We start from the raw sequence: 72,089 nt of genomic DNA on the forward strand, positions 1-72,089 counted from the left end.
GTATTTTTATTATTTTTCGTTATTTTCTGAATCTGTAAAAAATTTGTAAAAATTATATTCATATTCTACACGAAATTCCATTAATTTTAGGGTCAAGAATCACTAAAAAAGCTTTAATATTTTATAAGTTATGGCTATTTGAAGTTAGGATTCCTGTAAAATCTGATTTGCAGGATATCCGACTTGTGGAGCCCATATCTCCCTTGTTCCTTAATATTTTTGTGTAAATCTAGTGTCTAAAATTAACTTTAGAATCTTATGAATCTTTTCCAATTGGTTTTTCATTCATATCTGTTGTGGTTAATGAGTTATGAATTTTACAAAAAAGAAGTACGATTCTGTCACTTAGAAAAGTTACGATTTATGTAGACCATTCGGCTAGGGTTTTGTTTGATTTATAAATTTTATGATCTTGTACGATATGTAAGCTATCTTCTGTAATTTTTTTATGATTTTTAGGCATGTATAACTATTTTTAAAAAATCATATTTCTTGCTGCCATTAATCTGCCAGAATTTAATTTAGAAATTGTATATTTATGCATGTTCTTGTATTTTCTTGGGTTTTAATTGATATTTAATCTATTTTTCTGTGTTCTTTTAATTCAAGAAGTATTATGAAGTGTTTAGATCATGTTAGAAGACTTAGACCATTAGGTAGTTGTAACTAATTAGGAATCTTAACCCTTTAGGCGACTAGAGTTAGAATCCAATGTAAATTGTTGTTAATATTTTCTTTATTTCTTTTATTTTCTTTAGTTTCTTTATTTTTTATTACAAAAAAAATTGGTAAGTAGCCCTAAGGTAAGTACTAAAGAGGGCATTTGCGTGGAGCTTATATGGAACTAAACGGGAGTAAGCCAGGGATATCATTGCCATACTAGAAGAGAAGACCCTTTTTTAAGGGTAGCTTGCCCCAATGGCAACTGCATTTACCAACAGGTAAGTAGCTCTAAACTTCTCGAATAACCATTGGCATGAAATTGCAGTAATAATAGAACTTTTATTTGATAAATTAAGATTAACTTTGTTTTTAATTTAACTGAGTTTTGCATGTAATTAATTTAAATAAATACTTTATAAATTAAAATTAATCTTGTTTGTAAATTAAACTAACATTGGCATGTAAATAAATTTAATTTAATACTTGGTAATTGTAAAATAAATTTGCATGTTAGAAATCTTTATTAGGTTGTAATTGTTTGGGCCTTATGTGATATTAGAATAAATTACACATGTACATAATTAACTTAGTTCAATTATCCTTAGGGTAACTTGGTGAAAATTAATTAATTAGGTTAAATAGAAACATATGGTTATTTGAAATTGAATTTGTTTGTAAATTAAATTCTCAATAATAAATTAATTTTAGTCATCTGGTAAATATCATTTAAATAATTAGCAACCCCATAGATAGGAATTACTTGTGCATGAAAATTGTGTGTAAACAATAACCCTTTTGTGAATTACTTGCGTGTGTAGGATTAGAATTGTATTTTTTAGGATGAAGTTTAATAAAGGAATAATAAACAGGACTTTTAAAAACATTAGTAGAGGACTAGCACTCGAATTAACGAGGTTAGACCAGGCGTAAGGGGTGCCTAACACCTTCCCCTTACATACCCACTATCCCGAACCTAGACATTGGGCTATGGTAATGACGGTTGTGGAAACTCTGCAAGGAGTAAGTTGCCATCCATGACCCTCGAAAGAAACACTGAATATGTCCCGGTTATTACCCGAGTGGCGACTCCTGTCTATCTATGCCTTCGTGGCATAAATCCTTAGTACCGTGGTAGTGTTATGGGAAGACGGTATTTACCAGTGGTTTCATTCAATTAAGATTGTATGAAGTGCATGTCTAGGAAATGCTATCTAAGGAGGTGGTACTTAAGTGACACCATTGTCACTCCACCATCTTTCCTGGGCATTACCTGGTGTATTTTCTAAAATTCTAACGGATAATATTTCTCCTCATGCCCTCCCTCCCTTCCCTTACAGAGAATTGTAATACCCCTATGTTCGGTAGTGCATTCTACTGTTCCAGTGACCAGTGTTGTCCAGACAGCTGGAATGCCTAGAACTACACTTAAATATTGATAAGGAGACATAAAATAATGAAATACAGGAAAAGAAAATACAAGAAAAACAAAGGAAAAATAATAGCAATGAAATGTAACCAAGTTAAACGATCCGATAACCCTAGCGATGGGTGACCGCACCGGGAAGTTACGGCGTGGACCGTTGACTAGCCCTGGACCACGGGGAACCCTGGAAAATATTTTTAGGACTTAAACAAATGTCTATTGAAGTACAAATACCATTAAAAATATCAAAGAAAAATTAAATAATTAGTACAAAGAAAAGTGAGAAATCGAAAAATGGACAAAACCTGGTGTTACCGAAAAATCAGGAATGCAACCCGAACAGGGGCATTGTAGTCATTTGACACTCCGAGTTGTCTTTTGACCTAAATATCCATTAAAAATTACATGACATTATACTTGGAAAATGTCATGAAAAATTAAATTGGTGGTACCTAATTCAAATAGCAAAAGATAGGAGCTAAATGTGAGAATTTGGAAATGTAAGATTAAACAAATATTAAATCTCACTTAGTGCTCCACTCACCTCACTTAAGTGGACCACTAAACCTTCATTTGGACAGAATATACTTCATCTTCCTCACCTCTCAAAGACCAGCCGAAATGCTCCCAAAGAAATCCTCGATGGCCGAATTCATGCAAGCTCCCATTTCCTATGATCAAGCCATGATTCTTCAATGCTTCCTTCACTAAAATTGTTCTACACCACTTGGGCAGTAGATAGGCAGCAAGAAAATCAAGTTTAGTCAAGTTTTTGAAGAGTTTCAAAAGTGGTAAGTATGTATTTTTGATGCTTGTTTCATTAAACTTTGTATGGATGTTATGGGTAGTTGAATTGTGGAAGGATTTTTGAAGTTTGATGAGTTAAGGGAGAGGTATATTTTTGGCAGCCATGGAAACTCCATAAGAACAGTTTATCCTTACATGTAAATGGTAGATTAAAGTGTTGATGAAGTTTTTATGTGTGTAGGAATAAATTGACTAATGTATACTAAATGTATATGTGAAAGTACACTTGATTTTGGAAGCTTGGACGTTAATTGAAAGAGAGGTACCATTCGGAAAACTTGAAGTGTATATCAAGATATGTTATTTTGTGATTTGGTTCATGGAATTATATTATTGAATTACGGTGCTTGTTATGCCAGCATGTACATATGTATAAAGGTGTGAGTTTGGACATGTAAATGAGCTAGGTTATGTGATTAAATTGTTTGTAAATTGGACTTGGAAAATTATGTACTATAGTGTGCATATTGAGTGTGGTTACAAGCTGCCAAGATGACCAACAATGTAAAGTAAAATGTGTTTATGTTATGGTATAAACCAGAATTGGCATGAATGTGTAACTTGGTAAGTGTTAAATGTGTAATTGATGAGTGATGAACAATGTGCAATAGGGCAGTGTGTGTTTTGGCTTAGAACCTTAAGTGTGCGGCTCCAATTGGTATGAGACCAATTGGAGGTGAAACTAGGCACAACAAGTGACAACTTTCATTAAGGAAGCTTACCAAAATTCTGCTTGGAAGGTGACTTGAAAAATGACCAAATCCGGATTAGTGCATTTAAGGCCTGAAAATTGACAATTTGGGCAGCAGTTAGTGTTTTGGCCATAACTCGCTCAAAATAGGTCCAATTGACCTGAAATTTTTACCATGAATAGTTAAGACATATATCTACAACTCTTATGAAGACACCAACACCAAGAAATGACCATAAGCAAGCCAAATAGCTTGCACAAGTTCGGGTCCAAAAACTGGCCGAACCAAAAGTGACCTAAAAATGACCTAAAGTGACCATTTTGATGCGTTCTGACCAGCATTGGTAGATTGACCATAACTTGGTCTACATAACTCAGAATGACCTGAAATTTTACCCCGCGTGCAATAAGACATAGACCTACAAGTTTGTAGTTTTGACCGAAACCCGAAAACCGAGGGAACTAGGTCATCCGGCTAGGTCAATTTGGTATACCGAAATCTGACAAATTGCAATAAAATGCACTATAGATGAAAATGAATTGGGTAACATGTACTTACACTAAAAGGCCATAAAATGTGACATATTGGCAATATTAAAACCTAATTCACCTAGACTGCATCGAGGGCCAACATCTTAGGTTGACTGAGGAAATAATAGAATTCAATAAATTAAGTATTAAGTTTTATTTTTAGAGACAGTTTAAATGAGTATTGAAACACTTGAAATTGTGTGTTTCAGTTAGCAATGACTCAGGGAAGGGGAAGGAAACACTGAGTCAGGGCCAAGAGACAGTTATCAGAGGTTTGTGCACAACAGTTATTTCTTTTGAATTTTTCAATTGAAATAAATTATGATTATTTGTATATTATTATTTTAAATTGTGGAAATGTGTTTGAATGGATACTTATTGCTTGAAAAGCATTGTAAATGGTTTGAAACTGTGAAAAATTGTTTGAATGATATTTCATGGATATTTATTTATTGAAAAGCATTGTAAATGGTTTGAAACCATAGCTATCATGTATATTGATTGAATTCCTCGCTAGCTTGTCTAGTGGGACGAATTGAATTCCCTCTCTGGCTGAAGTGTTGAGGTGTGTGCCTGTTGAGGACGAATAGAATGAGTACTCATATTTTTGCTAGCTAGCTATGTTATTCCTCATTAGCCATCGGTTTTTGGGACGAATTGAATTCCTCACTAGCCATCGGCTTTTGGGATGAATTGAACTTTGGAACATGATTAAGTTGTGTGTGTGATTTATGGATATTCATTGTGATATTGTGAAAAGGGAGTTTAAATTCTTATTGACATTCACTGTCTTTTAAATTTAACTATGTTTTGATTTATTGAGATTTATTATGATATTATAAAATGGAGTTTAAATTTCTTATGACATTCATTGTCTTTGAATTTAACTATGGTTTAAGTATCCACTATTTATATGACTTATGATTTGTGATTTAAAGTTGTATTTGGTTAATGTTGTGCACCACTGAGACATTGTCTCTGATAGCTTTATTATTGTCGCAGTAGACAGATCGACAGTGGCAGACTAGGCTGCTAGTGCTTCAGTGAGAGATCATCGGGTATATTGAGTATACCATATTCTGCATTTTGTATTGTAATGTATGTTCACTGTATGTATTTAGTGTTATTGATTTTGAGCAGTTGTAAATTAAAATTGTACATTGAAGTTGTAAAATAAATTGTGAATTATTTTGGCTTGTAAAATTTGTACTATATTTCTTTTATCTCAGCCTTTGAAAATACTGAAAAATTATTGTGGATTTGAGTTGAGAAACATATTGTGTTGATTAAATGTTGGAGTTTAAGATTGAGAAATATATTTGAAGTGCTTTTTATAGGTTTTTGAAGAACTGTTTTATTCAAAATACAGATGCAATCCGCCAAAATTTTTACAAAAATTACTAATAATTCAAATGTGTTAGCTGTTTCACTTCAGTTTAAAAATTTTTTTAACACCTGTAAATAGTGCTCACCACTGTAAAAAGAGGTAAGAAAAGTTTTAAAATCCCTTATAGTGTATTTAATGGGTTATCAGGAGACGAAGTTGGTAATTCATTAGGTATACTACGGGATCATGTTATGTCTTACAGAGGGGTAGGGTGTGACATGTTTTAGTGGTATCAGAGCTAATTTTTAAATTATGTTTTCACCTGTAATTTGAATATTCTTTCTTCATAGTACAACTGCTCAATGTCATTGTTTGATGCATACAGTACATTACATTATAATTATGCACTAACAGGAGAAAATCTCTTTGTGTTATTTGTTCAGGAGGTCTAAGATCCTCAAATTGACTATGGAAGAGGGTGATCGTTCAGTCGATCAATCTATAGAGGCTGAGGTACAAGAGGATGCCCCAACCCTACATAATGTCAGTGGATCAGCAGCACCAGGCCCCTCAGTACCACAGTTTCCTGCTCAGTTCGCTCAGCAGATGGCTGCAATGTTTCAACAAATGGCTGGTAACATGCCTACTCAAGTCCCACTACAGACACCAGTGGTACAACCACAGTCTTCTGCTAGGCAGTATGACAAATTAATGAAATATGAGGTTACTGAGTTTAAGGGGACAGTAGATCCTCTTGAGGCAAAACAGTGGTTAGAGAGAATGGATAGGGTGTTCAAGAAGCTACATTGTATAGAGGAGCTCAGATTTGAATATTCAGTATCTCTGCTACAGGGGGATGCATATGACTGGTGGAAAACCATTCGCCATAGTCTGGTAGAACCTTTAGTGCTAACATGGAATGATTTTCTATGGGAGTTCAGACAAAAATATGTCCCTGATGCTTATGTGGACCAGAAGCTGCAAGAGTTCCTAAGTCTGAAACAGGGGAGTAGATTAGTGGCTGAATATGAAAGGGAATTTTCCCGCCTAAGCCATTATGCAGTAAGTTTACTTGCTACCAGCAGGGAGAGATGTAAGAGGTTTGAAATCGACTTAAAGCCCAGTATCAGATTACAAGTGGTCGGATTCAAACATAACAACTTCTCTGAGCTTATTTCTCAAGCACTGGAATTAGAAAGAATTGAATCTGAAGCGGCTCTAGAAAAAAAGAAATCAGAGAAGACAATGAAAGAGGGAAAGTCAGTAGAACAGAGTTCCAGTGGTCCTACTGGAAAGAGGAAGAACCAAGGGGGACATAGCAGAGGTGGTAAGAAGTCCGGTAGGGGAAGATATTTAGGACAGAAACCTCCTCTATCTAGTCAGCAGAGTACCAGAGGTTCCTACCCTCCCTGCCAATGTGAAACTTATGGAAGAAATCATGGTGGGGTATGCTACAACGCTATTGGAGCCTGTTATAACTGTGGAGGAACAGGACACTTTGCCAAGGATTGCACTAGTACTCGTAGAGTTGGACCACCTCCTACTACTGCAGAAGGGTCAGTTCAGAGCATTGTCACCAGAGGTTCACAACCGCCCAACAAAGGTAGAGGCAGGGGTAGAGGTAGCCCAGCAGGCAGCCAAGGCACAGTGAAACAATCAGAGAAAGGTAGTGCTCAAGTCAGAGTCTATGCAATGAGACAGAGAGAAGAGGCCGAGACATCTGATGTTGTGGCTGGTACCTTCTCAACTTTTAATTAAGATGTATTTGTGTTATTTGATCCGGGTTCTACCCATTCTTATGTGAGTGCTAGCATCATTGATTGCATTGTTGTTCCATGTACAAAAATGGACTTTGAGGTGCTAGTAACAAGTCTGCTAGGACAAGAGGTCAGGGTTAATAGAATGTATAAGGATTGTCCTTTGGTGATCCAAGGACATACTTTTCTGTCTGATCTCATTGAAATGCCCTTCAGAGATTATGATATCATCTTGAGCATGGATTGGTTAGCCAGGCATCACGCCATGATTAACTGTAGACTGAAGACAGTCACTTTTGGTCTCCCTTAGTACAGTCATGTGGTAATACATGGGGAGAGGCAGCTATTGCCATCAAACATCATTTCGGCTGCACTAGCCAGAAAAATGATCAAAAAGGGGTGTGAAGCATACTTGGCACATGTGGTAGACACCCAAGTGGGGAGTCCAGCATTGAGGGACATCTCTACAGTATATGACTTTCCAGATGTATTTCCTGATGAATTGCCAGGATTACCTCCAGAAAGAGAGGTGTAGTTTGAAATTAATGTCATGCCTGGTGTGGATCCAATCTCCATAACACCATACAGAATGGCACCAGCAGAGTTGAAGGAGTTGAAGGTACAGTTGCAAGAACTACTTGAAAAGGGCTTAATCCGCCCTAGTGTGTCACCTTGGGGAGCGCCAGTATTATTTGTTAAGAACAAAGATGGTACTCTCCGCTTATGTATTGACTACCGGCGGTTGAATAAGGTGACAATAAAGAACAGATATCCATTGCCTCGCATTGATGATTTGTTTGATCAGTTAAAGGGTGCAGCTATATTCTCCAAAATTGATTTGTGATCTGGTTATTATCAGCTGAAAGTGCAAGAGCAGAATATTCCAAAAACTGCTTTCAGAACTCGGTATGGCCACTATGAGTTTCTAGTAATGCCATTCGGGTTAACTAATGCTCCAGCTGCTTTTATGGTTCTGATGAACACTATCATCAGACCATATCTTGACCAATTTGTGGTGGTGTTTATTGATGATATTTTGCTATATTCGAGGAATGCAGAGGAGTATGACAGACATCTGTAGATTGTACTGTAGACCTTAAGGGAGAAACAGCTATACGCCAAATTGTCGAAATGTGAATTTTGGCTGAAAGAAATCTCCTTTTTGGGACATATTGTGTCAGCTGAAGGGATCAAGGTAGATTCCAGCAAGGTAAAAGCTATCCTTAATTGGAAGCTGCCAAGGAATATCACTGAAATTCACAGTTTTCTGGGTTTAGCTGGATATTACCGTCGATTTGTGAAAGGATTTTCTATGTTATCTTCACCACTTACCAAGTTGCTTCGGAAAGATGTAAAATTTCAGTGGACAGATAAATGCCAGCAAAGTTTTGATGAGTTGAAGAGGTGTTTGACTGAAGCTCCAGTCCTTACTTTACCTACTCCGGGTAAAGAATACACAGTTTATAGTGATGCTTCTCACAATGGATTAGGCTATTTACTGATGCAAGATCGGAATGTCATTGCTTATGTATCACGCCAGCTGAAACCGCATGAGAGGAACTACCCAACACATGATTTAGAGCTAGCAGCTATTGTTTTTGCTCTTAAGATCTGGAGACATTACTTATATGGGGAGAAGTGTTATCTCTACACAAATCACAAGAGCTTCAAGTATTTTGGCACACAGAAGGAATTGAATTTGAGGCAGAGGAGATGGTTAGAACTGATTAAAGACTATGATTGCTTAATAGACTATCAGCCAGGGAAAGCAAATGTGGTGGTTGACGCCTTAAGTCGCAAGACTATGGCAAGTCTCAGAGTTTCTCCTTTGTCCATGGTACATGAGTTGAAAGCACAACATGCCAGTTTAGAGATTGATGATGAGGGACAGATAGTAGTTGCATGACATATACAGCCAGTGTTGATTGATCATATCAGAATGGCTGCTCAGAGTGATGAAAAATATCAAAAGCTACTGAAAGAAGTCCAGCAGGGCAAGAAACCTGAATTCTCTATGAGAGATGATGGTTTATTGCTACATCAGGGCAGAATGTGCGTTCCTAATGATGTTGAATTGAGACGGATCATTATGAAGGAAGCACATGAGTCTCCTTTTGCTATGCACCCTGGTGGAACTAAAATGTATAGAGGGCTGAAAGAGCATTACTGGTGGATGGTTATGAAGAGGGATATAGCAGACATTATTTCCAAATGCCTAACTTGTCAGCAAGTAAAGGCAGAACATCAAGTTCCAGCTGGTTTGCTACATCGATTGCCAGTACCAGAGTGGAAATGGGAACGGATAACTATGGATTTTGTTATGGGACTTCCGAGGACACAAAATAGTCATGATGCAGTATGGGTTATAATTGATAGACTCACTAAGTCTGCTCACTTTTTGCCAATCCAGATGGACTATAGCCTGGAAAGATTGGCCAGATTGTACATATATGAAATTGTAAAATTGCATGGAGTGTCAGTATCGATTGTATCTGACAGAGAGCCTAGGTTCACTTCTAGATTCTAGGGTAGTCTTCAGAGAGCCCTAGGAACTAGATTGAACTTCAAAGACATTTCACCCACGCATGCATGGCCACGAGAGGGTTATTCAGATATTGAAGGATATGCTGCGGGCTTGTGTGATTGAGTTTGAAGATAGTTGGGATACACACTTGCCTTTGATTGAGTTTGCTTATAACAACAGCTACCAATCAAGCATTGGGATGCCTCCATATGAAGCTTTGTATGGCAGAAAGTGCAGAACTCCCCTATGTTGGGATGAAATAGGTGAAAGAAATATGATTGGGCTAGAAATTGTTCAGCAGACAGAGGAAAAGATCAGATTGATCAGAGATCGACTCAAGGCTGTATCAGACCGTCAGAAGTCCTATGTTAATCTGAAGAGGAAGAGATATTGAATATGCAGTGGGTGATAAAGTATTCCTCAAAGTTTCTCCTTGGAAGAGGATTATGAGATTCCTCGTTTCATCGGACCATATGAGGTTCTGGAAAGAGTGGGTCCCTTGGCATATCGGCTAGCATTACCTCCAGAGCTAGAAAGGATACACAGTGTCATCCATGTGTCCATGTTAAGGAGGTACAGATCTAACCCATCTCATATACTATCAGTTGAAGAGATTGAAGTAAATCCAGACCTCTCATATGATGAAGAACCCATAGAAATTCTGACATATGAGGTGAAGCAGCTGAGGAATAAACAGATACACCTGGTTAAAGTGCTGTGGAATCATCATTCAAGCCAGGAAGCTACTTGGGAACATGAAGAGGATATGAGGAGACAGCACCCATAGCTGTTCAGAGACTAATGCCATGTAAAATTTCGAGATGAAATTTATTTTAAGGGGGGGAGAATTGTAACACCCCTATGTTCGGTAGTGCGTTCTACTGTTCTGATGACCAGTGTTGTCCGGATAGCTAGAATGCCTAGAACTACACTTAAATATTGATGAGGAGACATAAAATAATGAAATATAAGAAAAGAAAATACAAGAAAAATAAAGGAAAAATAATAGCAATGAAATGTAACGAAGTTAAACGAGCCGATAACCCTAGCGATGGGTGACCGCACCGGGAAGTTACGGCGTGAACGTTGACTAGCCCTGGACCGTGAGGAACCCTAGAAAATATTTTTAGGACTTAAATAAATGTCTATTGAAGTATAAATATCATTAAAAATATCAAAGAAAAATTAATTAATTAGTACAAAGAAAAGTGAGAAATTAAAAAACGGACAAAACCCGGTGTTACCGAAAAATCAGGAATGCAACCCGAACAGGGGCATTGTGGTCAGTTGACACCCCGAGTTGTCTTTTGACCTAAATGTCCATTAAAAATACATGATATTACACTTGGAAAATGTCATGAAAAATTAAATTGGTGGTACCTAATTCAAATAGCAAAAGATAGGAGCTTAATGTGAGAATTTGGAAATGTAAGATTAAACAAATATTAAATCTCACTCAGTGCTCCACTCACCTCACTTAAGTGGACCACTAAACCTTCATTTGGACAGAATATACTTCATCTTCCTTACCTCTCAAAGACCAGCCGAAATGCTCCCAAAGAAATCCTCCATAGCCGAATTCATGCAAACTCCCATTTCCCATGATCAAGCCATGATTCTTCAATGCTTCCTTCACTAAAATTGTTCTACACCACTTGGGCAGTAGATAGGCAGCAAGAAAATCAAGTTTAGTCAAGTTTTTGAAGAGTTTCAAAAGTGGTAAGTATGTATTTTTGATGCTTGTTTCATTAAACTTTGTATGGATGTTATGGGTAGTTGAATTGTGGAAGGATTTTTGAAGTTTGATGAGTTAAGGGAGAGGTATATTTTTGGCAGCCATGGAAACTCCATAAGAATAGTTTATCCTTGCATGTAAATGGTAGATTAAAGTGTTGATGAAGTGTTTATGTGTGTAGGAATAAATTGAGTAATGTATACTAAATGTATATGTGAAAGTACACTTGATTTTGGAAGCTTGGAAGTTAATTGAAAGAGAGGTACAATTCGAAAAACTTGAAGTGTATATCAAGATATGTTATTTTGTGGTTTGGTTTGTGGAATTATATTGTTGAATTATGGTGCTTGTTATGGCAGCATGTACATATGTATAAAGGTGTGAGTTTGGACATGTAAATGAGCTAGGTTATGTGATTAAATTGTTTGTAAATTGGACTTGGAAAATTCTGTACTATAGTGTGCATATTGAGTATGGTTACAAGCTGCCAAGATGACCAACAATGTAAAGTAAAATGTGTTTATGTTATGGTATAAACCAGAATTGGCATGAATGTGTAACTTGGTAAGTGTTAAATGTGTAATTGATGAGTGATGAACAATGTGCAATAGGGCAGTGTGTGTTTTAGCTTAGAACCTTAAGTGTGTGGCTCCAATTGGTATGAGACCAATTGGAGGTGAAACTAGGCACAAAAAGTGCCAACTTTCATGAAGGAAGCTTACTAAAATTCTGCTTGGAAGGTGATTTGAAAAATGACCAAATCCGGATTAGTGCATTTAAGGCTTGAAAATTGACCATTTGGGCAGCAGTTAGTATTTTGGCCATAAATCGCTGAAAACAGGTCCAATTGACCTGAAATTTTTACCATTAATAGTTAAGACATATATCTACAACTCTTATGAAGACACCAACACCCATAAATGACCATAAGCAAGCCAAATAGCTTGCACAAGTTCGGGTCCAAAAATTGGCCGAACCAAAAGTGACCTAAAAATGACCTAAAGTGACCATTTTTATGCATTCTGACTAGCATTGGTAGATTGACCATAACTTGGTCTACATAACTCAGAATGACCTGAAATTTTTCCCTGCTTGCAATAAGACTGTAGACCCTTAATTTGTGATGAGTATGTGCATTGAGGCCATGGGAAACCCGATGAAGAAAAATTATATGACTGTAAGATGTAATTGGAGGCATTGAGCTGATTATTAATTTCATGGCATGATCTTGAAAAAATAATAATAATAATAATAATAATAATAATAATAATAATAATAATAATAATAATAATAATAATAATAATAATAAAGTTTTGGGGAAATTAATTTAATTAAATTTAAATAAAATTTTATTTTGTTTAAATTTAATATGGGTAGTTCTTAAATGGGTCTAATTAAGTTTAATTGGGCTTCATGGGCCTAAAAAAGCCTAGTTAGGAATTTTAAATGGAACCCATTTAATTATTTTTTAAAAATTAAAATAAGAAAATATCTTTTTCTCTATCCCTCTCTTCCTATTGGTTGGAACTCCTCACCCATATCCCAGTCTCACTCAAATTCCTCGATCACAGTTGTTTAAGTCATCTGAACCTTATCACACTAGGACTTCAAACCTTGCCACACCTCTTCCTCACTTTCTATTGGTGCCTTCCCATTCCCCTCTCTTCCTATTGGTTGAAACACCTCATTCATATCTCATTCTCACCCAAATTCTGCAATCCTAGTTGTTTAAGTTATCTGAACTTTATCACGCTAGGACTCCAAACCCTATCACACCTCTCTCCCAAAACCCTATAAATAACCCAATAATAAGAAAAAAAAGAGGGGATGAGAGGAAAGAGGAAGAGAAAATTCAGAGCTATAAGAAATTTAGAGATATTCAAGACTCTTTGAGTTCTTCCTTATTTTTTTCTTTTCTTCAAAAAGATTTTCATACAAGATTTCTGGAAGGTCAGTTTTTATTGCTTTCTTTTCAAGCTCTATGTCACACAATATTTTAATTCTATGCTCTTTGTCTTCAATTTATTTTATATGTTCATATAGATCATGTAATCATGTTTAATTTGAGGGGATACACAACTCTACACATGTTTAGTTTCTGTCTCTCATATTTTTATTATTTTTATTTATTTTCTGAATCTGTAAAAAATTTGTAAAAATTATATTCATATTCTACACGAAATTCCATTAATTTTAGGCTCCAGAATCACTAAAAAAGCTTTAATATTTTATAAGTTATGGCTGTTTGAAGTTAGGGTTCCTGTAAAATTTGATTTGCAGGATATCCGACTTGTGGAGCCCATATCTCCCTTGTTCCTTAATATTTTTGTGTAAATCTAGTGTCTAAAATTAACTTCAGAATCTTATGAATCTTTTTCAATTGGTTTTGTATTCATATCTATTATGGTTAATGAGTTATGAATTTTACAAAAAAGTAGTGCGATTCTGTCACTTAGAAAAGTTACGATTTATGTAGACCATTCGGCTAGGGTTTTGTTTGATTTATAAATTTTATGATCTTGTATGATATGTAGAAGGTCTTCTGTAATTTTTTTATGATTTTTAGACATGTCTAACTATTTTTAAAAAATCGGATTTCTTGCTACTATTAATCTACCAGAATTTAGAAATTGTACATTTATGCATTTTCTTGTATTTTCTTAGGTTTTAATTAATATTTGATCTATTTTTCTGTGTTCTTTTAATTTAAGAAGTGTTATGAAGTGTTTGGATCATGTTAGAAGACTTAGACCATTAGGTAGTTATAACTAATTAGGAATCTTAACCCTTTAGGAGACTAGAGTTAGAATCCAATGTAAATTGTTATTAATATTTTTTTATTTCTTTTATTTTCTTTAGTTTCTTTATTTTTTATTACAAACAAAATTGGTAAGTAGCCCTAAGGTAAGTACCAAAGAGGGCATTTGCGTGGAGCTTATATGGAGCTAAAAGGGAGTAAGCCAGGGATATCATTGCCATACTAGAAGAGAAGACCCTTTTTTAAGTGTAGCTTGCCCCAATGGCAACTGCATTTACCAACAGGTAAGTAGTTCTAAACTTCTCGAATAACCATTGGCATGAAATTGTAGTAATAATAAAACTTTTATTTGGTAAATTAAAATTAACTTTGTTTTTAATTTAACTGACTTTTGCATGTAATTAATTTAAATAAATACTTTGTAAATTAAAATTAATCTTATTTGTAAATTAAACTAACATTGGCATGTAAATAAATTTAATTTAATACTTAGTAATTGTAAAATAAATTTGCATGTTATAAATCTTTATTAGGTTGTGATTGTTTGGGCCTTATGTGATATTAGAATAAATTACACATGTACATAATTAACTTAGTTCAATCATCCTTAGGGTAACTTGGTGAAAATTAATTAATTAGGTTAAATAGAAACGTAGGGTTATTTGAAATTGAATTTGTATATAAATTAAATTCTCAATAATAAATTAATTTTAGTCATCTGGTAAATACCATTTAAATAATTAGCAACCCCATAGATAGGAATTACTTGTGCATGAAAATTATATGTAAACAACAAACCTTTTGTGAATTACTTGCGTGTGTAGGATTAGAATTGCATTTTTTAGGATAAAGTTTAATAAATGAATAATAAACAAGACTTCTAGAAATATTAGTAGAGGATTGGCACTTGAATCAACAAGGTTAGACCAGGCGTAAGGGGTGCCTAACACCTTCCCCTTACATACCCACTATCCCGAACCTAGACATTGGGCTATGGTAATGACGGTTGTGGAAACTCTGCAAGGAGTAAGTTGCCATCCATGACCCTCGGAAGAAACGCTGAATATGTCCCGGTTATTACCCGAGTGGCGACTCCTGTCTATCTATGCCTTCGTGGCATAAATCCTTAGTACCGTGGTAGTGTTATGGGAAGACGGTACTTACCAGTGGTTTGATTCTATTAGGATTGTATGAAGTGCATGTCTAGAAAATGTTGTATAAGGAGGTGGTACTTAAGTGAGATCATTGTGGCTCCATCGTCTTTCCTGGGCATTACCTGGTGCATTTTATATAATTCCAATGGATGATATTTCACCTCACGCCCTTCACCCCGCCCCTTACAAAGACATAGACCTACAAGTTTGTAGTTTTGACCGAAACCCGAAAACCGAGGGAACAAGGTCATTCGGCTAGGTCAAATTGGTATACCGAAATCCGACAAATTGCAATAAAATGCACTATACATGAAAATGAATTGGGTAACATGTACCAACACTAAAAGGCCATAAAATGTGACATATTGGCAATATTAAAATCTAATTCACCTAGACTGCATTGAGGGTCAACATCTTAGGTTGACTGAGGAAATAATAGAATTCAATAAATTAAGTATTAAGTTTTATTCTTAGAGACAGTTTAAAAGAGTACTGAAATACTTCAAATTGTGTGTTTCAATTAGCAAAGACTCAGGGAAGGGGAAGAAAAGACTGAGTCAGGGCTAAGAGACAGTTATCAGAGGTTTGTGCACAACAGTTATTTCTTTTGAATTTTTCAATTGAAATAAATTATAACTATTTATATATTATTGTTTTAAATTGTGGAAATGTGTTTGAATGGATACTTATTGCTTGAAAAGCATTGTAAATGGTTTGAAACTGTGAAAAAATGTTTGAATGATATTTGATGGATACTTATTGATTGAAAAGCATTGTAAATTGTTTGAAACCACAGCTATTATGTATATTGAATTCCTCGCTAGCTTGTCTAGTGGGACGAATTGAATTTCCTCTCTGACTGAAGTGTTGAGGTGTGTGCTTGTTGAGGACGAATAGAATGAGTACTCATATTTTTGCTAGCTAGCTATGTTATTCCTCATTAGCCATCGGCTTTTGGGACGAATTGAATTCCTCACTAGCCATCGGCTTTTGGGACGAATTGAACTTTGGAACATGATTAAGCTGTGTGTGTGATTTATGGATATTCATTGTGATATTGTGAAAAGGGAGTTTAAATTCCTATTGACATTCATTGTCTTTTGAATTTAACTATGTTTTGATTTATTGAGATTTATTGTGATATTGTGAAATGGAGTTTAAATTCTTTATGACATTCATTGTCTTTGAATTTAACTATAGTTTAAGTATCCACTTTTTATATGACTTATGATTTGTGATTTAAAGTTGTATTTGGTTAATGTTGTGCACCACTGAGACATTGTCTCAGCGATAGCTTTATTCTCATCGCGAGTAGACACCTGTGACAGGCAGCAGACTAGGCTGCTAGTGCTTTAGTGAGAGATCATCGGGTATATTGAGTATACCATATTCTGCATTTTGTATTGTAATGCATGTTCACTGTATGTATATAGTGTTATTGGTTTTGAGCAGTTGTAAATTAAAATTGTAAATTGAAGTTGTAAAATAAATTGTGAATTATTTTGACTTGTAAAATTTGTACTATATTTCTTTTATCTCAGCCTTTGAAAATACTGAAAAATTATTGTGGATTTGAGTTGAGAAACATATTGTGTTGATTAAATGTTGGAGTTTGAGATTGAGAAATATATTTGAAGTGCTTTTTACAGGTTTTTGAAGAACTGTTTTATTCAAAATACAGATGGCACTCCGCCAAAATTTTTACAAAAATTACTAATAATTCAAATGTGTTAGTTGTTTCACTTCAGTTCAAAAAAATTTCTAACACCTGTAAATAGTGCTCACCACTGTAAAAAGAAGTAAGAAAAGTTTTAAAATCCCTTGTAGTGTATTTAATGGGTTATCAGGAGACGAAGTTGGTAATTCATTAGGTATACTACGGGATCATGTTATGCCTTACAGAGGGGTAGGGTGTGACACTGCCTCTGCCTCAAACTGATAAATTGCCTTCTTCTTTCCTCTAAGTACACACTGCCCACATTTTTTTTTCTGAACTCGGTGAGGAAGAAATCTCAAGTAATATGATCGGGCTGCACCTCACTGGATACTGTGCTCCACCAGTGATAGGCATCGTCTTGGAACAGGGACATAACACCCTCCAGGTTCTGCTCTGGGGTGCAATGGAGTTGCTTCAGTACCCTTATGGTTTGGTCTAGCCAATTCTCAGCTACCATTGAGTCATCTTCTTTCTTACCCATAAAATCCAGAACTCCAAATTTTCTGAGCTTTTCTAAATGTGACTTCTGTTGTGGAGGTGGTGGCGGTGGCATAACTCCAGCCATTTGTCTGAAAAACTTGGCCATTTGCTGAAGCATGGCCTGTGGAGGCTGTACAGGCACCTCTGGTGCTGGTGGAGCAGGTTCTCCGCTGCCTCCAGCTTCAACCACTGGTGGAGCATGACTCTCCACCTCCTCATTGACTGTTCTCTATAATGTGGGGTCCATATCCTAATCAAAATAAGAAAACAAACAGATCTGCATTAGTGTCACCTCGACTCTTACAAATACAATGCATGGTATAGACTCTATCTAGACCCAGAAATGCACTAAACCATGCTCTGATACCACTAAATGTGATACCCCTTACCCATCTACAGTGTAGCCGAGTAAGATATGCTACACAGTGTGTCGGAGCAACAAATCTTATTTTATTACAATTTACCCTTTTCTTAATTTATTTATTTATCACAAAGTGAAATTTATGTCATTTAATTTATTTATTGAAATTTTGAATTAATTTAAGGTTCCGAAAATTTTACAGAAAATCCAGCAGAGTGCCGGCTAAAAATGGAGAAAACAGTTCTTCGGACCCTATAGAAAACACTTCTAACAATTGTTCAAATCCACAACTCCAAATATGTCATCATTTCTCAATAAATTTCTCATTAAATTCTCAATAATTCCTCAATTTGTCATTCATTCATTTCATATCAAAATCATACTCAGATTATAAATAAATACTCAAATTTTATCCATAAACACAAATTTACAGATAATCACATTAATACAAAATTACATTACATAAGTTTTAAATATACATAATAAAATAAAAGTTTAATTACAAAGTTTACAAAAATTACAAAATACAAAATTTAACTTTGTGACACCCCTCACCCGACTACAGTGTAGCCGAGCAAGGCATGCTACAATCGGTGCCGGAGCACCCTATCTTATCTTACTTTATTCCTTTCATATTTTGATCTCGTTATATTTTAATATTAATTCTTTTTCGATGGAGAAACCAGCGGAGTTTCCCCTATTTTATTACCAGTTGACGTATTTTACTATTTACCTATTTGAAAGTTTCAATAATATTTTACAAATAAAATCTCATCAATTATTTTCATAACTATCTCATAATTCACATCTCATTCATATATCTCAATTTCATATTCATTTCCATGCATTTCCATTCGTACTCAATTCATATGTAAACATTCTCAATTTACATAAGCAAAATTTTCAAATTTCCTTAATTTACATAATTTACAAAATAATTACAAAATTTCATAATTTACATGATATACAAATTAATTACAGTTTGCTAATTTAAATTACAATATAAGAAATAATTAACATACACAAAATACATGATATGCTTAATGTGAGCCCTATCTACATGCATTGCTGAGGAAGTGACAACCTTGAATACTTCAGATACTTCTGCAGATCAAAACTCCCAAAATTCCCAGTCAAACTTCCATTGGGTTCTAGCTTCAGTACCTGCGCGAAGGAAACAATTCCATCGCGCTAAGCATTGCTGCTTAGTGGTGCAATAATAGAACAAGGATAGAAAATATACAAATAAAGAAAGAACGAAGCATAATTTGAATATTTAAGAATCAATTTAATTTAATACAACGTGTCTAATATTAATTATCTTTTGTTCTCATTTGTTTCGCTTTAGAAGCGTTTAATTCCAAAATTCACAGTGATAATGTAAATATACAGAATTAATAAAAATACTCAATTTATATTCATATGGCAATAGAAGGTATATTTAAAATATTTAGTTAAGTTATACCTATTTTTGCAACCTTTTTATCATTTTACTTAACAATTTTATATGGTTTGGATCATTTCATAATTGTAACTAATTCTTTTGAAGTCTTATTAACTCATTTACTTGATTTCTAATATTTTTAATTACTAATAGTCTTAATTTATTTCAATAAATTACACTGCCCAAGTAACCTACGACAGGCTGACTAAACTAGATAACGGGTCGTTGGCACTGGACACCGCGGTGCCTCGGGCCGTCATACCATGGGACGCAGAACGTCAACCACGTATGCAGTCAGTATGGCTAAAAAGCCATGATAACACATAATCGGGCTTAAAAGCCATGAATACGGGCATAAAGCCATGAATGTGGGCATAAAGCCATGAATACGGGCATAAAGCCATGAATACAGGCATAAAGCCTTTCGCAGTACTGCTAAAACAATACCCTATTGGCATGCCAATCTATCCAATCTGACACACGTGTCTAGGCAATACATGAGCACATAGTACCATTAAGAGTTTATATATTTTATAGCATTCTAATTTTGTTTATAATGGAAACATAATTTCCAAATTCATATTTCTAGGTAATTTATGCATTCATCATAATATTCATACATTCCTTACATCATTCCTATTGATCACAATTCACAACAATGGTGTTCATATACCATTGTACTCAAAATACTTCTCCTCTCTACAATAATGAGAATTAATGTCTCATTCATACATTAATATGGTTCATTTATTCATTCATTATGTTATTCATATTGATCACAATTCTAAACAATAGTTCACATGTACCATTGTATTCAAAACATTTTTCCTTTTTCATTTATACATTCAATAATCTACTTATGTATTTACAAATTTTATATTTCAAGTTGAGTTACTAATATTTTATGAATTCCATTTGTGATGGGCATATAAGCCCTAACTATCTATTCACATCAATTAGGTGACTTATTTTTCATGTTTCAAGTAATCCATGAACATTTCATGGATTTCAAATTTATGGCCTTGATTTCTTTTTAACAATTTTGACTAGGATGCATAGTCCACATTTGTCATACAATTCTAAGCATTTAAGCTTAGAATTGGTTCTAGGTCTTCATCTTAATTTACTAATCATTTTGATTACTATTCACCTTACTAGTCAACCAAAATGTTGACTTTTTCATACTTAATGGATATATTAACTCTAATTACACCAAGATCCCACATTTTGCATTCAAAGTTTGTTGGTATTGGTTCTATTCATGTAAGTACATTTTATATTTCAAGTTTTGGTGTCACTATTCACTTTATTAGTCAACAAAAAAGTTGACTTTTGCATAGAAATTAGGTGCATTGGTTTTAACACTCCCAATGTACCACATTTTGCATTTAAAACTTGTTGGAATAAGTCACCAAAGCCATTTCCAAGCTTAGCACTAAGGGGCAGAATTTTCAGTTTTTGTAGCCCAAATTTACTGTTCCATTGGGCACTGTTGCAGTGGGAATTTGAGGAAATGGTAAACATAAAAGTTGTTCCTTATTTTGTCTAGTTGAATTTCCTTTTTTGAATCACTCCATTTGGAGTTTTGTAACTCCAGATATGGTCCAAAAACCACAGCTGGCCGGATTGCAAAACTGCAGAATTGACCATATCTACAGTGCAGTGAATAGTGAATGCCACTGTCATTTGGATTAGGTTCTGGTCATAATTTGGGGTAGGTTTCTTCATGAAAGTTGTTTGTCTAGGTCTTAGCTTGTTGCTGTAAAAATTTCAGGTCAATTGACCATTTCTACAGTGAGTTATGGCCAAATGAACAGTTACTGTTCATTTGGTCATTCTGCAGAATTGGCTTGCAGGGTACCCGGATTGGGGCCTACTTTTGGTCCACTTGCTTTGGTCTTTTGGGCATGGTTTCTTCAGCAAAAATGTGCCATTATAAGTCTAGTTTCATGTCCAATTGGCCAAACACCAATTGAACCTACACAGCCAAAAATATGGCAGTCCAAACAGGCTGGACTCACAGCCTCCCTGCTGCTGTCACTAGGCAGCCTACCAAAACCAATTTGCAATACCATATTTCACTCCAATTTATGATCAACTTACCTCAAATGGTCACTAATTGACCATTAAAATGTTCTTTCACAATTTCATAAGCTAAATCCAAGTTTCACTCCCAAACCCTAGCTCATATTCAAAGTTTACTCCCATTTACCTAGTTAGCTCACCAATTCATTATACATGTATATATATACCTTAAATATCATCTTTAGTCCACTCTAAGTTCATCAAAACAGTCACTCTTATTCCTTCCTTAGGGCTGCCGAAATTCCTTGTATACATACTGTCGACACCATATTTTGGCCGATCCCTAGAATCAATAAAAATTCTTCTTTAAACAGCTAATCACGTTTCCGATCCCTCTGTGATAGGCGGTCACATTTCCGATCTCTCCTCACAAAGAATTGAATCAATGCTAAGTCCTCATATTCATTAAAGCCTCGCCGATCTCTCAAATCATTTACCGACCTCCCAAACCCGTTGTCGAATTTCCGGACCTGTCAAATATATTTCTGATCTCTGTTGATTAATGAAATGAACTGGCACTAGATCTTTTCCTACCAGTTTTATTGCCGACCTCCTTTCCGAAGGTTTAAGAGCTAAAGTTTTGGTTCGATTTAATGAGGATTCCGATCTTAAGTGTTCGAGTTAAATTTTCAATCAAGTTCCGTTCAGCATCTCATGCTTAAAGTGCTTTCCGATCTCTCATACTTAGATTAATAATCACATTTAGTTTTTGTTTTGCTGTGCTCATACAATCAAATACTCAGACAAACAATGGTTTAAAATTCTCCGATCACAATCATTCATTGAACAAAGAGGCATTCCATTTCATGTCATAATTTGTACAAGTTATTCGGCTGGGGGATCACCCCCAGCCTGATCTACATTTGGATCACTCTCCCTCTCTCCCTCACCTTCGGCTTCCTCCTCACTATCTTCGCCGTCGCCCTCGGGAGCCAGGTCATCCATCCAGGAGAAGTCCTCTTCAGGGTAGCGCTTTCGGAGTTCGGCCAAGAGATCCTTATGAGCATTCACATAGGCTTCGGCTATTCCTGACACCATCTCTTCATCTTTTTCCTTAAGCTCTTTGTCTTTCTCTGTAAGTTCCTTATCCTTCGCGTTGAGCTCCTCTATAAGTTGAGCGACCTAAGCGGCTTCGTTGGCCTGAAGTGCCTGGACTTCTCTGAGAGCCTGTTCTCTTTCAGCCAGGTCACGAGACTTTTCGGCCAGCTGGTCTTCATGGTACTTCGCCCGTCCCTCGACTTGAGATATATAATCACGAGCGGATGAGAGTTGAGATCGGAGGGAAGCCACTTCCTGATTTTTCTTCCCGACCTCCTTACCCAGACGCTGAATCTTTTCCCGAATCATGGTCTGGTTCACCAGACACTCCACGTTTAGGCTCATGGTTCGAGTCAAGATATCATCGAGACCATTCCGGGATAGCCTGTCCCGATCCTCCTGAAAGAAGATGGTAGACCCCAGGACTTTGGAAAAATCGGGGTTCTCCCTGACATCGGTTATTCTTCAAGCGATCCATCGATTTGAGCGCCACGAGAAGAGGTCCTCCCAGAAGCTTGAGTAGGCCCCCCCTTCCGTGCTTGGAATAAGCGATGTGAGGCGAGGTGGTCTTCCGATCTAGGAAGAGATCTCGATCGCTTGTGGTCGGTGAGACCGTAAGGTTAAGGTGGGTCTCTTTGTTTCTCCCAGTGTTCGTGAGGGTGTTTGAAGTCTTTCTGAACGCTTCATCTCCTTTATCTTTCGGGAGATCTCTCTTTCTTTCTTTCGTTTCCTAGAACCTTCACCACCCGCCATACCTGCACAGAAAAGAGGTTAGTGAGATCGCTAAGGTCCTGAGAACTGAGATATAGAAAATACCAATGCCGAGGTCAGAGAGCGGAAGTTCGCGATCTTGGCCGGTGATCAGTTGCATGGTCCAATGGTGCAGTTCGGCAGTCACCGCATTTGGACAGGAATATCTTAGAGTGGCGGCCTGACTCTTCAAATCCATCACTATTAAACTTTCCTCTTCACTTAGGGTAAGACGCTTCGGAAGCAAGGGTCCCTGGTACCACCAGCTACGAGGAAAATCCTCAAAGCAGCTCGGATCTTTACTCCTCACAATGAAGAACCGGTTCTTCCAATTCTTAAGGGATGAGGGCAGATCGGAAAAGAGTCCGCAATGAGGCTTCGCCTGAAAGAACCAGTGTTCGTCATCTTTTCGGCGAGTTAGTCTGTGCAGCTCGGCGAACATCTTAGCCGTAGGTCTGATTCCCTTAGCTCGGCATAGACCTCGGAAAGCTACCAAGATCCGCCACGAGTTGGGGTGAATTTGAACAATGGATGCTCGGTGAAGTTTTAGGACCTCCTTATAGAAATCGTCTAGAGGGAACCTCAGACCGGCCTTTAACTGTTCCTCGTACACCATGACCATGTCATTTTCTTCAAAAGAGTGATCGACACGAAGATCGCCATGGCACTTGATCAGCTCATATGAATCAGGACAAATATTGTATTCTTGAACAAACGATTGCAGATCGGATTCTCGAAGAACCGACGGAAGCTCGTCTATAGGAAGGGTCTCTCTCCTTGAAGAAGGTGCGAGCCTCGATGGTATGACCCGCCCCCGAGTTGGAGCGGAGGCCCTGGGAGGTTCTTGTTGAACGCTTGGCCCGACTGCCTCTTCTTCAGACGATGACCACGAGAACTGAATCGAAGGAGGGCTCTCGCTCTCTCGACCTTGGCACCGTTCATTTTCAAAAGAAACAAAGAATTTAAATTAAAAAGAGGATCAAAGCCCTTACCGGAGTCTGATCGGCGTCGGAAGAACTTGAGAAAACGAGAGAACTTCGAAGTTGTGAAGCAGGGGATTGAAAATGGAATGAGAGAACAACTGGCTAACCCTCCCACCCCTATTTATACTAGTCCGAGCATTTAATGCTCGCGAGGTTCTAGGCAGCGCATCGATTGGTGGGACTCGACAGCTGTTCTGACACTTCTCTCAAATATCCGAATGTTCAGAGATCGGTTAATTGGAGATCGGCATAATAAGTTAAATATTTTGAACAAATGATCAGTTAAGTGTCATTCAGGTAAAGAACCAGATCGGATAACCACATTAGAGAGCGGAAAATAATCAATGCAAAAATAATAAGACGATAACCGACAAAATAAAGTCTTTATTTTCAAAAGATCGGATTACATCATTTGAGCGATCTCTAGGGATCGGATTACACTAACATTGGATCACATCATTTCTATGATCTCTAGAGATCGGATTGCATTGAAAATAAAATACATCCTTTGGGCGATCTCTAGGGATCGAATTACAATAAAGGTCTAGCTACATCATTTGGGCGATCTCTAGAGATCTGATTACATTTCAGGATTACATCATTTGGGCAATCTCTAGAGACCGGTGGAACATCCTATCTAAAAGGCCTATGTCAAAGCCTAGTCTTGTGGCTGAACCAAAAGACGTGTTCGATCAAGAGACCGGCTATTGACATCGGACAGATGTACAGCTCAGATGGGGTGACTATGACTCCCATGAAAATGAGAGACATCGTCACCGATGTTACCACTCGAAACCGACCCGCTGTCGGAACACCCAATGTGGAGGAAAGACGCTGTTGGAACACCCAATGCGATGAGAAGCCGAATGAACTCAGTTGAGCGACTTGAGATCGGTACAACTAAGGTCCGCAATACGGATCGGTCAAATCCAGTCCTCTCACCATCGTCAGTTAAGGTCATTCGATCACCGGGATCGTAAATTTTCAGTCGGTGAGTAAAAAAGTCCATCGGAAAAAGATCAAAGGCACAGTTATAGCCACAACTTCCACCGGAACAGCTAGAATAGGGAAAGCAAGAAAGGAAGAGAGGAAAACCAGATGAAGGAAATGTCTCTGTCAACAGGGGTATATATAGGGGAAGATGAGCATTTATTCTCGAGCGTAAAACGGTTAACGCCGGAACCGAGGGACAATTAATACTTTGACCAGACCGGACCTGAAGAAGGGAAAAGATCGGAATAGTAGATCGGAAGATGGGAGACCAGCATGAAAGGTCGGAAAGAACATGTGAAAGAGATCAGAAAAAGGAGGGATCGGTAGGCAAAAAGAATAAGACAAATCCCAATAACCGTCGTCAGAATCAGAGCCGAGGTAGTTAAAGCGTTGCGCAAAATCTCCACCGCACGCCTAAGAATCGCCGCACGTCGACAGTGCGTGGTATGTCATGACAGTCCTGTACATCCCAATCTCCACCGTTGATCTCACTTGTAAGGATGAATCCGGAACCCTTGGATCAAAAGAGAAGACGACAATACCAGCGTTTTTCGCTCTTAGCCCTCAGATCGTTCCGGACAAAAGGATTCAAGACCGTCAGATTAAAAGAGGAAAAGGACAAATGTTCTGAGGAGCGATCTCAGCCATTCATCTTGATTCTCTTTAATTCCTGAACATCCGATCTTGTCCTTCAAAATCTTGACCCTCCATCTCCCTCAAATAAATCCTGACCCTTCACGGGGAGCACCCGATTCCTATAAATACCTGCATGAAAAACTGTTCAAGGGACGGACGGAAAATAGACGAGAGGCTGTTATTATAGCAAGAGGAACTCTGAAAGTTCATTTAGTTTGTTACTCTGCTATTTAGAAGTGTTGATTAAAAAAGACTTTGGAAACTAGTTTTCTGAAGTGTTTTCTTGAAGAGATTTTGAATACTGGAACTCTATATTTCCAGTTTGTTCATTATCTGGTCATACTCTCACTTTCTGTCTTTTATCATCTCTGTTTTCACTGCCCAAGATCAACTTCATATCGCTCATTTCCTTAGCTAAGTACCCTCCAGTTCACGAAGATCATCACCCTCAGGCTGATCAGTCCATTGTCTCATCCCTGGTTGCCACCCCGTAACTATTTTAGTAGACCCGGCTCCTCACAGGTAAGAGTTCATACTGCTGTTTACGTGCATTTTCCGCACTCCCTTCGTTCTTCATACATCTACAACTTTCTTCAAGATTATTTTGTATAAGAGAACCCAAGAAAAATGTTGTTGTAGGAGTTCATGCTACTGTTTTATTAAGTGTCTACGTTTATTTCCCGCATTTTTCCTTGTTCTTCTTTTATCTGCGATTTTCTTTAAGATTATTTCTGCACAAGCAATCCCAAAGAAGGTCCCTCTCAAATCATTTTTTAGTGATCAGTTCATTTTATTGATCTCCGTCATTTCTGAAAGCAAGTTTTCTAACTCCTAGTAATATGTAAATGGTTGGGTAAACGCAGGTAGCTGCAACTTAGAGGTCTCCTTTAAAGGAGAGGACCTGAATAACGCGTCAGGAAGATAGCCAAACTGTTAGGTTGACGTAAACAGCCATTTGGCAAGGATGTCATAAAGTGGAACAAAACCAAAGTAAACGAAATAGAATAGATCGGTCATTAACAGATATTGGCAAAAAAAAAAATGAATATCTGGAAGGTCGGTAAATCAAGTCTAGTTTTCCCCATCTAGCCAAAAGGTATCGAGAAGCCTTATCCCTAACATCTTTGAATGCCAGGATCTTTAGCTTTAGGTTCTTAGGACACCAAAATTCGGGAGATCGGAAAAGTCCCTTTCAGACTCCTGTTAACTTAAAAGAGGTCGGAGGAGAGTTCCTATCCGGTCTCAACCCCAAATTTTAATAAACGTCTAAAAGAGATCGGAGGAGAGTTCTTATCCGGTCTCATCCTCAAAATTTTAGTAAATAATTTAAAGGAGATCGGAGGAGGGTTCTTATCCGGTCTCCCCTCAAAATTTTAATCAACAACTTAAAAGAGGTCGGAGGAGAGTTCCTATCCGGTCTCAATCCCAAATTTTAATAAACGTCTAAAAGAGATCGGAGGAGAGTTCTTATCCGGTCTCATCCTCAAAATTTTAGTAAATAATTTAAAGGAGATCGGAGGAGGGTTCTTATCCGGTCTCCCCTCAAAATTTTAATCAACAACTTAAAAGAGGTCGGAGGAGAGTTCTTATCCGATTCTCACACCGAATTTTAATCCATACGCAAAATAATCTCAAAACTAAAATTCGTAATGTCCATTCACTAAGGTTGTCTCATTTACTTGTGTATCTGGGTGATCCAAATTCAGTGAGAAATCAAATATTCCTTTCACCGAGAGGATTAACATTGCCATTCAAGCCCTTCTAACTAATTTATAAAGGACGCAAAATTAAATCTACTTACCCTTGTTAAGGGACGAGGTGGGGTGCCTAACACCTTCCCCACCCGTGTACGGACCCCGAACCTAGAATCTCTGTCTTGAAGTGGTTTCATTTTTAATTTATCTTCCCAAGTGGTTTTCTTTAGTTTCCCTCAAAACTAAGGTGGCGACTCCTCACTATTTCCCACTTCAGTGAGTGATCGTCCAGCGTATAAAATCCCATTCACGACGACTTAGCGACTACTGGGGAGGTTAGCAAACCGACTTAACCCCGGTCTAGTGGTCCAAAATTAGATTTAATTTTTGTCCGATCAAATTATAGTTAGATGGGCTCACTCGGCGATGTCTTATATGTTAATTATTATTACTACTAACTATTTTGTTTTGCCTGTTCTATCTCTCACAGTGCTCTTCATTTCAAAAAGAAAAAAAGGGGAAAAAATGGAAAAATAAAATCCCCCTGAATTGGGAAGAGGTAAAGGTGTCCCTTCACACACTGAACACTCACGCAATGTCCTCACACACTATGGTCCTAACCCGGGCTTTCTTACCCTTTTAGGAAAGTAGGAGGGGGTCATGTAGCGGTACCCGTGGGTTTTACCCCGTTAGTATCCGTGAAGGCTTCTGCTCAAATTGAAACTTGTTCTATTTACCGTGATACCCGTGGAATTTTTCCCGATAATATCATGGGGGTAGAATGGGGCTCTACTGTTTACAGTAGGGGCAATTTGGGAACCTGTGGCTTCTAGAAAATTAGATCCTGAGCTAAACTATCACAATAAGTTGAAAGCCGTAGTAAACTACCTCATAAGATAGAACTATCCAGGTAGGTAGTGCTCACCCGGTGTTAGGAGTCTCCCTATTATAGGACAAAAAGGGACATGTTTACTCTTACCTTGCTCTGCTTTGACTTCTTTTCGTTCATTTTTGTAAGGGTAATCTTGAATTCTACTGAAACACCTACACATTTTCCTACTTTGATAAATGTGTACGTGTCACCCTGTCAACAGTATGATTTAAAATTACCCTAATTTGTCTTACTAACAAATTTTCCCGCAGGCGTTACCAAACTAAGAGTCTGTAGAAGGATAGGCATCATTTTTATCATGGCATCCTCGAGTCAGTCGGCAGAAGAAGCTCAGCATGCTAAACTTCGGTCCAAATCAGCTCATTGGTCGGTACCCTCACAAAATGATATTTCCGAGGCACACACTAGCTCAATACCTTCACTAGATCTGGATAAAATAGAGGTCAAAATGAACAACCTCGAAGGTCTGTCCAACAGATGGAGGTCGCTTCCGGATCAGGTCAAGGTACAGTTTGAAGAGAAGTACGGAAGGATTGCAACCTTAATGCGAGTCAAGGTCCAAATCCCGGCATTGAAAGCCATGTTGTCGGTTTGGAATCCTAAGTACGGGGTATTTTCTTTCAATGACATCGATACGGTTCCCACTATGGAAGAATACCAGGCATTACTAGGGATTCCGTACTCATTGCAGAACCGGATCTACCTACACCTTGAGCATAGGCAGACCTGGAAACGATTAACGCATTTGTTGGGCATCGCTTCGGAGGAGGCCAAGTCAAGAGAAACAGTCAAAGTGAACACGCATGGATGGTATTGGGCGTACCTTGAGAAGCAGTTAGATCATTACCTCCAAGAGAAACAGTGGGATCAAGCTTCAGTAGCACTCGCTTTGGGAATCTGATGCGATTACATTTCCCGGGCGTTGGGGATCATCACTTGCGTATGATGGAGGTATTTTGGGCGATGAAAGGCAGGGGATCAATCCGATACCAGCAATTCTAGCAGAAACCTTGTTAACCCTAACTTACTGCAGACAACAGGGGAAAGGGTCCATTAAGTGTTGCTCTCAGTTGTTATATCTCTGGATTATCAGTCACGTATGTCCCGTGGAGACAAAGGGACTGACTTGGTACCTTGACCAGCCTCCCATCGAGAAAATGACCCGGTTAGTAATCGATGCGGAGAATGAGCAGCGATGGCGGAACGGATTTTGAGTTTCATTGGCCATAATTACTGTTGGAGGAAGCTCTGGACGTCAGGCCAACTGTTACGATCGATGCGAGGGTAACCAGCGATGTTCCTAATTGGAATAACCGGGTATACAAGTTACACTCCAGCACTAGTAATGAGGCAGTTTGGCTCAACACAGTCCATGATCAACATTAAAGAATACCACCAAGGTCACTTCTACCATGAGCTCAAGGAAGAAGAAGGGTTGAAAATGGCTCGCAAGTCCTGGGAAAACATCACTCTGATGGAGAGATCACCCAAAGGCCCAAGTGCCTCGGGCGATTATCTTAAATGGAGAGCTAACAGGGACCGAGAACACTCTACTGTAGAATTCAAGGACAGCAACCCTCGCCAAGACGCCCTATTAGAGGAAACTGATAATCGCCTGGTTGATTCGTTACAAAAGGCAAATACCGAGAACTCACAGCTGCAAGAACGAATGGAACAATTGGGGGACCAACAGCAGAAACTTAAGAGAAGGGTAAGAAAGCTCAAGGAAGAGGCAAGGGCAGAAAGGATGGGGTTCGAAGAGCAAGAGGTACAGTGGGAAAAGGAAAGAAACTCTCTTCAAGCTGAGGTCAAAGAGATGAAAGGGCAGAATAGTAAGCTTCAGGAAAGGATGAAATACCAAGAGGTACTCGTTGAAGAATATAAACAAGAAAACAAGAAGAAGAAGCTTGAATTAAAAGAACAGGCACTACTCATCAACGATATCTTGAAAGAGTGTGCTAAAGAAAGGAAAGAAAAAGAAAAACAAGCTGCCTTTTATCAAGAACTGAAAGAGAAGGTGGACCAGCTGGAAAGAACTATAGCACGGGGAAAACAAGAATTATTACCTGAATCCGAGTACGCTCTGAAAGCATTCGACCCCGCCAAGCAAGAAGAAAGGTTATATGAGTATCTCAGAAGATGTCATTTTATTATAAAGAACCTTCCAGAGCCTAGGCCAATGTAAAAGATACGATGTACAAATTACTCAGTTAATGAAGTAATTTTGGACCATGGTTTAACAAAATTTGTGAATGAATAGTATGACTCCCGTAGGAACTTCCTCGCTAGGGTTATGTGAAAAATTGAAATGCGCTATATGGACAGGTATCATAAATGCGCATTCAATCTTGTCATTCACGGTCAGACTATCGAACAATGCCATGATAAAGCTGAGGCAATTATCCTTTCTACAGATTTCAACCTGGCTCTCAAATGCCACTGTATCCTTCGTCCAGACCAGGACTTTTAGTTTCTTTGCAAAATTCGAAGTTTATTCAAAATTTCCTTTTTTTTTTTTACCCCTCACAGGAAATCAATATTGATTCAAACAAGGCAAGTCTGACCAAGCACACGGTTCGACCCCAGCGAGTGTACTTAACAAGATCTCGAACAAGAAGACTAATGGAAGACCAGGAACAAGTACAGAACCTACAGGGGCAAGTGTCTGAACTGAAAGACCAGGTTTCAGAACTTATGAAGATGATGAGGGAAATGTCCCAGAATAAACCCACAGCAGAGCCTAGCCTGCCATTACCACCTCCACCACCTCCAACAAATGATCCTCACCAAGCTTCAACTTCTTTTACCTTTCAGTCTCCCATCCCGGACCCGACAATCACTGTCAATCCGGTTATTACAAATAATGACCTACCTTACTCTCATTACCCAACCGTTCAAAACACCGACCCATACCCTTCAAATGTGATCCCTCCTATTCACTTCACCCCTCATCTCCCAACTGGGGGAGTATTCCATGCAGTAGGAGGAGAAAATAAGTCAAAAGAAAATGAGAAACTGTCTGCTCTAGAGGAAAGATTGAGAGCAATTGAAGGGCTGAATATGTATGGCTCTGTGGATGTGGCATCACTAAGACTGGTGCCAGATGTGGTGGTGCCACCCAAATTCAAGGTTCCGGATTTTGACAAGTACACCGGGAACTCAGATCCCCGCATCCACCTGGCAACCTACATTGCCAAAATGTCTGCCCTAACAGAAGATGACAGACTTCTCATTCACTTCTTTCACGAGAGCCTCTCCGGAGCAGCTCTGAGATGGTGCATACAATTGGACAGGAGCAAGCTGCACTCCTGGAAGGATTTAGCCGATACCTTTCTAAAGCAGTATAAATTCAATTGTGATGCGGCACCCACAAGGAGGGACCTCCAGAACCTGGTACAGAAAGACCAGGAAGGTTTCAAGCAGTATGCCCAACGATGGAGGGAGAAAGCTGCAGAAGTATATCCTCCGGTGACCGACAATGAACTCTGCTCCCTATTCATCGAAACATTGAAGGCTCCTTACTTCAACCTGATGATTGGAAATACCTCCAACAGCTTCTCAGATATCATCCAAGCTAGTGAGAGAATTGAAGCTAATCTGAGAATAGGAAGACTACAGGAGTTGGCTGAGAACCCTGTGAAGAAGGCTGCCAGCCTTGGCAAGAAGAAGGAGGGTGATGTGCACTCTGTCACCCGTCAGAATAATTACTCCCAGTTTCCCCAAAATAATTACCGGCCATACCCTTCTTCTCATGGCCAAACCATCGCCAACATTCCACCTCCTTTCCTAAATTATCCGCAACCACGCCCACAATATCCCCCACCTACAAATTTTCAACCAAGACCGCCTCCTCCTCCCGTTCAACCAAGACCACCACAAAATAACCCAAGACCTCCAAGGAACCCTGATCCACCCCTTCCCCTCCCTCTCAGTGAAATATACCGATACCTTGTCGGTATAAACCAAATCGTACCAGTCCCTTTAGACCCGATCCAGCCGCCATATCCCAGGTGGTATGATGCCACTGCCCGTTGTGAGTATCATGGAGGAGCACAAGGGCATTCAACCGACAACTGCGGGGCACTCAGAGGGAGAGTGCACGCTTTAATCCGAAACGGGTGGTTGAAGATCGAGGGAAATGGTTCCCTCCCCAATGTTACCTCAAACCCACTGCCTAACCATAATGCGGGCAGTGGTGTAAATATGATAGTGTCTAAGGAAGAGGAATCAATACCAGAAGTGGATAAGCTGGTCCCTTACTTTAAGGAGATTTTTGCTGTAGCAACGAGGGAAGGCTACCTTTGCCCTCAGGTAGCGGGATTCGAAGAGAATACGAGGTGTCCTTACCATGGAGGGGCAGCTGACCATGAGCTGCGAGATTGTGAGGGGTTCAGGCAAGAAGTTCGGAACTTATTGTCTCTCAAGGTTCTGAGATGCCAGACAAGGCTGAAGGCTGAAAAGGGAGTGAACACCACTGGATACAGCCAGAACGCTTCTACCTCCAAACCCAGAATCACCTTCTCACCCCCGGTAACGGTTATCCGAACTCCACCTCAGCTCCCCATCACCAATACTCACGCTGTCCCTTGGAACTATAACTTCCAAGTTTTCACTCAGGGATTGTCAAGCAGTACATCCGCTCCTAGTCTTGCCTCACCTCCGGAACCACCAAAACCATGTTTCGCTCCTCACGAGCACTTCAGAATGACTTATACTGGACCTGCTAGCAACATTACTCCCCAAACCGGTTCTCGGCCCGTTATTGCAACAAAATCCTCTCCACCTGAGCAAGAAGTCGAGTTTATAACTCGAAGTGGGAGGTGTTACGGGAACGAAGAAAGAGAGAAGAGAAAAGGGAAAGTAAAAATGGGAGAGTCATCCAGAAATACAGAAGAGGAGGTTGAGAAAGCAGGGGAAGCAGAGCCTATTAAGCACAAGGAAGATGAAGAACTGCTGCTCCAAATAATGAAGCAGAGCGAGTATGATGTGGTGGAGCAGTTGAGAAAAACACCCGCCTGGATTTCACTGTTATCACTAATCCTGAGCTCGGAAGTGCACCGACAAGCCTTGCAGAGAATCCTGGATCAGGCCTTTGTAAACCCCGACATTACTCCGGGGCAGTTCGAGAAGATAGTAGAACAAATCCAGGCATCCAGCTCTGTAGCCTTTTCTGAAGAGGAGGTAGACCCCGCAGGCTTAGGACACAATAAAGCTCTGCATGTAACTGTGAAATGCAAGGGTTGTATAGTGGCCAAGGTTCTCATTGATAACGGATCGGCCCTCAATGTACTGCCTAGCGCAACCTTAGCCAGGCTACCGGTCGACCAGTCGCATGTACGTCAGAGTGCCATGATAGTAAGAGCCTTTGACGGTACAAGGAGGGAAGTACTGGGAGACATTGACTTGCCAATCCAAGTCGGTGCATGCACTTTCAATGTCACGTTCCAGGTGATGAACATTGAGCCGGCTTACACTATGCTATTGGGGAGGCCGTGGATCCATTCTGCGAATGCTGTTCCTTCGACTTTGCACCAGAAGATCAAATATATTAAGGACGACAAAATCATCACGGTGAGGGGCGAAGAAGCCATACTGGTCACCAAGCCGCAATCACTTCCCTATGTGGAAGCGGCCGAGGAATCGTTGGAGAGTTCTTTCCAGGCCCTTGAACTGCAAGATACCGGGAAAGAGGGGGCTATGGCTATGGTAGCCAAAGTGCTGTCAAAGAACGGGTATGAAGAGGGTAAAGGCTTAGGCGCCACATTACAAGGGATTGTCGAACCCATACCGGCTATTCAGAAGGTGGGCCGTAGTGGTTTGGGATATGAGAAGGATGCCCTCGTGGATGGGCGATTCTGGATGAGGAAAATACTTCGGGATCAGAGGTTTGACCAGAAGATGGGAAAGATGAAAGTAGTCCCGAGAATCACGGAGATCTTCACCAAACCGGTCATTCAACATCCGGCAAATATAGAAGAATCACCCCATGATCCATCCATAGATGTCATCCAACTGGATTCCTTGTATGAGGCCCTAGTTTCGCCAATGGCTGAGGGGCAAGAGCTAAACAACTGGACAACAGAGGACATCTCTGTACTCAATCTCGAGTAAAGTACCTCTGGTTATCTACACTTGATCATTTTGTCCATGGTGACAAGTGTAATACTGTAAATGGACCTTTTCTTATGGCATTAATATTAATGAATTGATAGCACAGTTTAAATCCAACACTCTCTTTCTTTCCTTTTAAATTCCATCCTTATAACATGTTCTATTCTTTATTCATTCAGGACCATTCGTCAATTAACACCTAATAATCCAATAGACTCAGAAATTCCTCTGGTTAATTTTGAAATCCCCATAACTGCCATTACTTCAAGTGATTCTGAAGAAGACCTTACAGAAGAAAGCAATGAAAAAGATGAACCCTCCCTCATGCCTTGTGTAGACGAAACGCGCACGATAAACTTAGGCACAGAAGAAGTAAAAAAAGAACTTAAGGTAGTGGAGAGTGAGGATTTGGGAGATATGATCAGTCTGCTTAAGGAATTCCTCGATGTATTCTCCTGGAGCTACGATGATATGGTGGGTTTGGACCCTCAGATAGTAACGCACAAAATTCCCTTAATTCCAGGAACGATTCCGGTGAAGCAGAAACTGAGGAGAATGAATCCCGACACACTGCTCAAGGTTCGGGATGAAGTCAAGAAACAGTATGATGCCGGGTTCTTGGAAGTAGTCAAATATCCCCAATGGGTGGCTAATGTCGTCCCGGTAATGAAGAAAGACGGGAGAGTCAGGGTGTGTGTTGACTACAGGGACCTTAATAAAGCTAGCTTGAAAGACGATTTCCCTCTTCCCCACATTGATGTGCTAGTTGACAACGCTGCGGGATTGGGCAGATGTTCGTGTATTGATGGGGCATCGGGGTACAATCAGATCCCAATGGACGAGGAAGAAGGGTAAAACTGCTTTCATCACCCAATGGGGGATATTCTGCTATCGGGTCATGCCCTTCGGGTTGAAGAATGCCGGAGCTACTTACCAGCGCGCAATGGTCACATTATTCCACGATATGATGCATAAAGAAGTGGAGGTATATGTGGATGATATGATCATCAAATCCCGGGGAGAAGAGAGCCACGTTCAGGTGATAAGGAGGGTGTTCGAAAGGCTCAGGAAATACCAGTTGAAGCTCAACCCTGCTAAGTGCATATTCGGAGCTAGATCGGGAAAACTGCTAGGATTCATAGTAAGCGAGAAAGGGATAGAAGTGGATCCAGACAAAGTTCGAGCTATTTAAGAAATGCCGTCCCCAAAAACAGAAAGGGAGGTGCGCAGTTTTCTAGGAAAGTTGAACTACATTTCAAGATTTATTTCTAATCTCACCGCCAAAGCCGAGCCTATTTTCAGACTACTCCGGAAGAACAACCCTACCCAATGGGATTCGGATTGTCAAAAGGCTTTCGAGAAAATCAAGCAGTATTTGTCAAATCCACCAGTGCTGGTTCCACCTGTGGCGGGCAAGCCTCTGATCCTATATATGGCAGTCCAACAGAATTCTATGGGATGCGTTTTGGGACAGCATGATGATACCGGCCGGAAAGAGAGGGCCATCTATTACCTGAGCAAGAAGTTCAATGATTGTGAGTCAAGGTACTCTTTCTTAGAAAAGACTTGTTGCGCTTTAGCCTGGACAGCAAATCACCTCAAGCACTATATGTTGAATCACAAGACATGGCTCATCTCCAGGATGGATCCTATCAGATATGTATTCGAGAGCCCCTTCGTGCCAGGAAGGATAGCCAAGTGGCAGGTTATACTCTCCCAATATGACATAGTCTACATGACCCGAAAAGCGGTGAAAGGTAGCGTGATCGCTGACCTCCTAGCGGAAAATCCTATCCAGGATTATGAAGCTCTGGATTTTGAGTTCCCTGACGAGCATATTAATGAAGTAGACTGCGAAGAAGAGGGGCACGCCGACGTATGGGAAATGTATTTTGATGGAGCGGTCAATTTATCCGGAAACGGAATCGGAGCTGTACTGGTATCCCCGGACGGAAAACACTTCCCGATGGCTGTCAAGTTGAGGTTTGACTGTACCAACAATGTCGCAGAGTATGAAGCTTGTGTGATGGGTCTACAAGCTGCTATCGAAAGGAAAATCAGAAAGTTGGAGGTGTACGGAGACTCGGCTCTGATAATCTATCAAGTCAAGGGAGAATGGCAAACTAAGGATCCCAAGTTGATCCCCTATCAGAAGTACTTACTGGAGCTGATTAGGGAATTCGAAGAAATCTCTTTCACTCATCTTAGCAGAGATAAGAATCAATTTGCTGATGCTTTAGCTACTCTGGCCGTTATGGCTCAAATGGAAGAGGGGCAGACCACTCAAGCATTGAGGGTCAAAACAAGAGATGAGCCAGCCTATTGCTTCATGATTGAAGAAGAGCCCGATGAAAAGCCCTGGTATCATGACATCCTGGCCTACTGTAGAACCAGAGAATTTCCTTTGGGGGCAAGCAAAAATGAAAAGAAGATGATTCGGAGACTAGCATTGGGGTACTTCCCCAGTGGAGAAAACCTATACAAGAGGAGCCCCAACGGTGAATTATTGAGATGTGTAGATGCAAAGGAAGCTAAGAAAATCCTTTTTGAGACTCATGAGGGAAATTGTGCGACCCATGCCAACGGGCATATGATGGCTAAGCAAATCATGCGACGGGGGTATTTTTGGACCACAATGGAAAAGGATTGCATCGAGTACTTCCGGAAATGCCATAAGTGTCAGATCTATGCCGATCCGATAAATGTGCCACCTCACAAGTTGTTCAACCTCGTCTCACCATGGCCTTTCGCAATGTGGGGCATCGATGTGATTGGTCCCATCAATCCCAAGGCATCCAATGGACACAGATTCATCCTTGTGGCCATCGACTATTTCTCCAAGTGGGTCGAAGCAACGTCATACGCCCACATCACGCAGAACACATTTCTCAAATTCTTCAGAAGCAACATCATCTGCCGGCATGGTCTCCCGAATGAAATTGTTACTGATAATGCCAAGAACTTGAATGGTCCAAAGATCCAAGAATTATGTGAGCGGTACAAAATCCGGCATCTCAATTCCTCCCCATACCGTCCCCAGATGAATGGAGCGGTGGAAGCCGCGAACAAAAATCTAAAGAGGATAATCCGGAAAATGACAGTCACATATAGGGATTGGCATGATATGCTTCCCTACGCTCTTCACGCATATCGGACTTCCGTAAGAACCTCGACCGAGGCAACTCCATACTCACTGGTCTACGGGATGGAAGCAGTACTACCTATTGAGGTTGAAATTCCGTCCCTAAGAATTCTGAAGGAATCAGGGATTGATGAATCAGAATGGATCCAGTCAAGGTTGGATCAGTTGAATTTACTGGATGAGAAAAGGTTAACAGCAGCATGTCATGGGCAATTATATCAGAGAAGAATGGCTAGGGCATTTGATAAAGGTGTTCGCCTACGTGAATTCTAACCCGGGGACCTAGTGTTGAAGAAAGTGCTGTCGAACCAAAACGATCCCCGGGGCAAATGGTCACCAACCTATGAGGGACCCTATGTGGTTAAAAAGACATTTTCCGGAGGAGCCTTGATCTTGACCCACATGGACGGTGAAGAATTCCCGAGACCAGTCAATGCCGACACTGTCAAGAGATACTATGCATAAGAAGGGGAAAGGATGAAAACCCGAAAGGGCGTCCAAAAAAAAAAAAAAAAAAAAAAAAAAACTTGGGGTGAAAACCCAAAAGGGCGTCCCAAGAATCAAAATGGGAAATAAGGAGGTATGAAACCGAGGACGGAGAAGAGACCATTATGGCATGAGGCTTCAGAGAACTTGAAATGAGGGCAGTTAAAAGACTTCAAAATCAACTAAAAGGAATACGTGGGATCTATTCTTGTACCTTCCCTTTTCCTTTCAAAAATCTATCCCTGCTTTTGTTTTTTTTTAAAGCCATAATAAAGTCATACTTTATTCCTTCTACTTTTGTTTTCCTGTTCACTCACTTTTTATACTATCTTTTCTCTTTGTTTAATGTGCTATTAATTAGTTAAATTTTTGCCATAAGATTTGAATTCGAAAATTGATAACCTCAAGTACTTTATTATGAGATTTGCAGGGAAGGGCCTTCAAAAAAAAAAAAAAAAAACTAGAGGTGAAAACCCGAAAGGGCGCTTCTGGTTAAATGGACGGAAAGAAAGTGAAAACCCGCGAGGGCGCTTTCCATAGAATAAGAAGAAAATCGGGAACAGAAGAGGGGCATTTGAAGAAATGGGGTTATAGGTCAAGTCTTGCAACTTCTTTTCCATTAATCGTCGGCCTTCGGTATCTTGTTAAGTACACTTCGTCAGGGAAAGAACTTCATGTGTCAGGGTTAGACTTGCCTTGTAAGTTGATTTTAGTTTCCTGCAATTCCACCATCAACCTCTGGTTCCTTGATCTAAGTTGATTTTATTTTCATGCAATTTACATTTCTGTTATCAACCTCTAGTTCCTTGATCTAAGTTGATTTTAGTTTCCTGCAATTCCACCATCAACCTCTGGTTCCTTGATCTAAGTTGATTTTATTTTCATGCAATTTACATTTCTGTTATCAACCTCTAGTTCCTTGATCTAAGTTGATTTTAGTTTCCTGCAATTCCACCATCAACCTCTGGTTCCTTGATCTAAGTTGATTTTATTTTCATGCAATTTACATTTCTGTTATCAACCTCTGGTTCCTTGATCTAAGTTGATTTTAGTTTCCTGCAATTCCACCATCAACCTCTGGTTCCTTGATCTAAGTTGATTTTATTTTCATGCAATTTACATTTCTGTTATCAACCTCTGGTTCCTTGATCTAAGTTGATTTTAGTTTCCTGCAATTCCACCATCAACCTCTGGTTCCTTGATCTAAGTTGATTTTAATTTCATGCAATCTACATTTTTGTTATCAACCTCTGGTTCCTTGATCTAAGTTGATTTTAATTTCATGCAATCTACATTTCTGTTATCAACCTCTGGTTCCTTGATCTAAGTTGATTTTAATTTCATGCAATCTACATTTCTGTTATCAACCTCTGGTTCCTTGATCTAAGTTGATTTTAATTTCATGCAATCTACATTTCTGTTATCAACCTCTGGTTCCTTGATCTAAGTTGATTTTAATTTCATGCAATCTACATTTCTGTTATCAACCTCTGGTTTCTAGATCCAAGTTGATTTTAAATTTTCTAAGTCATTAACTTAGGTGTGCTTTAGTTCCTTAATTTCGAACACCTAATCGTCCAAAATAGGAGTCTGAATCTTTACATAATTCCTACACGGGAATCCTATCCTTTAATAGAAATTATGTAAAGAGGGGCAGCTGTCGACACCATATTTTGGCCGATCCCTAGAATCAATAAAAATTCTTCTTTAAACAGCTAATCACGTTTCCGATCCCTCTGTGATAGGCGGTCACATTTCCGATCTCTCCTCACAAAGAATTGAATCAATGCTAAGTCCTCATATTCATTAAAGCCTCGCCGATCTCTCAAATCATTTACCGACCTCCCAAACCCGTTGTCGAATTTCCGGACCTGTCAAATATATTTCTGATCTCTGTTGATTAATGAAATGAACTGGCACTAGATCTTTTCCTACCAGTTTTATTGCCGACCTCCTTTCCGAAGGTTTAAGAGCTAAAGTTTTGGTTCGATTTAATGAGGATTCCGATCTTAAGTGTTCGAGTTAAATTTTCAATCAAGTTCCGTTCAGCATCTCATGCTTAAAGTGCTTTCCGATCTCTCATACTTAGATTAATAATCACATTTAGTTTTTGTTTTGCTGTGCTCATACAATCAAATACTCAGACAAACAATGGTTTAAAATTCTCCGATCACAATCATTCATTGAACAAAGAGGCATTCCATTTCATGTCATAATTTGTACAAGTTATTCGGCTGGGGGATCACCCCCAGCCTGATCTACATTTGGATCACTCTCCCTCTCTCCCTCACCTTCGGCTTCCTCCTCACTATCTTCGCCGTCGCCCTCGGGAGCCAGGTCATCCATCCAGGAGAAGTCCTCTTCAGGGTAGCGCTTTCGGAGTTCGGCCAAGAGATCCTTATGAGCATTCACATAGGCTCCGGCTATTCCTGACACCATCTCTTCATCTTTTTCCTTAAGCTCTTTGTCTTTCTCTGTAAGTTCCTTATCCTTCGCGTTGAGCTCCTCTATAAGTTGAGCGACCTGAGCGGCTTCGTTGGCCTGAAGTGCCTGGACTTCTCTGAGAGCCCGTTCTCTTTCAGCCAGGTCACGAGACTTTTCGGCCAGCTGGTCTTCATGGTACTTCGCCCGTCCCTCGACTTGAGATATATAATCACGAGCGGATGAGAGTTGAGATCGGAGGGAAGCCACTTCCTGATTTTTCTTCCCGACCTCCTTACCCAGACACTGAATCTTTTCCCGAATCATGGTCTGGTTCACGGTTACTCCACGTTTAGGCTCATGGTTCGAGTCAAGATATCATCGAGACCATTCCGGGATAGCCTGTCCCGATCCTCCTGAAAGAAGATGGTAGACCCCAGGACTTTGGCAAAATCGGGGTTCTCCCTGACAGTCCGGTTATTCTTCAAGCAGTCCATCAGTACTTGAGCGCCACGAGAAGAGGTCCTCCCAGAAGCTTGAGTAGGCCCCCCCTTCCGTGCTTGGAATAACTGACAGAGGCGGAGGCTGTTCTTCCGATCTAGGAAGAGATTTGACTGCTTCAGTGGTCGGTAGACCAGAAGGTTGAGGTGGGTCTCTTTGTATCTCCCCAGGTTCGTGACCGGGTGTTTGAAGTCTTTCTGAACGCTTCATCTCCTTTATCTTTCGGGAGATCTCTCTTTCTTTCTTTCGTTTCCTAGAACCTTCACCACCCGCCATACCTGCACAGAAAAGAGGTTAGTGAGATCGCTAAGGTCCTGAGAACTGAGATATAGAAAATACCAATGCCGAGGTCAGAGAGCGGAAGTTCGCGATCTTGGCCGGTGATCAGTTGCATGGTCCAATGGTGCAGTTCGGCAGTCACCGCATTTGGACAGGAATATCTTAGAGTGGCGGCCTGACTCTTCAAATCCATCACTATTAAACTTTCCTCTTCACTTAGGGTAAGACGCTTCGGAAGCAAGGGTCCCTGGTACCACCAGCTACGAGGAAAATCCTCAAAGCAGCTCGGATCTTTACTCCTCACAATGAAGAACCGGTTCTTCCAATTCTTAAGGGATGAGGGCAGATCGGAAAAGAGTCCGCAATGAGGCTTCGCCTGAAAGAACCAGTGTTCGTCATCTTTTCGGCGAGTTAGTCTGTGCAGCTCGGCGAACATCTTAGCCGTAGGTCTGATTCCCTTAGCTCGGCATAGACCTCGGAAAGCTACCAAGATCCGCCACGAGTTGGGGTGAATTTGAACAATGGATGCTCGGTGAAGTTTTAGGACCTCCTTATAGAAATCGTCTAGAGGGAACCTCAGACCGGCCTTTAACTGTTCCTCGTACACCATGACCATGTCATTTTCTTCAAAAGAGTGATCGACACGAAGATCGCCACGGCACTTGATCAGCTCATATGAATCAGGACAAATATTGTATTCTTGAACAAACGATTGCAGATCGGATTCTCGAAGAACCGACGGAAGCTCGTCTATAGGAAGGGTCTCTCTCCTTGAAGAAGGTGCGAGCCTCGATGGTATGACCCGCCCCCGAGTTGGAGCGGAGGCCCTGGGAGGTTCTTGTTGAACGCTTGGCCCGACTGCCTCTTCTTCAGACGATGACCATGAGAACTGAATCGAAGGAGGGCTCCCCGCTCTCTGACCTTCGGCACCGTTCATTTTCAAAAGAAACAAAGAATTTAAATTAAAAAGAGGATCAAAGCCCTTACCGGAGTCTGATCGGCGTCGGAAGAACTTGAGAAAACGAGAGAACTTCGAAGTTGTGAAGCAGGGGATTGAAAATGGAATGAGAGAACAACTGGCTAACCCTCCCACCCCTATTTATACTAGTCCGAGCATTTAATGCTCGCGAGGTTCTAGGCAGCGCATCGATTGGTGGGACTCGACAGCTGTTCTGACACTTCTCTCAAATATCCGAATGTTCAGAGATCGGTTAATTGGAGATCGGCATAATAAGTTAAATATTTTGAACAAAGGATCAGTTAAGTGTCATTCAGGTAAAGAACCAGATCGGATAACCACATTAGAGAGCGGAAAATAATCAATGCAAAAATAATAAGACGATAACCGACAAAATAAAGTCTTTATTTTCAAAAGATCGGATTACATCATTTGAGCGATCTCTAGGGATCGGATTACACTAACATTGGATCACATCATTTCTATGATCTCTAGAGATCGGATTGCATTGAAAATAAAATACATCCTTTGGGCGATCTCTAGGGATCGAATTACAATAAAGGTCTAGCTACATCATTTGGGCGATCTCTAGAGATCTGATTACATTTCAGGATTACATCATTTGGGCGATCTCTAGAGACCGGTGGAACATCCTATCTAAAAGGCCTATGTCAAAGCCTAGTCTTGTGGCTGAACCAAAAGACGTGTTCGATCAGGAGACCGGCTATTGACATCGGACAGATGTACAGCTCAGATGGGGTGACTATGACTCCCATGAAAATGAGAGACATCGTCACCGATGTTACCACTCGAAACCGACCCGCTGTCGGAACACCCAATGTGGAGGAAAGACGCTGTCGGAACACCCAATGCGATGAGAAGCCGAATGAACTCAGTTGAGCGACTTGAGATCGGTACAACTAAGGTCCGCAATACGGATCGGTCAAATCCAGTCCTCTCACCATCGTCAGTTAAGGTCATTCGATCACCGGGATCGTAAATTTTCAGTCGGTGAGTAAAAAAGTCCATCGGAAAAAGATCAAAGGCACAGTTATAGCCACAACTTCCACCGGAACAGCTAGAACAGGGAAAGCAAGAAAGGAAGAGAGGAAAACCAGATGAAGGAAATGTCTCTGTCAACAGGGGTATATATAGGGGAAGATGAGCATTTATTGCTGAGCAGAAAACGAAGCGAACGCTTCGGGAACCGAGGGACAATTAATACTTTGACCAGACCGGACCTGAAGAAGGGAAAAGATCGGAATAGTAGATCGGAAGATGGGAGACCAGCATGAAAGGTCGGAAAGAACATGTGAAAGAGATCAGAAAAAGGAGGGATCGGTAGGCAAAAAGAATAAGACAAATCCCAATAACCGTCGTCAGAATCAGAGCCGAGGTAGTTAAAGCGTTGCAGACGAAATCTCCACCGCACGCCTAAGAATCGCCTTAATCTTGACAGTGCGAGGGTATGTCATGTGATCTGTACATCCCAATCTCCACCGTTGATCTCACTTGTAAGGATGAATCCGGAACCCTTGGATCAAAAGAGAAGACGACAATACCAGCGTTTTTCGCTCTTAGCCCTCAGATCGTTCCGGACAAAAGGATTCAAGACCGTCAGATTAAAAGAGGAAAAGGACAAATGTTCTGAGGAGCGATCTCAGCCATTCATCTTGATTCTCTTTAATTCCTGAACATCCGATCTTGTCCTTCAAAATCTTGACCCTCCATCTCCCTCAAATAAATCCTGACCCTTCACGGGGAGCACCCGATTCCTATAAATACCTGCATGAAAAACTGTTCAAGGGACAGACGGAAAATAGACGAGAGGCTGTTATTATAGCAAGAGGAACTCTGAAAGTTCATTTAGTTTGTTACTCTGCTATTTAGAAGTGTTGATTAAAAAAGACTTTGGAAACTAGTTTTCTGAAGTGTTTTCTTGAAGAGATTTTGAATACTGGAACTCTATATTTCCAGTTTGTTCATTATCTGGTCATACTCTCACTTTCTGTCTTTTATCATCTCTGTTTTCACTGCCCAAGATCAACTTCATATCGCTCATTTCCTTAGCTAAGTACCCTCCAGTTCACGAAGATCATCACCCTCAGGCTGATCAGTCCACTGTCTCATCCCTGGTTGGCACCCCGTAACTATTTTAGTAGACCCGGCTCCTCACAGGTAAGAGTTCATACTGCTGTTTACGTGCATTTTCCGCACTCCCTTCGTTCTTCATACATCTACAACTTTCTTCAAGATTATTTTGTATAAGAGAACCCAAGAAAAATGTTGTTGTAGGAGTTCATGCTACTGTTTTATTAAGTGTCTACGTTTATTTCCCGCATTTTTCCTTGTTCTTCTTTTATCTGCGATTTTCTTTAAGATTATTTCTGCACAAGCAATCCCAAAGAAGGTCCCTCTCAAATCATTTTTTAGTGATCAGTTCATTTTATTGATCTCCGTCATTTCTGAAAGCAAGTTTTCTAACTCCTAGTAATATGTAAATGGTTGGGTAAACGCAGGTAGCTGCAACTTAGAGGTCTCCTTTAAAGGAGAGGACCTGAATAACGCGTCAGGAAGATAGCCAAACTGTTAGGTTGACGTGTGACCATTTGGCAAGGATGTCATAAAGTGGAACAAAACCAAAGTAAACGAAATAGAATAGATCGGTCATTAACAGATATTGGCAAAAAAAAAAATGAATATCTGGAAGGTCGGTAAATCAAGTCTAGTTTTCCCCATCTAGCCAAAAGGTATCGAGAAGCCTTATCCCTAACATCTTTGAATGCCAGGATCTTTAGCTTTAGGTTCTTAGGACACCAAAATTCGGGAGATCGGAAAAGTCCCTTTCAGACTCCTGTTAACTTAAAAGAGGTCGGAGGAGAGTTCCTATCCGGTCTCAACCCCAAATTTTAATAAACGTCTAAAAGAGATCGGAGGAGAGTTCTTATCCGGTCTCATCCTCAAAATTTTAGTAAATAATTTAAAGGAGATCGGAGGAGGGTTCTTATCCGGTCTCCCCTCAAAATTTTAATCAACAACTTAAAAGAGGTCGGAGGAGAGTTCCTATCCGGTCTCAATCCCAAATTTTAATAAACGTCTAAAAGAGATCGGAGGAGAGTTCTTATCCGGTCTCATCCTCAAAATTTTAGTAAATAATTTAAAGGAGATCGGAGGAGGGTTCTTATCCGGTCTCCCCTCAAAATTTTAATCAACAACTTAAAAGAGGTCGGAGGAGAGTTCTTATCCGATTCTCACACCGAATTTTAATCCATACGCAAAATAATCTCAAAACTAAAATTCGTAATGTCCATTCACTAAGGTTGTCTCATTTAGTTGTGTATCTGGGTGATCCAAATTCAGTGAGAAATCAAATATTCCTTTCACCGAGAGGATTAACATTGCCATTCAAGCCCTTCTAACTAATTTATAAAGGACGCAAAATTAAATCTACTTACCCTTGTTAAGGGACGAGGTGGGGTGCCTAACACCTTCCCCACCCGTGTACGGACCCCGAACCTAGAATCTCTGTCTTGAAGTGGTTTCATTTTTAATTTATCTTCCCAAGTGGTTTTCTTTAGTTTCCCTCAAAACTAAGGTGGCGACTCCTCACTCTTTCCCACTTCGGTGAGTGATCGTCCAGGCGACCGCAAAATCCCATTGCGACACATACACATAAATTCCATTCATTTAATTCACAAATTCTTGCTTATTTTAGGTCTCTAATCATGGAAAGAGAAAGATGTATGCATAATTGGCACTAACCTCTTGTAGGGCAGAATTTTCCAAGCTTAAACTTCACTTTCCTTCCTTTTCTAGGCTGCCAAACACTCCCCCAAGATGAGTGGACAAGTTTTAATGAAGAGACCTAAGTGTTTTGTAGTGGAATTTCATGGGAAATGGAAGTAATTAAAGAAAATTTCCATGGAGGGTTATGGAGGAGAGCTTCACGTCTTGAGGAAGAAGAAGAAGAAGATGACCAGAATTTTTGGTCCATTTTGTATGTTTTAAGTGATTTAAGAAAGCTTGTTAACTTGTGATTGGTTGGGAGTAAGTGAGTGACATCATGTGATGTCATTATTTGCATTTTATTGATTTTTCTTTTCTTTTCTTTTCTACTAACTTTGAATTAGTTTTTCATCAACATTAATTCATATTTTATGTCATAATAATTATTTACTCAACTGGACAAGTCGGCCAAAAATCACCTCTGAAGGCGAAATGACCAAAATGCCCTCCGTTTGGCTTAACGGGTCAAAATTGTCTGTACCGATTGAAAAATTTTTCTAGGTATTTTCTTGGCATTCTAATGCCATAGGAACCTCAATGACCCTTCTCTGGAGTCCCAAAAATTATTTTATGAATTTTTCCCCGGGTCTAGGGTTCCTAGTTGCGAGGACCGCAACTTCCCTCCGGTTACCCATCGCTTGGGCACCGGCTCATTTGACTTAGTTGTATTTTATTTCTAAAATTTTTACTAAATTTTTCTTATCAATATTTGAGTTAATTATGGTCCCTCACTTTAGTTTAAATATTTTTCCGGACGTTCTAGCTGTCCGGACCGACACCGGTCACCGGAACAGTAGACTGTACGGAGTTGCTACCGGGAGGGTGTTACAAACTTAGTGTCCTACCAAATGCACTGTAGCCTAAGAAGTGACACAGGACACTTACAGATCTGATCCTCACCCGGACTGAGGTCTACTGGGATCACGCTCTGTATCTCCAGTACCTACGTGTGGCAAAAGCAACGCGATAAGCAATACTGCTTAGTGGCGCCAATAATAAAATAAAAAGAACTAAAAAGAAATAGACATGCAGTGTATATATTGATTTCTCATATGGACAAATTTTTTGTAATTATCTGTAGTATTATTTTATTTAATACTTTTTACTTTAATACTTGATTAAAATTTATCAATATTTATTTTTGGTTGCCCAAGTAACCTATACCAGTGACTGAACTGGATAAACGGGTAAACTGCCACTGAGTACCAAGTACGTCGAGCCGTCACACCATCGATCACATAGTGTCTCCCGGTGTGCAACAGAACAGCTAACAAGCTGTAATAAATATTAGGCAGAAGGCCAAGTATCACAATAAGGTCCGAATGGCTAAAAGCCATAAAATCAAAGAATGGCCATTTAAGCCATGAATTACAGAATGGCATGATGTCATATGCAGTACTGCTAACAGAATCCTATTGGCATGCCAACCTATCCAAACCAATCACACTAGGCCTATTAGGGCATTTTACACTTTGACAAAATTGTACAGTAGGAATTTGACAAAATTATCTTCATGAAAGTTGTTCCTTTATGTGTCTTCTTTAATTCTTTTTTTGAATCACTCCATTTGGAGTTTTCTAGCTCAAGATAGGCCAATTTGAACAAGGCTAGCCAGATCGGTATCTGCCCAAAATTTCTGGGCAGAATCCCATTCTGCCAGATTTGGTAGCTCAAATTTGGTCAACAATTTCATTTGGTTAAGTCTAGAATTAGAGTTTGTGTTCTACATAAAAGTTGTTCTAAATTGTCTAAGCTTTTCATTGATATAAATTTAAGGTTAATTGGACCTTTCTACACTGAGTTATGACCAGATGAATGAACATTGTTCTTTTATTCATTCTGCCCAGGCAGAATGAATGGTACCCGGATTTGGTCAATTTTGAGGTTAGTCTATTGTGATTTTCTGGGCAAGGTTCCTTCATCAAAGTTGTGCCATTATGTATCTAATTTCATGTCTAATTGGCCTTACATCAATTGAACCTACCCAACTCTAGTTATAGCTGCCCAAATCTGCTGGACTCACACCCAGTCCTGCAGGTCACACTAGGCAGCATACCTAACTTCAATTCCTATGGCACAAATCACTTCACTACCTAATCACACATAACCAAATGGTCACTAATTGACTATTATAACTTCTTTTCACCAATACATGAGCAAAATCTCAAATTTGTGCCCCAAACCCTAACTCCAACCATTTCAATTCTTCAAACACATACATCAATGGATCAATTCATACTCCCAATAATGCATACACAAAGTTTAAAGGATTAATTGACACTAACCTTGAATGAAGTCACTTCTAAGCTTGCTAAACCTCACTTTTTCTTCTTCTAATTGCTGCCTCAAGCTTGCTCTAGTGGTAGGGATAAATTTTTGTGAAGAGAGGATGAGATTTTAAGGTGAATTGGAGTGGGGTTGAAAGCTTAATGAAGCTTTAATAGTGTATTGGGGTTGGAGACGGATTTCGGCAGGGCTATGGGAGGAAGAAGAGTGTAGTTTTTCTTTCAATTTTCTGTCCATTTTACTCTTTTGATTGGGTTTATAAACATGTGTCACAATGTGATTGGGTGAAAGTGTTTTAATGACATCATAGTGATGTCAAAATTCTAATTTAATTCATTTTCTTTCCTTTTCTTTTCTACTCATTTTCAATTAAATTTTTAGCAATTTTTATTCATTTTTTATGTCATAATAATTATTTATTTAACTGGACAAGTTGGCCAAAAATCATCTTTGAAGACGAAATGACCAAAATGCTCTCCGTTTGGCTTATTGGGCTAAAATCGTCTGTACCGATCTAAAAATTTTTCTAAGCATTTTCTTGGCATTCTAATGCCATTGAAACCTCAATGACACTTCTCTGGAGTCCCAAAAATTATTTCACGAATTTTTCCCCTAAGTTTAAGGCTTCTATCTGTGAAAACAGCAACTTCCCGTTAGGTTACCCATCGCTAGGACACCGGCTCATTTAACTTGGTTGTATTTTATTTCTAAAATTTTTCTTAGGTTTTTCTTACTATTATTTGAGTTATTTATGACTGCTCACTCTAGTGTAAATATAGTTTCAGACATTCTGAATGTCCAAACTGACACCGGTCACCGAAACAGTAGAATGTACGGAATGGCTACAGTGAGGGTGTTACACTACCCCTCTGTAAAGTATAACATGATCCTGTAGTATATCTAATGAATTACCGAACTTCGCCTACCAATAACTTATTAAATATACTACAAGAGGTTTTTAACAATTCCATTTCATTTTTAATTGTAAAATGGTGATAAAAGAATTATTAAAGTATCCTTGAATTAGGTATATGCTATAAAATTTATTTAAAAATAATTTAGCATTTTTAAAATTTTATAAAAAATTTTGCGTGATGATGGCTAAAATTATATAAAATCAGTTCTTTTAAATCTGTTGAAAATCACCTGTAACAATTTATATGATTCATTCTCACCAATTTCCATTATATAAAAAAAAATATTTCATCATTAACATATTTCAGAAAGAAATTTAAATATTTACATTCATTGAAGTAACAAAATTAATATTATAAAAATTTATATTAAGTTGAAATGACAAAATAACATTACAAAGTTTTATGCACAACTGCTCGTATATTTATACATACATATAGTCAAAATTACATCAAAATGAATCCAAAATGGGTATACCTAATATATACCCGAAGCCAACTCAAAATACTGCTTCGCCGCCTCTTACTTTGTAGTTTTCTCTTTTCCTCTGCCTGCGATAGCATAAAACAGCTATCACTGAGCGTTGAACTCAGTGGTGCACAACTATAATTTTTTTTTTCTAAACTCAATATAAAACATACCTATGTAACACCCCTTACCCAGTCCACAGTGTAGCTGAGCAAGGGACGTCACATTCTGTGCTGGAGCATCTTATTTTACCTTGTCTTGTTCCTTATTAGCTTTAATGACATTATATTTTAAACTCAATCATTTCAATTCATATTTCATCATGCCTTCATCCACTCATATAAATTTCCCATAATCACTCATGTAGAAATCATCTTATTTCATTTATAAAGTTCAAGTACATAAGTTACATAACTCATACAAATCTCAAAATTAAGTACAAGCTTTCCTATTTACAATGCTCAAAATGAATACATATATCTAATATTCATGGGCCCTACCAAAATGAATAGCTGAGGTGACCACTCTCCTACTGCAGATCTGATCACTACTGGTCTCCGTCTCTAGTACCCACGTGTGGAAAACCAACGCGCTAAGCATATTGCTTAGTGGTGCAATAATATAATGAAAATAAACTAAATAATAAAAATACAGTTTTCATGTGTGTAACATCATAAAATATTTTGTTTATGTAATTCATTCATATATCTATGTATATTTCAGGTTTACACATTTTTGGTGATCGTTGGAACATTTAGTTTATTTGAATATTCTTCATTCATTTAGTTAACATCCAATCTTATTATTACTTTTCAATGCCCAAGTAACCTATAACAAACTATTAAGACTGGATACACGGGAGTATACTAGTTAGACATCCATGTGCCTATCAAGTATACATCAGGCATAAAGCCAGCGAGTAGGCAAAAAAGCCAGTAAAATCATGTAGGGCATAAAGCCAACGGGTAAGCATAAAAGTCAGTAATCATGTTAAGCATAAAGCCATCGGGTAGTACTGTCTCTGTAGTCCCTAATTGACATGTCAATCGATTCAACCCATACAAATAAGTCTAGGCATACAAGGGCAAATTTTATGTCTTTATGTGTTCATAAATTTTAATATCTTGTCACTTGTTTTATTCATGTTTCATAGCATTAGTACACTATTCATAATGGGAACATAAATCCCAATGACATGTTCATGTAGTTCATGTGATCATTAAACCATTTATATCTAGTTATTTTCACATTTCAAGTCATTTGGGAAAGATTTAAGAATTTTTAGAATTGGGGTTGTAACTTTCCCTAGCAATTTAGGCAAGATGCAAAATCTGTTTGGCCACACTTCCTTCATGGAAGTTGTTCCTTTATATCTTAACTTTATTTCCCTTTTTGAATCACTCAATTTCAAGTTTTTTAGCACTAGTTATGGCTAATTTACTAAATACTATTTCAGGGTACTAAACCTGCACTTTCCATATTACTAGAAATTCAACAAGTTTTTGCAACTAGATTCTGAGCACCTTAGGCTCAGAATTGGCTTTAGGTTACTAAAACAAAGTTTTAGGCCTTTGTCTTACGTTTCCAAAAATTTTTGAATCACTTCATTTGGAGTTTTCTAAAATAAGTTATGACCTATTAAGTATCCGGAAGTCATGAGGCAAGTTTGCTGGATTTCAGAATTATAGCTTTGTCACTACTAACTTGTAATAACAATTTCTCTAAGTTGCCTTAAGTTCTGGGTTCTGGTCAAAAGAGAAAAGTTTTAGTTCTATGTCTTATGGAAATTTTGACTTTGGAATTACTATATTTGTAGTTTTTTAGCTTGAGTTATACCATTTTTACCAAAACTGATCAGGTACCCAAAATTCAGGATTTTCAGGTTTAGTTCTGATATAAGGCAGATCTGCTGACCCAATTTTATCTAGCAATTTAGTTGGGTTAAGTTCATAGTTTGGCCCTAAGTTCTTCATATGAAATGTTCTCCTATGTCTTACGTTTTCGTAAGTTTAAGAATTAGGTCAATTGGAGTTTCCTATAGTGAGTTATGCTCAAATTACTGAGCACTATTCAAATGATCATTTTGTCCAGGTCTAGAATGCCACATCCGGATTCAAGCCAATTTTAGGGCAAGCTATGGTCAGTTTCTGGGCAACTTTCCTTCATGAAATCTCTAACATTATGTCTTAGGTTTTATCTCCAATTGGCATCACACCAATTGGAGCTATGTAGCTCTACTTATGGCCACATAAACACACTAGACTCAGGGGTCCAAAATCCCTGCACATAAGTTACACTTCCAATTTCACAATTCAACTCCACAACCAAGTTCAAAACTCAGCCAATTTTCATCAAATGGTCAATATTTGACCTCAACAACATCAATTAAATATTCCAGCACAAAACTCCCAAATTTCACCTCAAAACCCTAGCTTCCAATTCACAATTCATGCAACACATGTAACACAACATACCTTTCATATTTCTCACTTCACCAAAGCTAGAATCAAAGATATAATTCATCAAAGAATATCGAATCCTCACTTCCACAAGGCTGGCTGAATTTCATGTCATTCAAACATCCATCAATTCCAACATTTTTCATTTAATTCCACTATATTTTATCATAGTTTCAACACTAGAAGAGGAAAGAATAAGGGATTTAGCACTAACCTCACTTGCCCAATTCTTTAAGCTTCTAATCTTCAAGATTTCTTCTTTTTTTTACTTCAAATCACTTCTCCAAGATCAATTAGCAAGGTTTTATGTTGGTGGATATGGAAAATATGGAAGGAATTCAAGAAAAATTGGAGCTTTAGAAAGCAACAATGAAGGAAGGCAAAGGGAAGAGTGGGGCGCACATGTGAGGAAGGAAGAGAAGAAGAGAGCTTTTTATTTTAGGGTTTTGTCTCTTACTTATATACTTATCCACTTTTTAAATTTTATTTTTTATTTGGTAATGCTAATGTCATAATTTTAATTAAGTTTTTTTTATTTCTTTTCTTTTCTTCTTTTATTTACACACTTCAATTTAAATTTTCATCAAAATTTCTTCATATTTTATTACATTAATTTCACTTAATTTAATTGACATTTTAGTCAAAAATCAACTCTAGGGGTGAATTGACTAAAATGCCCTTTATCGGGTTATAGTCCATCTTTTTCATTAATATCGATATTTTCCATAACTCAATGGTTACTTGATTTTTATTCTGCTTATTTTCAATTATTTTTTTATTTCATTTTTAGTTCTCAAACTGGCTTTGAATAGTACTATTCACTGATTGAAAATGGTACTATTTAGAGCTCGGAAAAATTCGGGGTGTCACAACTTATGCAAGGCATAGCTAAGAATTTGAAATATCCAAATTTTCATAATTCATAAAACCAATATCAACATTTTCAATCATCTAAATCAATTGTTTCAATAACATTTTATCAAAGCAATCACAAACAATGGTATTGCCAACAATTCACACAGTTAAGGCTATGACACAAAATTTCACGATCTATGTCGCATTGTATCCCATGACAAAGCAATCTACAACCTCACTAACCGCAATTAATGAGGGAGGTGGCTAGCTAGCAATATGAGTACTCATCTGAACTCAACCTCAACTGGCGAGCCAGAGAGGGAGGAACACAATATCAATTTCTCCTCATATAATGAGGAACACAAATCAAATCGCTATGCCAACTATGGTTTCAAAACCAATTCAAATATTTCCATTCAAAGAATCACATTGCAAATCAATTAAATCACATTTCATTCATCAAATTCCTCCTTACAAGGTTGACAACACAATTTCTTAAAACACTTCTAAAAGTATTAAAAATCTTGCTCACCCCCTTACTATAATAAAATTAATAGCCAATATCCGCCTTTCCATAATCATAAATTTATTTCACAATTTAAAGTTCTCAAATGCAAAAGAAAATCATAACTCATTCATATAAAGCTCATTCAAATCAATTATAAATTTAAAAACATAGGAAAAAGCTAGTTATGCACAAACCTTCAATGAATCTCCTCTTTCTTTACTTACTTCTCCTTGTCCTTCAAAGCCTCTTTTTCTATTGAAAACACACAAGTAGAATGTCTCAATACTTATCCCAACTATTACCAATAACTAATCAAATAAATGTCTAATGAATCCCTAAGTTAACTTTGCACTTTCAATGAGTTTTGGGTTTTCGACAGTTTCATACCCTGACTTTTGAATCTAATTTTAACCTAGCTCCAATCATAATTTGGTAAGTGTTCTTCATGAAAATTGTTCCTTTATGTCGTAGTTTTATTTTTCTTTTTGAATCACTCAATTTGGAGTTCTGAATCTCAAGTTATTGCCAAAACATTAGACACTGTTCCAGGTGCCATAACCTAAAATTTCAGGTTTTACAGATTTGTATCTTAAATTTTCATTCTATATCTGGGCATCTTAAGCTCATAATTTAGCTCTAGTCCCTAAAACAATGTTTTAGGCCTTTGTGTCAGGTTTCCAAATCAATTTTAATCATTTCAATTGGAGTTTTGTAGAGGAAGTTATGGCCTAATAACCATTTGGAGGTCACAAGACAATTTAGCTAAGGTGCAAGAATTTCAGGTTTGGCATTCCTGATTTATCCTAACAATTCCCATACTTTGCTCTAAAAACTAGGTTCTGGTTAAAACATAAAGTTTTTAGTTCTATGTCTTATGAGAATTTTGGCTTTAAAATTACTATAATTAAAGTTTTGTAGCCCAAGTTATGGCAATTTTGCCAAAACTGATCAGATACCTAAAGGTTCAGGATTTCCAGGTTCAATCCAGCACTAGGACAGATTTGCTGGACTAAATTTGTCTAGAAATTTGATCAAGTTAGGGTCATAATTTGATTTCATGGTCCTCACAAGAACTATTCTCCTATGTCTCAGGATTCCATAGGTTCAAAAATCACCTAAATTGGAGTTTCTTAGAGTGAGTTATGCCTAATTAAATAAGTACTGTTCATATGGTCATTTTCTCCAGGTCTAGAATTAGTAACCTAGATTCAAGCCTAATTTGAGGTAATGTATGGTCATTTTCTGGGTAGACTCTCTTCATAAAAGTTGGAGCATTATGTCTTAGGCTTCATTTCCAATTGGTTTCACACCAATTGGAGTTGTGTAGCTCAACTTATAGGCTTCTAACACACTAGACTCAAGTGTCTTTATTCCAAGCCTAATGCACCCTATCTAATTCATCACTTCCCTCATCAAAACAATGTCAATTCATACTCAAGGCACTTCAAATGATCATAATTTGCCATTATAAACACTAATTGCACTTCTTGGCACAAAAGCCCTAATTCTCCAAACCCCAATTCCACATAATCCCAAACTCATGCAATCTCAACACACCAATCATATATACAGCCTCAATTAAGCTAGAATTCATGCTCAATTCAATCAAAACACATCAAAACCCTACTCTCCCATAGCTGGCTGAAATTCAAGTTCCCCTCATACATGCATAATTTTCATGCTTCTCATGTAATTTCCCCATATTCAAGTTTAATTCAATGCATATGTGACTAATTTAAGCTTATAAAACACTTACCTCTAATGGAGCTTTCTAATCTTCAAAATTATTCACTTTCTTTGGTTCCTTTTGCTCCCAAACTTCCAATCAAGGGCTAATTAGAAGTTTTCTACTAAGTTGGTGGGGAAATTTATGGAAGAAATGGAGGTTTCATAAGCTTGGGAAGTGTTGTTAATGGAGGAAGGAAGAGAGAGAATGGGAGAGAGGAGTGGGACGGCTAAACAAGGAAGAAGAGAAGGAATTTTTATTTTATTTTAATTGCTTTTGTCTTCTTATATTTCTAGATAATTATCCAATTTAATTTAATTAATAATAATTATTATTATTATTATTTTTAATACAATTTATTTAATTCCTTCCATATCCCTTTTAAATTTCCATACATATTTTCATAATTTTTAATTCTATTTCAATATCTTAATCTCACTCATTTTAGTGGACATTTAGGTCAAAAGTTAACTCTTGAAGTGAATTGACCAAAATGTCCCTCATCGGGTTATTGTCCATCTTTTTCCATAATACCCGATGAGTCCTTAGGTTTTAATTCACTTAATTGTACTTCTTCCCTTTTCACTTCTTTGATTTTCAAATTCCTAATAATTTCTAAATAATTCCTTCATTAAGGTCTCCATAGGGTCCCACACGAATTTAAGGTAGCAACCGAACTTATAGTCGCTTCCCGTGTAGGTCACTTATCGTTTAAACCTAGACTCATTTAACTTATTTGTGCTTCATTTCTCTTATTTTCATCCAACATCATTTGATATTTATTAATTCAATTTATGGCTTTTCTATGTGATTTATGTATGGTTCCAGATATTCTAGTTGTCCGAACAGACATTAGTCACCGGAACATTAAAATGTACGGAGCTGCTAAATGTGAGGGTGTGTTACAGTGAAATGGAGGGATTTTAGCATGATGTTTTGAGACTGCCAAAGGACCTTGTTTGCAAGTTTCTTCTTTCCAAAAACGATATATTACTGTTGTTTATAAACACAAACATGTGAGTAGAAAATGTGATGCACAAAGTTAGGGTGGGAATGCAGAAGTGTGGTGCAAGTTACACTTCCATTAAGTTGGGGATAATATAGCTTTGTCCAAGGATGTAGACTTAATTCAATCATAACATGTTGTGATTGGTGTAGTGGAGACTGGTACAGTAAAGGATGTGGGTGTGCATGAAACTCATGTGTTGCATGGAGTTACTATACAACATGCTAATGAGGATAAAATAAATGTAAACTTAGTTGTACTAGTGGGCCAAGTTCAATTGGATCAACCCTAATTTGTTGTGGGATTAGATTTGGTCAAGAGTCATCGTGATAAACCCGATAAAATTATTGGCAGTGATTCTATTCAACCTTCTAATAATATCACTTTTATTCCTTCAGGTTCACTTTAATGGAGGAAGGATATTGATGTGTTAGTTTTGGGGCATTCTTCTTATCATATTGATTTAATGTTGGATAACGGTCTTCCTAGGTAGTAGAGAGCTACTAGAATTTATGGCTAGCCAGAATCTACTAATAAATCTTTGAGTTGGGATCTCATCTAGAATCTTTTTGGCTTTGGTGCTTCTTCGTAACTCGTATTTGGTGATTTTAATGAGATTCTCTTCCATTATGGGAAAATGTGTGAGCTCTTAGGAGTCAGACAATGATGGATGTAAGTTCAAGTTAGTTCTTTATAACTGCCCAGTTAATAATTTGGGCTTCACAAGTTATGCTTACACTCGGAACAATGGCCAGGTGGGACTGAATAATGTCTAGGAGAGACTTGATTAATACTTGGTAGATGATCCTTGTTGTCTCTTGTTTTCCAAACACTAAGTGAAGCATCTTCCTATAATTGTTTTAAATCATTCCCCTTTACTTTTAAACATTGATGGTTTTTCTCAAAGTAGAAGTAGATGGAGGAAGAAGTTTATATTTAAGACTATGTGGATTGGTAATAGTTGTTGTGAGGATGTTAGAATGGCTTGTCTCAAGGTAGTATCTTTATTATGTTTAAGCCTCAAAAATTTATGGAACTTAGCAGTGTTTAAGCACATGGGCATTAAGTTGCTTAGCTTTAAGATTAGGTGGAATAGTTGTAACAAGAACCCAGATTAGAGGAAAATGTGCAATTGTTAAAGGAGATGAAATGTAACTTGGACATGGTTGTAAAGGAGGAGGAAATCATGTGCAGGCAGCAGTCTCATGCTTTATGGCTACAAGAAGGGGATAGAAACACTAAGTTCTTTCATAAAAAAAACCTTCAGATAGAAGGAGGAGCAATCAGATTCTAAGATTGAAGGGGTTGGATGGATGTTGGGTTAAGGGAGATAAGCAAAATGTGAGGTTGTGTCCACCTATTATTTTGATTTGTTTTCTTCTTATGGTCCTTCTAGCGTTAAGGAAAAAGTGGTTGCTATTGATTCTGAATTGGATAATGAGATGGTGGATTTCTTAGTTTCTCTTTTTTTTTTCTTCTAAGTAATGTCAGCTTTAAAACAAATGAATCCTCTTAAGGCTCTTGGTGATGGGATGCTTGTCCTCTTCTATTCTAAATACTAGCTCATTGTGGGTGGGAAGGTAACAACAACAATTTTGGATGTTTTAAAAATTCTAGGGTTATATGCTTCATAAAGTCAAAATTCTAGAATCTATGAAGGAGTTAAGGCCAATGAACTTGTGTAATATCATTTATAAGTTGATCTTTAAGGTTCTAGCTAATAAGTTACACTGTGCTTTACCAGAGCTTATTAATGACACTTAAAGTGAACTTATTTCATGCTAGCTTATTACAAACAATTAACTTGTGGCTTTTGAAATTTTCCTCTCTATGAAACACAAATGTAAAAGGAAAAAGGGCTTTTTAGCTTTTAAGCTAGACACAAGTAAGGCATATGATAGGGCAGAATAGGTATTCCTAGAGAAAGTTTTGAGGAACATGGGATTACCAAAACACTTTATTCATCTTATTATGACTTATGTATCCACAAATACCTTTTCTTTCATGATAAATGGGCAACAGAAGGGTTTTCTTCATCATAGTAGGGGTCTTCGCCAAGGGAATCTGCTCTCAGCTTACCTTTTTTTTTTTAATTATGTGTTGAGGTTTTCTCTACTCTTATTAGGTGGGCAAAGAGCAGGAGTGAGTTACACAGTATGCAGGTGTGCAAAAATAGCCCTTATATGTCTCATTCATTTACAAATGATTGTCTTTTATTTGTTAGGACCACTCAGCACAAATGCTAGAAATTGAAAGGGATCATTATATAGTATGAGCTGGCTTCAAGGAAGTAGATCAATTTTGACAAGTAAGCCATATCTTTCGGTTGTTCAGTCTCTCCCCAAGTATGCAAATCAATTAGTCTTTTTTGGTGTTCAGTTGGTTGATGAACATGAGTCTTATCTGGGTTTGCCTTCCATTATTAGGGGGAAAGAAATTATTTTTTAATCATTTAACGGAGAGGAACTGGAAGAAAGTAAAGGTTGGAAGGAAAGGTTTCTTAAGCAAGCTATTTTGTCTTACCTATTACTCTCTGTGAGGACATTCATTGGTTGACAATAGCCTTTTGGTGGGGCAGCGGTTTGGGCCTCAGGAAAATTCATAATTTTAATTTGGTGTTATTGGCTAAGTAAGGATAGTGCTTCATTATGCATTTTAATTTGGTGTTATTGGCTAAGTAAGGATAGTGCTTCATTATGCATTCGGAATCTCTTTATTCACAAATTTTCAAGGCCAAATATTTTGCAAGCTATTGTTTTCTTGAGGTTCCTATAGGAAATGGCCCTAGCTATGATGGAGAAACATCTTATAATGGAGGGAAATTTTGAAGCAAGGCCTTGTATTGAGAGTAGGCAATGGAAATTCTATCCTATGGCATGATCATTGGCTCACATCCCTATCTAATGGTCACCTTCTTATTATCTGAGAATTAGCTAAAGTTGTGAAAATGAGTTCCTTCATTGATGAAGCTACCAATTCATGGAAACTTTATCTTGTTCATTTGGTATTTGCACTATAAAAAATAAACTAAGATTACTGATGACAAAATTGCATCGGTAATCCCAAGGAATTCATCAATAATCATAATTACTGACGGAATACCAATGGATTTGCGATGGTAGGTAAATGCCTCATGGCTAAACCTTTACCAACATGAAGAACATGACCGAAGGTAAATACCAATGATAATTTTATTGGAGGCATCACTAGTTTTATTGGAGGCAATGTAAATCCTACAAATTATTGACAAATTTATCGACGATAAATGTTGTAGGTAATTATCAATGACATCATTCTATAGGTAAAAAATTTCAATAAAAAATCATTCACTATTTTTACCAATGTCTATGTATCACAAGCAAGGGTTTCAAATATTTTTTTAGAAAACTTTACCAATGGAATTTTCCATTGGTAAAGTTATAATTGTTAAAAAAAAATAAAAAGAAATTGAATTTTTCTTGAAACCTATAGTAAATAACCTGTTTGCATTTTAGAATACTCATAACAATTAATAACCTATGATGGTTGCATCACACAAACAGACAATATAATTAATATTGTCATTAAAATATTCACTTAGTTAATTAAACATCTATAATATTAAAAAGCATAGTGATAAGCTTTTTAAGATGAAACAATAATAATTAAAAGGATAGATATAATCATGTGCAAACTCTCAAATAAACCAACTAGATGGAGATGGGGAATTGGTGCTGATGGAGTAGGAAAACCTCTAACTAATTGCATCATGGAGAGCTTTAGCTGATCGATCATTTCCATCCTCTATTGTCTCTCATCAGCAATTTGTTGCTGGTACACCTCAACTTGTTACTTTAAAGCAACATTCTTTGGAGCATATGATGAGGACGCCCCTATTGTAGATGACGCAAGGGTAAATAAATGATGCTTGAGAAGTAAGACTGTACACCCTGCGTTTCTTCTCACCTCTAACCATATTAAAATATAGCTAGTTTTCATCAACAGTTTCAAAGGACTGTGTCATCATCTCTTTCCTAGTTACAATAGCATCCTTGATGGAAATAAAAGAATAATGAAAGTAAATTATTGCTCCTTGTACTATATATGGTTTTAAACATTTTGCAATTAAATTTATTAAAAAGCAAACCTACATGCATATGAGAAAAAAAAAACTCTAATTATCATGTCCATGCATGTGTGTATATAAAAACAACTCATTCGCATTTGGCTCTTGGTCCAATTGCTTCTCCTGAAGAAATGTATAACATTAAGTAGTTAATAAAATACTGATAAATAAACTAAAATTAATGTAAAAGTGATAGAGTTCCCCTTGTATTTTAGATATTTACCCCCTATCATCAACCAAATAAAATTTACAAAATATTCATTTAACAAGCCATATTTCCCTTCAACATTTCTCATCATGCCTATACATATATATATAATCAACTACATTGTTTAATGATATAAAATTATTTGTGAAAGTTGAAATTAGAAAATACTCACAAGTTTGCGTATTGCAACATAAGAAATTGATCCACTAGTATGGAAGGATGGCCCTAGAGCGTCCATGGCACCACATCAATTTCTTGAGTTCTGCTCCGACTGACGTATGACCTCTTGATCATTCTAGTATTGTTGCCATCTTGTCCAAATATCTTCATTAACATAAGGGGGCTTTTTTTCATTTTTCTTAATATCCACCATTATGTCTTTGTATCAAGCATTATTTTACCCTCTAACATGCCTTAATCCTTATTTCTGGCTCAGAAATCCAAAGAAATATTTTCTACAATAAATGATTCAATCACACTATTAATAATAGATATATTGTGTGTAAAATATATTTGTGTGTGATAAGATAATTAACACATGATATTTATCACCTTAAACTCTTCCCATTAGAAGTCTTGTGTTGCCTACAAGACGCCCTTCCAATTAATGCCTTCAACATTAATTTACTCTTTAAAAATGCAATGCTCGTGATAAGACGAGCAACACTGGGATTGCCAGTTGTCACCTACACACAAAGGAATAAATTTTTTTTATGATTAGATGTTATAAATGTCACATAAATATTAACAAACTATATAATGATTAGAATTTACTCATAACTCTCCTCCATGTATACAAATGAGACATCGCCTTTCAAAATCATTCCTAGTGGCAATGGCTAGATATGATCCATGTGAGCAAGCAGCGGCAATGACATGGATGGTCTCCCGAATGCCAGTACCTAATGGTTGATGGGACATTGGTCTCTCATACTGATGGGACATTGGTGCCATAGGCTCAACATTGTCAGATTGAAAAGGTATACAAGAAGAAAACAAGAGTCAGAAGAAATAACCAATCACTAAATTGATTAAAATTTGAAGCGAATTGATCCCATAAACCTCAAAGGAGAAAACAGAACAAAATAAATACTAGTTTACAGCAAAATAATTCCCTCTGCTTGCAAGCATACCAGGATAGAAAAATGTAACCAAAGATAATTAAAATAAAATGAAAGAAAGAAAAATAAAAAGTAAAACACAACGAAGAGATTTGCACTTGAAGGTACAAGGAAGTTTCAAAAGCATCAGCTAAGAATCAAAACAAAAGAATAACGTTCAAGTATTACCTAGTGTTTGCATAAGAAATACGTGTTATATCAAATAGTAAGAGGTTTTCTAGAGTAACATCGATTTTTTGCATGCCTCCAAAGAGATGAATATTTAATTATCCAAATGATTACATTCAAATTATGAAAATTCAAGTATTTTCCTCCAAATGATTTTTATCCATCAACTACTATTATACTCAATAAATTAACTTGCAATTATACTTAATAAATTACAATGACTAATTCTATTTAGCCCTTTAGGGAACTTAGTGCACATTCAACAACTAAGACTAGGAAGAATAAAATTACAAATGAATGGTTTGCTTTTTATTGCCTAAGAAGCAGATTGAACCAATTTCATCCTTTCATGTATATTCTGATACCAAAGAGAAAATGGCAACCGTCCTTTAGTTCATATCAGAAAAATATAAAGAGGATTTAGAGAACAAAACAATAGTTGCACTATATAACACCAAATAACTTGATTGTTGAATTCATTTTACATTGTAATAGATGCACAATAAGTAGCAAATTCCAACCTAGTATACCACCAAGAAAAAAAAATTAATAATCTATTTATGAATAAAAATCTTATGCAAAGCCAATTAAAACACACCAACTAGGCTTGAAAATGACTATCAATTACAAAAATCATGAAATTATACAACTTAATATCAAGACATGCAATCAATGCACCTAAGCACTTAAATGGGAGCTTACAATTTTTTTTTTAATTTTTCTTCTTAACAACTCCAAAATAGCAAGCATAAATAGTAGAAAAACAAGAACCAAATCTCCAAAATAGCTAGCCAGAACAAACTAGTAGAAACTAGAGGGCCTTGGAATAATGGGCAACTGGCAGCAGAAAAAAGGGACAATACCCCAAAGCCAAACCAGTAAAAACCAAAGGACAATGCCAAAACAAGAATAAGAGACCAGCCAATAAAAATTGAACAAAGAATTCAAACGAAAAGACCCACTAATAGTTGAACCTAAAGGCCATGCATGAACAGAGAGCACCAAGCCACAAATCAAAACCTTAATCCAAAAACCCAAGCAATATGCAACAACAAGTAGGAGCCAATAAGAACAAGTAAGAACAAAATTAATTAAGCCCCTTAAAAGCAGGAATCTCTCCTCTTATTGCTCCTCTCCATAATTTCTACTCCATTTATATCACTATAATTTCTAGCAATTCAGCAATGAACCCTTAAAATTCGTAATTTAAGCTTAATTAAAGAAAACATTACTTGATTTAGGGCAAAAAAAACTTAGGAGAGATGTGTCCCACTGTGAACTTCTGTGCATCCACCACGCAAGGGAAGGAACTCTCGATGTCCACTGTATGGAGGAAGAACCTTAGATGATGCGAACCCCAATGGACTTACCAAGATTCTTTCAAAATATTTGAATCAATTCCCCAGAACCCTCATAATCAGATTCTTCTACTTGAAATCACTTAACCCAAAACCAATTTTATGGTAGAGAACTAAGTGAATAATTTAAATAAGAAAACAAAGGATTCAAGACTTAATACCAACCTATGGTAGAGAACTATGAATATCAAGGTATTAATTCTTACAAGTTAATTACACTTGTCAAAAAGAAAAGTTCAATGAAGAATCATAAAGGAGAAAACTCTCTCAATAATCAATTGATTCATATCTCAAAAGTTGTGTTTACAGCTTTAAAATAACCTAAAATCTTAGGAACATTAGAAGTCATATACATAATAGCACTAAAAATTAACCAAACAGTAAGTCTCATGGATTATGGTGAGCCTCCCATGGCATGTGGTGTGCTTGATCACCTCTCAGGGCCATTTGTGCTTCCATCACTCATCCCACACACTCCCATGTTGTAACGCCCTCACTTTATGTAGTCCATATGTTCTACTGTTCTGATGACTAATGTCTGTTCAGACTGGCAGAATGTCTGGAACTACAGTCAACTAGAGTGAGGAAGCATAAATTGACTGAATAAAGACCAAGAAAAATTAAGAAAAATTAAGAAAAAATAAAAGAAGTGAATTGCAAATGATTTAAACAAGTCAAGGTCACAGCGATGGGTAACCTCACCAATAAGCTACTGTAAAGACAGCTAGCAACCCTAAACCTGTGGGGAATCCTGTGAAATAATCCTTGGGACTCCGATGAAGAGTTATTGAGGGTTTGATGACAATAAATTGTTCAGAAAATACAAGGAGAATTAAAACAATTGGTACAGATAATTTTAGCACATTAAGCTAAATGAAGGGCATTTTGGTCATTTCACTTTCAGAGATGATTTTTGACCAACTTGTCCAATTAAGTAAGTGAATTATATGACATAAAATATGAATAAAATATTTCTAAAAAAAATTTAATGGAAAAAGAGAAAAAGAAATGAAATGAAATGAAAGAAAAGAAAAGAAATAAATTTATATATATATATATATATGATGTCATAATGACATCAATTAAAAAGCTTGCCCAATGGGAATTTAACAAACACATTAAGGGATAAGAAGAGGATTTAAATGAGACAAAATTCATAAAAAAAGAGTCATCTTCCTCATGATTTCTCTCCATGGCTGACTTCCCTCTTCTCCCATGCTCTCTTCATTTTTTTTATTTTCTACCTTGATTTTCCCTAAGTTTTCTCCCATAAAACCCTAACTTATCTTCACCAAAACTTGTCCTTACATCTGGAGAAGCTAATTGTAGCAAAAAGAAGAGAAAGGATTTTTGTTGGCTTGAAATTAAGCTACAAAGAGGTTAGTGCACTATAAGACTTTCCTACTTTCTTTTATAGTTATTAACACTCAAACTAAGTCGAATTTTTATGCAATTGAAAAGAAAACCCTAGATACATAGGACTTTAAATTTCGACAGCCATGGGTTAATTGGAGTTTGATGCTTTTTATGGATGTAAACTAGTGATGATGTTTAATGAGTTGTTATGTATTGAAAGTTGTATGGATTGAGTATGCTTGACCTTGAAACCTTGAGTTAGGGTTTTGACCTAATTATTTGAGGATTTTGTGAAATTATTTAAAATTGAACAAATTGAGATTGATTGATGATACTTAGAAGTGCTATGAATGATAAATTGTAGTTTGGGAGTAAGGAGGAATGAATATAGGGAGTGCATGTTCTTTGCAGGAAATTTGGACCTATGAGTCCAGTGTCTTGTTTGAGCTATAACTGAAATTGTGTGACTCCAATTGGTATGAGGCCAATTGGAGGTGAAACTAGACTTAAAATACCCCATTTTTCATGAAGAAACTATGCCCAAATTTTGTCCATATGTTAACCAATTTACTGTCCCAATCCGGATATCCATACACTAAACCTAGAAAACAATGACCATGTTCATTTGCCATAACTCCCTCTAGACAGGTCCAAATGACCTGAATTTTATACCATTGGAAAGCTTAGACATAGGACTACAACTCTTATTGAGAACACCAAGCCCAGAAATGCCTCTAACCAAATGAAATTCCTGGCCCAAATGAGGTCATCAAACTGACCAGAATCCATTCTGTCCAAAATTTTCTGGACATAAGCCTACCCGACCAGTTTTGGCAAAATGGTCATAACTTAGTCTATAAAAACCCAAATCCAATGAAACTAGTGAAAAATTTTCCAAAAGACACAAATCTACAACATTGATGATTTGACCAAAACCCAGAAACCAAGGAAACTAGGTCAATTTACTAAATTAAGTCAGTATATGAATTCTAGAAATTACCTAAGTGACCATTTGACCCCAGAACACTCATTTAGTCATATCTATCACTAAAAAAACTCCAATTAGGATGAGCCAAACTGATCTGGAACCCTAAGAAACAGGGCTCCAACTTTGTTTTAGACATGGTCCTCAACTTATGAACATAAGAATCCTAAAATGGAGGTCAAAGGTACTAACCTGAACCTGGACCCTGAAGACACAGGGTACTTGATTCCAGGCCAGTGATTTGGCCATAACTAATTCTACAAAATTTGAAAAATTATAGTTAAAATTTTTGAGTGACCATAAGACATAGGGTAATAACTTTTATGAAGAATATTAGGCCTAAAAATGACTGTAACATGTTTAATTAATTAGACCAAGACAGACTCCAGAATCTATCTAATTCTGGACCCAGAAAGAGATAGTGAACCAGTTATGGTTATTTGACCATAACTTGAGTTCTAAAAATTCAAATGACATGATTCAAAAAGGAAAATAAATACAAGACATAGAGAGACAACTTCCATAAAAGAAGTATAGCCAAACAGTGGCCACATCTTAGCCAATTGGTTAGATGAATTGAAGACACTAAATCTGGATCTTGAGAAAGGTCCATAAAATAACTGAGTATATGAGATGAAATGAATTAGAATAAATTGTTAAACATAAAAATAACATGAATTAATGAAATTATAAATACTTCATAATATTAGTTTGCCCAAAGTACACCTAGACTCATTTATATAGCTTGGATCAATTGGTATACCAATTAGGGACTACAGATTGCAGTACTGCCCACAGGGATAATCATTGACAGACAACATATATCTAAGATGATTGTTTTACTGGCTTTATGCCTGCCCGATGGCTATAGTGCCAATTTTCATTATTACCGGCTTATGCTTGCCCGCTAGCCTTGTGCCTGACATGACCATTGTATACTGGGTAGACATACGGATGTCTAACTAGTATACTCCCGTGTATCTAGTCTTTATAGTCTATCATAGGTTACTTGGGCACAGTTATGAGAAATAAAATTTTAAATTCAAACAAGTACATAAGAGAACCATTAATATAAATTATATAAGACAGAATATAAATTACATGAATAAAAAGATCCCGATTAATTTAATTGCTTCCAAAGTTTGATAAATAAGTAAAAATACAGTAAATTCATATAATTGTATGTTACTTTATAAGGTTATACTTAAAATAATTATTTTAAATTGTTTAGTTATTTTTCCTTATTTATGCACCACTAAGCGTTATGCTTAGCGTGTTGGTTTTTCCATCGCGTAGGTACAGAAGACCCACAACAGTAGCAGTAGAGCCTAGACAGGACTTGAGCAGATCTGCTACAGTGTAGATTGTCATCAGTCATTTTGGTAGGGCTCATGTATAGTTAGATTTTGCATTTTGGTATTGTATGTAAGTAAACACTGTAAATCATTTTGGATTATATATAATTGTACAATATTGTATGTAATGTTATGTGAATGAAATGAAAGTTTATTTTCTTGAAAATTTTATAAGTAATGGTATGATATGGTACATGAATAATTGATATGAGAAAAGATATGGTGAAATGGATATAATTGATTTTAACAGATAAATAAGGAAACCCGTCATACACTAATAAAACAGAGAAGACTCTGTCTGGGTCTCCATAAAAATAAAATGGGATAAAAAAAAAATTTTCTACACGTAAGATAATATAATTAAATAGACAATTAAATTAATATTGTATACAACAAGATAGGATAGGGTGCTCCGGCACCGAATGTAGCACACCTTGCTCGACTACATTGTAGACGGGTGAGGGGTGTTACACATGTGCCTCATATGCCTCTTTAATGTGTCTCATGGCTAGCCATAAAGCCCAAGGGACTTCCCACGGATAGTCATGCACCTCATGGCCTCTAAAACCCTTTCAAATGCATCTCATAAGATGCCATGTGCCCTAAGGGACTTTCTATGACTGGCCATATGCCTCATGGCTTCAAAAACACTTCCAAATACACTCACAAGAAGCCATGCGCCCTAAGATAAATCCCATGGCTACTTGTGTACCTACTAGACCTTTTTCCATGGTTGAATGTGAGCTTATCATGGTCGGGTGTGAGATGTTATGTTCCTTTTGCCAATAAGGATGTTTTTAGCTCTAACTCATGGATGAAGGTGAGAATCTCAAAGCTAAGCGTGAGATGTATTGTCCCTTTAAGCAAATGAAGATATTTTTGGCTCTTTATTACCATTTGTTAGAGAAATTATTAGCATTAACACCACCAACTCCATCCACGCACACTTGCACTAATATGAGTCATTTGAACTCTTTAAGCATGCCAAACTTGTGATTCCAACCTTGCACACTAGAACTAAGATGACCCATTAATCTACTTGAGCATGCAAAGTTTGTCAATCTCATGTCTCTTGCCAATATGTGCTTGAATAAACCATTGAAGAAATTTTTTGAAACTTGGTGCTTTCTTAATCACATCACAAGGAAAGAGGGGAGAGTGGAGGATGACGCTGTTGGATAGAGGATAGAAGGGAGAGAGGGGCTATTTTGCTGTCTAACAGAGAGACTAAGAGAAAAAGAAAGAGCTGTGGGAAAATATAGAGGAGAGAGAGAGCATTGTCTAACGAAATAAAGGGTTAGGGATTTATAATTTATCAACGATTTACCTACAGCACCATCCAAAATTACCAATAACTATAATTCCATCAGTAACCCCTAATGAATTCAAAATATATTCTAAAATTATTGATGACTCCAAAAATCCGTAGGTGATTACTAACTCCACGAAATCCATCGATAAATTTTCATGAATAACTACAAATATTTAACACACACACACGCGCATATATATATATATATATACACACACACACACGCACACACTATTCATCGCATCTTCTATTAGTGCCACAATTTCCAACTGTTAATAGTTTGTTGGTATTTTATTGACGAAATTCTGTCGGTGATGTCGTTGTGAAAATATATATATATACACACACGCACACACTATTCATCGCGTCTTCTATTAGTGCCACAGTTACCAACTGTTAATAGTTTGTTGGTTTTTTATTGACGAAATTCTGTCGGTGATGTCGTTGTGAAAATTTCTTTTTTTTTTTTTTGTTTCCCACTTTATAGCCATAGGAAAGTTGTTGACAATTACCTATGGAATGATGGGCGTAGCTAATTTCTGCAGTTATTTTTAATACTTCTTGTAGTATTACTCCTTTGGAGCATGAAGCTATTCTTCTGCTACCACTTAGCTACAAGCGAGTAAATGATTCTCTTTTTTGGCCACATATTTGTAGTGGAATATATTCTTTGAGGTCTGGTTACCATTTAGCACAAAGTCTTGTGGGTCCTGGATAGTTATTTTCTACCATAAACATTGCTTCTTTCGACCAAAAATGGTTTTAGGGCCTCAATTTATTATTGAAAGTTAAAACTTTCATATGGCGTTCCCTTCACGATTGTCTATCAACCTGTATTGTGCTTGTAGAAGAGGCATTATAATCGATGAGGGGTACCTTTGGTGCTCTAATGTGCCCAAAACTCCACTCCATGGGTTTAAAGACTACTCCTGGGTTCATGGAATTTGGTTCTTGTCTCCTCTAGGCCTTTGGGTTGTTGATATGCAAGGGTTGAGTTGTGTTGATTAGTTTATAGAAGTTTAAATTTTTTGGATAAGGAGGGAACGTTGTTGTTCATGTCGTTATTATGGTTAGTCTAGAAAGATAAAAGTGCCCTTGTTTTCAATGGGAATAGTCGAACCCCACTTGAGATCTACAGTTCTGCGATGAGGTTATTGGAAGAACTATCTAATGGCTAACAAGATCTCTCGACTCCCTGTGTATTATAGTCTGCTCATTGGAATCCTCCTCTTATGAGAGTTATTAAGCTTAATGCAGATGCCTTTTTCTTTACCTGTTTATGCAAAACAAGTTATGGAGTTGTTTTTAGGGACCATAAGGGTGTTTTAGTTTTGGTTCCTAGTTTTTGCAAGAGCTTGGTGAGTGAAGTGGAATGACAGAAGGAAAGGCTTTATTGTTCGGGTTGCAGGTGGCTTGTGAACATAGCTTCTCTAATATTATAGTTGAAATTGATTCTCTCTACTGGGCTTCATGGATCAATAGTGACAACCTCAATGGGATCAGTCTGATTCTAGAAGATGTTAAGCTCTGTGCCTCACATTTTGCTTCGATCTACTTTCAGCATGTTCGTTGAAGTTGCATTTTGCTACTCACACTATGGCTTATTTCTCTTTGAATCTATCTCCTTTTATGGTTTCTTCTCGTTCTTTTCCTCAAGTTGTTGATGTTTCTTTTGTTGACTTTGTTTCATTTTAGTTTTCGTTGAATGAAGACATTTTTATATAAAAAAATATATTAATAAATTAATAAATAAATTACTATTTTAAAATAAAAATTAGCCTATAATTTAGAATACATAAAAAAAGTAAAAATTTTATTTTTATGAGACGAAGAGAGTAAATTAGCAGATAAATTCTGACAGTTAAAAATAGAGTTGTGCACGGTTCCTAGAGTCCCGAATCGAACCAAAAAATCATATCGAACTGAATCGAAACTTAAAAAGAATTGTTACTATAGGAACTAAACTGTACCGAACTAAACTTAATTTACTATTTTGGTTCTTCATGAATAATCGAACTGGAATCGTATCGGAGCCAAACCGAAGAACCGATTTTATATATATGTTTCTTTTAATGATTTTTTAGATATACTATACAGTTTTATTAAAATTATATTTTTATATGCAAAAAAATAAATATATAACCTAATTTATGAAGTGACTTAAAATTACATTAGCTATCTTTGTTTTAATTTTATTTTAATTAGAAAAACTCTATCATAACTATCTTAACCTTTTTTTTTTTTTATCTCTTGACTATCTTACAAATAGAATGATATGTTAAATTATAATATTTTTATTGATTAAGAAATAAAAGTAGTATAATCTTTGTTTAATTAAAAATAATTTAGAATTCAATTTTTTAAATAATTAAGATAAATTAAACCATATTAATCTAAATAATAATTTAAAAACTTTTCATATTAAACTTTTTACATTATAATATAAATACCCATATTTACATTGTAATATAAAAAGCTTTAGGTTTATAATAAAAAGTTTGTATATTATAATTTAGAAAGATTTCTATTGCAAAGATAGCATTTTATACATATTTTACCTTATTGTCGTATTGAGAACTTACAACTCACAAATAAACCTAAACCTATCTATCTTATTCTCTCATCTCATAGCCCCTTTCTTCAGCAGCCACCTGCCATTTGCGTTTCGAAGATCCCATAAAGACTTCCATCGGTCTCTCTCCCAAGTCTCAACCTCAACCTCCCATCTTAAATCTTACGTTGCCCAACCCACAAGTGACAATCTCTCTGTCATCACCACTTCTCTAGCCGAGTGTCTCTATTTATCTCACCTCTACTGCGAAATCTACGGTCCTCAACCCGTAAGCTTTCTATCATTGCCATTCGCCAGCCTAGTATCACAGGTGAGTTAAGGAAATCTATTCCATCAAGTGGGGGGTTTTTTTGTAAGCAAAATTAATTGAACGATTTAAGAGAATTTAGAACTGTTTGTATGCAATTTTTATGTCAAAAGCGTATTGGATGATTGGCAATGCATGCCTTCTATTTATGAGTAATCATAATATTGTCCTTCATGATCTGCTATTTATGATTTAATGACATTCCTATCTTAGGAAAAAAAAAATACATGCCTTCTATTTTGGTTTGTGGTGGCCATTGTACATATTATGGTTGTCAATTTATGAGTATCCTATAGTAAATATTATTTGTAATCATTATCAGTACATGTCATATTACTTGATCTGTTCATGTTTTGGTTCAAAGCTAAGTTTTGGTGTGTGTGTGTATATATATATTTTCAACCCTGTTTTTTAGTTACATTTTAATCATTAATATTCTAAATTCGACAACAAGTGTTGAACTTGTATAATTTGATGATCTTTGTACTTTGGCATTTGAATCATATATTTGCACTACCTCAATTTTTTTTAATAATAATTATTAAAGTAACTAATTTTGAAATAATAAAGACAAGTTATCCTTAAGAAAATGATTTTGAAATAAAAGAAACAATCATACATGAGAATGTTTTATTTATGATATCTCTTTGGACTTGATATTATTAAACTAAAATTTTAAAAGTATTATAAATATAATATAATTTCAATTATTATAGATAAGCAGTACTATGAATGAGAAGGAACGACATGGACTTCTTTAAATTATTTGGAATTCAATCTTCAAATGTCCTATTTGTATTAATTCTACTTTTTAGATTTTTCTTAGAAAATGAAAGGAAACAATTCAAAAAAATTGAAAAGGGTTACAAGTTCATCCTTGGATGGAGACACT

The sequence above is a fragment of the Hevea brasiliensis genome, chromosome 16 (genome assembly GCF_030052815.1).
Source record: "Hevea brasiliensis isolate MT/VB/25A 57/8 chromosome 16, ASM3005281v1, whole genome shotgun sequence".
NCBI classification, from domain to species: Eukaryota; Viridiplantae; Streptophyta; class Magnoliopsida; order Malpighiales; family Euphorbiaceae; genus Hevea; species Hevea brasiliensis.